The following is a 72089-nucleotide window of genomic DNA, read 5'->3' on the forward strand; positions in this document are numbered from 1 at the left end:
GAGGATAGGGATGGAAACTGCTTAGGCTAAGAAGATAAGAGGCTATCAGAAAATGGACTATCTCATCTACAAGATCTTTTATGCAAACCTCATGGTAACCACTAAACAAAATTCAGAACAGAGACACAAATGATAAATAAAGAGAAAACTGAGAAAACCATCATAGAAAATCATCAAACTGAAATGGCTGTCAGAAATACATGGGACGAGAAACAAGGGAAATATAGAACAAATGGAAAACAAGAGATAAAATGGCAGTATTAAGCCCTCATGTATCAATAATCACTCTAAATGTAAATGGATTGAATTCGCCAATCAAAAGACACAGAGTGGTTGGATGGACTAGAACACAAGACCCAACAATATGCTGCCTCCAGGAAACACATCTCAGCTCTAAGGAGAAACATAGGCTTAGAGTGAAGGGATGGAAGATGATACTCCAAGCAAATGGTAAACACAAGAAATCAGGTATTGCCATACTTATATCAGACAAAGTATACTTCAAGATAAAAAAGACAATGAGAGACAAAGAGGGGCGGTATATAATGATAAAAGAGATATTCCTCCAGGAGGACATAACACTTATGAATATCTATGTACCTAACACAGGAGCACCAAAGTACATAAAGCAACTATTAACAGACCTAAAGGGAGAAATTAACAGCAACACAATAACAGTAGGGGACCTCAACACCCCACTTACATCAATGGATAGATCATCCAGACAGAAAGTCAACAAGGAAATAGTGGAATGAAATGAAAAACTAGACCAGATAGACTTAATACATATATATAGAACATTCCATCCAAAAACAGAATACACATTCTTCTCAAATGCCCATGGAACATTCTCAAAGATAGACCATATGTTGGGAAACAAGGCAAGCCTCAATAAACTTAAGAAGATTGAAATCATATCAAGCATCTTTTCCAACCATAATGCTATGAAACTAGAAACCAACTACAAGAAAAAAGCTGGGAAAGTCATAAATATGTGGAGACTAAACAACATGTACTGAACAACCAATGGATCAATGAAGAAATCAAATGAGAAATCAAAAAATATCTGGAGAGAGATGAAAATGAAAATACATCATACTAACTCTTAAGGGATGTAGAAAAAGCAGTCCTAAGAGGGAAATTCATAGCAATACAGGCCCACCTGAACAAACAAGAAAAATCTCAAATAAGTAATCTTAAACTAGACCTAACAGAATTGGAAAAAAGAAGAACAAACAAAGCCCAAATTCACCCAAAGGAGAGAAGCAATAAAAATCAGAGCAGAAATAAATGAAATAGAAACCAAAAAAAAAGTAGAAAGGATCAATGAAACTAAGAGCTTGGTTCTTTGAGATGATAAACAAAATTGACAAGCCCTTAGCCAGACTCACTAAGGAATAAAGAGAGAAGCCTCAAATAAATAAAATTAGAAATGAAAGAGTAGAAATTATAATGGATACCACAAAAATACAAAGGATTATAAGTGAATACTATGAAAACTTATATGACAACAAATTGGACAATCTAGAAGAAACGGATAAATTCTTAGACTCATACAACCTCCCCAAACTGATCATTATAGAGAATCTGAATAGACCAATCACAAGTAAAGAGATTGAAACAGTAATCAAAAACGTCTCAAAAAATAAAAGTCCAGGACCAGATGGCTTCTCTGGAGAATTCTACCAAACATTCAAAGAAGACTTAATACCTATCCTTCTCAAACTATTCCAAACAATTGAAGAAGATGGAATGCTTCCTAACTCATTCTATGAGGCCAACATCACCCTGATCCCAAAGCCAGACAAGGACAACACAAAGAAGGAAAATTACAGGCCAATATCACTGATGAACATAGATGCAAAAATCCTCAACAAAATATCGGCAAACTGAATACAGAAACACATTAAAAGGATCATATACCATGATCATGTGGGATTTATACCAGGGATACAGGGATGGTTCAACATCTGCAAATCAATCAATGTGATAGACCACATTCACAAAATGAGGAATAAAAATCACATGATCATCTCAATAGATGCAGAGAAAGCATTTGACAGGATCCAACATCCATTTATGATAAAAATTCTCAATAAAATGGGTATAGAAGGGAAGTACCTCAGCATTTTAAAGGCCATATATGACAAACCCACAGCCAACATCATACAAAACTAAAAGCCATCCCTCTGAGAACAGGAACAAGACAAGGGTGTCCACTCTCACCACTCCTATTCAATATAGTACTGGAGGTTTTGCCTAGAGCAATTAGACAAGAAAAAGAAATAAAAGGTATCCAAATTAGTAAGAAAGAAGTGAAACTCTCGCTGTTTGCAGATGACGTGATTCTATGTGTAGAAAACCCTAAATAATCCATCAGAAAACTATTAGAAATAATCAACAACTACGGCAAAGTTGCAGGGTACAAAATCAACTTCCAAAAATCAGTTGCATTTCTATACTCTAATAACGAACTAACAGAAAGAGAACTCAAGAATACAATCCTATTTACAATCACAACAAAAAGAGTAAAATATCTAGGAATAAATTTAACCAAGGAGGTGAAAGACCTATACACTGAAAACTATAAGACATTATTGAAAGAAATCGAAGATGACATAAAGAAATGGAAAGATATTCCATGCACATGGATTGGAAGAATAAACATAGTTAAAATGTCCATATTACTTAAAACAATCTACAGATTCAATACAATCCCAAACAGAATCTCAATGACATTCTTTACGGAAATAGAACAAAGAATCCTAAAACTTATATGGAGCAACAAAAGACCCCGAATAGCCAAAGCAACCCTGAGAAAAAAGAACAAAGCTGGAGGCATCACAATCCCTGACTTCAAATTATACTACTTTATAGATCCTATAAAGTAAAATATTTGCGGTCAATAAAATGAAATTCTTACAGAAATGCAAATAAAACAACATCTCAATATTTTTAAATTATCAGATTGGAAAAAAGGAAAAAGATTATCAATTTACAGTGTTGGCCAGGATTTAGGGACTTTGGATGGGAATGCAAATTAATACAACCTTTCTGGTGAGCAATTGAAACACATCAGAATTTAAAACAGGCATTGCTTTGACAGAGCAATTCCACTTTTAGGAACTCTAACTAAAGAGAAAATGTTTTTAAATTCTCCAAAATGTAGGAGCTGACTTGTACTGATTTGTGGAATTAATGATGGCACTTTGTTCTTGCCTATACTGTCCTCTGCTTTTTACACTTTCTAAATGTCGTGTCCCAAAGCTAATACACTTACATGTTGGGAGGAGGCAGCAGACATTGAGAGCTTCATGGCCATGACTTTAAACCAGAGGTTCTCGATCTTGGCTGCACACTGGAAAGGGATCATTACAAAGTTACTGATGCCTGGCACCCAAAGATTCTGATTTAACTACTCTTGGGCAAGGCTTGGGTGTTGGGAGCTTTCAACACTGCCCAATTGAGTCCAGTTGACAGATAAGCTTCAGACCAACAGGCATAGTAGAAGCTCTCTTGACTGACCTCTATTTAAAATCTAATTGGTTGGGCCGGCCCCATGGCTTAGTGGTTAAGTGCTCGAGCTCCGCTACCGGCAGCCCGGGCTCGGATCCCGGGCGCGCACCGAAGCACCGCTTCTCCGGTCATGCTGAGGCTGCGTCCCACATACAGCAACTAGAAGGGTGTGCAACTATGACATATAACTATCTACTGGGGCTTTGGGGGAAAAAAAGGAGGAGGATTGGCAATAGACGTTAGCTCAGAGCCGGTCTTCCTCAGCAAAAAGAGGAGGATTAGCACGGATGTTAGCTCAGGGCTAATCTTCCTCACACACACACACAAAATCTAATTGGTTAACCTGCATTCTCCTTTCCTTCTGTAAAAAAGAAAGTGTTGATGGATCTCCAGCACCTATTTAACATCTCAAGTTGGTAGACTACTAGTACATACACCTTTTTTCCATCCACTAGTTGAGTTGATTTCCAAGATTCAGTTGTATTTGTTTCTAAACTTTTTTATGCCAGTTATGTTTTTTAATTGTAATATTATAGCTCAATTAAATATGAGTATAAGAAGAAACAGAGTTGAATGTTTTGGAAAGACAGCCATAGTAAACTGCTTAAAAAAGAAAAAAGCTATTGCAATGGTTAATTATATGTCAACTTGGCTAGGCTATAGTGCTCAGTTGTTTGGTCAAACACTAATCTAGATGTAACTGTGAAGGTGTTTTACAGATGTGATTAACCTTTACTTTGACTTTAAGTAGAAGAGATTGCCCTTGATAATGTGGATGTTGTAATTACTGCCATCGAGTGGATTCTGACTCCTAGGGATCCTGTATACAACAGAGTAAACCCTGCCTGGTCTTTCTCCCCCATCCTCTCACCTTCCGGTGCTCTATCAGACAGTGCTCCACTGCTATTCATAGGGTTTTCATGGCCAATTTTTTCGGAAGTGGGTGGCCAAGTCCTTCTTCCTAGTCTGTCTTAGTGTGGAAGCTCTGCTGAGATCTGTCCACCATGGATGACCCTGCTGGTATTTGAAATATTAGTGGCATAGCTTTCAGCATCAGAGTAACATGCAGCCACCACAGTATGACAACTGACAGGCGGGTGGTGTGGTTCCCTGACTGGCCACAGCGGTGAGAGCACTGAATCTTAATCACTAGACCGCCAGGGTTGGCTTGATAATGTGGGTGGGCCTCATCAAATTAGTTGAAGGCCTTAAGAGCAAAAATTGAGATTTCCCAGAGAAGAAGGAATTCTGCCTTAAGACTATAACATAGAGGGCCGGCCCCGTGGCTTGGTGGTTAAGTGCGCGCGCTCCGCTGCTGGCAGCCCGGGTTCGGATCCCGGGCGCACACCGATGCACCGCTTCTCCGGCCATGCTGAGGCCGCGTCCCACATACAGCAACTAGAAGGATGTGCAACTGTGACATACAACTATCTACTGGGGCTTTGGGGGAAAAATAAATAAATAAATAAAATTATTAAAAAAAAAAAAAAAAGACTATAACATAGAAATCCTGCCTGAGTTTCCAGCCTGCCAGCCTGCCCTCCACATTTCAGATTCAAGGCTGCGACATCAACTCTTGCCTCAGCTTCCAGCCTGCCACCTGCCCTACAGATTTCGGATTTGCAAGCCCCCACAACCATGTGAGCCAACTCCTTAAAATAAACCCATATTTATATCTATATCTAATCTATTCCTATATCTATATCTCTTATTAGTTCAGTCTCTGAAGAAAATTAGATATGGGTGAGATAAATATAAAGGAGAAAACTTCCAGAAGGATTCTGTACTCAGATTGTTATGCATATGTTTTTAAATTCTCACTCCAGTTAAAAAAAAAATACAAATAATAGCTAATGTCTTCCAGGTGTGGTTTATGGGAGACAGGTCATCAGTGGACCCATACTCAAGGGGATTTGGCCTTCCACTAAAACAACTGGTGAATATAATTGTCCAGAACCGTGAAAGATTTAAGACATTAGCCTACTTGCAAGCTAACAAGTTAACCTGCCAGTTTCCTGGATCCTGATAGATTATAAGAGACTCCTGGGTCAGAGACAAATGACTTTAATACTTATGGCACGGCAAGCACCAGTTCCCTTTGTACCCCAATGCCACAGAGTGGCCCAGGTGGATGTTATGCACCAAGTGGGTTTGCATCACAGCTGAGGAAGACTGAGCTTAGAGAACCCAAACATTTACAATGAGCTGCAAGCAAACCTCCCTGAACTCGGCCCAGAGGGAGACATTGTCTTTATTAAACCGGACAGCAAACAAACCTGCCACCTGCCCTAGAAGGAGATGCTGCTTCTATCTTCAACCACTATCCGCTATTTTCTGTTCGCTATCCAAACAGCCTTGAAAAGAAAATCCAGAACAAAGGCCATCAATGCCTCTGCTCACAAGATGTGCAGAAATGCAAGAGGCTCGTGGAGAACTGTCTCCCAAAATAAGTCCATTTATATAATTCAAGTTAAAATATAATATTTAAGTAACATATAGATCCTTTTTACAAAATGACTCCCTTGTTTAATTGACTTTTTTTTTGTTAACTGACCAATGGTATTGAAAAAAGGCTTTAAATAAAACTGCTTCTATTATTTTTCTCTTGTTTCCAGCTTCCCTCCTAAAGATACTAATTTTTTTTTATGAGGAAGATTGTCCCTGAGCTAACATCTGTGCCAATCCTCCCTTGTTTTGTATGTGGGACACCACCACAGCATGGCTTGATGAGCGGTGTAGGTCCACGCCCAGGATCCAAATGCGCAAATCCTGGTCCACCGAAGCAGAGCGTGCAAACTTAACTGCTACACCACCGTGCCAGCCCCTCTGAAGACACTACTTTTTAAAGGAGATTCTCATGTTAATAAAATCATTGGCAATTACTTAGATATTAAGCAGTGTGTGTTGAACCCATTATTAAAAATGATTAAGTACTGTTAATTTTAACAATATTTTTTGGTAATAGCTATTTTCACCAATGAAATATTAATAATACAGGAGCATTATCTTATACTTTGTGTTCCTAGAAAACCAGCATTATCTTTTTTTTTCCAAAAAACCGAAGCATTAGAAACAACTCAAATATCCCAAGTAACTAAGTGCTGGGCCATGACAGTTCTTGGGAAAGTGAACACAAAGATCAGAAACTTCTGTTCTACATACATTTGAATCTTCAGATAAATTGAAAGCTGCTATTTCTCTCCAACTGTCCACAAAGTAGGCATAACTTGTCAGCTGAATACAGATGCCACTAGTCCAGAACCACACTTTGAGAACCACTGTCTTACAGAATGACCATTATCTTTAAAACTTCCATGACCCCATGTGGTTATTTTGAATCTCCCCATGTTAGCATGGCTCTCTGAAAAAGAACCAGGCAAATGCAGCGAATGCAATGAAGACTTTCTTTTGGCAGAAGGAAAGCAAACAACCAAATCTGCAGAAGGAAACATTCTAGGTTGCTGGAAGTTCTATTTTGTGCTTTTCCTCACTACCCTGAGGCTTCATGATAAACACCTTCACATTCCAAAGCCAGTGATTAGAATCATCAGAAGTTGACCAGGTTACAGCAAACATGTCCAGGTAAAGCAAGAGGCCCTGTTTACTAACTGCAATCTTTCTTCTAAAAACAGTGTGACCTTCCTGAGCCAGTCATTTCATCTCTTTGAGCCTTAGTTTCCTCATCTGTAAGATGAGACGGGAATCGTTCAGTCTTGAATGTTCCATCAAACTCCAAAATCTTATCAATTCCGTGACATTTGACAGGAGAGGTGATGGGCTCCATATTTGATCGCAGAAGAGTTTGGCCATTTTAGCACGTAACAGTTCAATTACCTTTGGCATCATGATTCGTCTTCATTCTGGCCGCTCACCACAGGATGAAAAATCATTGAAGGGCCAGGAAACCTGCAGCCTGCAGGGCACACCAAAAACTCTGCTCTCCGGAGGTCACTGTTGAAGTCAGACTAAAATTCAGTCACCTCTTTGAAGGTTACTCTGTTTTAATCAGTTCCTTGATTAAAAAGAAAACAGAAAGGGGCCAGCCCCACGGCGTAGTGGTTAAGTTCCGCATTCCACTTCGGCAGCCTGGGTTCACAGGTTCAGATCCCAGGTGTGGACATACACCACTGATCAGCCATGAAGTGACAGTGCCCCACATATAAAGTAGAGGAAGATTGGCACAGACGTTAGCTCAGGGCAAATCTTCCTCAGCAAAAAATAAAACAAAAAAACACACCTCATGACCCATTCTAAGGCTGGAACCATTCTTAGAGGAAATTGAGGGAACAAATAACTTAGTGACATATTCAAATCTCACCCCAATTCACGGCAGATGTAGGGATCAGGGTTTGTAGCCCTGTAGCAAAACAATAATGTGATTATTTGGGTATAAATTTCAGGTCATACCAGAACACTGGTGTTTATATTTTTTAAGTGACTTTTGATTGCCATTGTCTTATCCACTTTGTTTTAAAATGCTTTTCTACTTGCGATTGGTCCAGGGGTCAGAATTGATCTACTCTGGAATCCTGACCTGAATATCAGGAAAGAGGATTAAGGAAGAAGGTCCTGGCTAAAATAATTCAGTGGTTATCAACTAGGGGTGATTTTGCCTCCAGAGAATATTTGGCAATGTCTGGAGACATTTTTTGATTGTCACAAATGTGTGCGTGTGGGTGGGTGGGGACACAAGACACAGGATGGGGACACTACTACTGGCGTCTGGTGGGTAGAGCCCCAGGATGCTGCTAAACATCCCACAACGCACAGGACAGCCCCTACAACAAAGAATTATCCAGTTCGAAATGTCAATAGTGCTGACGTTGAGATACTCTAAAATACAGGATCCTGAGATGCAAAAGGAAACAGCCTGAGGGACAAAGGGGAGGGAGCAGAGGGAATCTGTCCCTGGGGGGAGGGGTCTGGCCCCAGGGAAAGGCTGATACTACTAGTTCATCCAGCTTCCCTCCCCTTCCCTCAGCAACCCCCTCCAGCTTTCCTTCCTCACCCCCCTCTTCCCCTGCCCCATTCTGAATTGCCTCCATCAGAGACCTTGAGACTTTTACTGGGGATAAAATTGGCTCTGAGGAAAATCTGTAATAAACATAAGAAACTAATAAATGTAGGAAAAAATGCTTAACAGCAGAAGCACACCAGAGATGGCTATTAAAAAAGAGTATCTTAAAGCAGGTTTTCAACCCAGAAGAGATGTGGTCACACAGTTTTTAAACAAGAGCACCTTTGTTCTATTGACATTTTAATGCTGAGTATGACTGCCTTGGTAGGCTCAACATACGAATGATTCCAATTGCAGATGTTTTACAATACTGGAAGAAGAGAAATACACCAAGAAAAATACTAAGAAAACAAAGCATGATACACCAGAAAATGGGGGGAGGGGGAGAAAGCATCATCATCACTGCTGGGAACTGAACCAGCAGACCACATTCCCAGTCGTTTCCCACCACCCCACCATTGCCCCAAATAAATGATCATGTTTCCAAGGGCGGGCAATCATCCCTCCCATGTTGCCTATGATGGAGTTCAGGGCAGGCCACCCCAAGATGTGCCACTCTGGTATACAGATTATTTTGACCTGAAGACAATAAAGGCTCAGAAGAATCATGAAGAATATTTGACCTTCCCCCAAACTGCCTAAAAGAATTTAAGATAAGAGGCCTGTCCCCAGGACAGGCCATCACCATAGATAACTCTGGGTATCCATAGACTGGGAGGGTCCTTGCTAAGCCCATTCTTATCAAAGTTCTGTTTGCCAAACATTTACATTTGTAAGGGAAATCTTCATTTGTAAAAGTATCTCCCTCTCTGTACTGGGAAGAGGAGGGGATGACCTCGTCTCTAGAAACTTGTCAATGCAGAAGGCGAGGCCTTAAATCTGCATAATAACCTTACTCTTGTTTACTGTGCTTTTCTGGTAATCTCCCATAACTGACTCCCCCAACCCCCAACATCCTCCTTTGTCTTTAGCTGAAGAGGGTATTTAAGAGGAGAACCTCTCCCATTTTCTCGAGTTACTCAGATTTTTCTGGATCTCTCCCACATATACATGTTATAAAGCTTTGTTTGATTTTCTCCTGCTATTCGGTCTCTTATTCAACTTAATTCATAACCCAGCCAAAAAGGACACAGAGTGGGTAGAAGATAGTCTTCCACTCCTTCAGTGTGGTGACAAGGGTGGGATAAAAATTCACTGGCTGAACACTCTTCACTAATGGACTACTGCAGCTGAGACATCCTGGACCCCTGACAAGAGCTGGCAGGAGGTAAGACTTCTTACCACATCAGTCTCCCAGATCTCTGCCTGCAGGGTCCAGTGGAAGCGAGAGTGTTGAGATTTTTTTTCCTTTTCTAAATTTAGATTAGCAGGAGAAAATATTGATGAAACTGGCTTCGTGGACTCAGCGACTCTAGGATATGGTTGAGTGCTCATTGCTTAATTGATCCTTTTCCTCTCAGAAATAGTCACTATTTCTCCTTGTCTCTGTATTTTTTGTCATTTGTCATAAGACACAGGCATCTCCATAAGCCTGTTGTCTGGGAATGTGCACATGAAGTGAAAAGCTATCACTAAGGGCATCTTGGAAGCCAAAAAGGCCACAAATTTGGTGGGCACCAGTTGAGCAGTTAAGAGCCATTAGGGTGCTCACCACCTCAAGGAGTCTCCCATGAAGGGATAAGTTGGTCACGGAATGGGGTGGATGACACAGGTCCCCTGCAAACTTCAAGAAAATGTCCATACAATGACAAGGTACTCTGTAAAGCACACACAATCCGCAACCCCGTGGCACCTCCCTCCCCAAGGTATTATTCTGGCTCCAAGAGACCCAAGGCTTAGCTAAAGCTGTTAATGTGCATATCAGATGAGGATTTTTCTTTTGTCTTGTTCTATCTCTTGAGAGCTTGGCTTTGTGACCTGTTGGGTCTCTGCCATCAGGAGGATGCGTGTACTGGCACGCATCTTGGTGGCCAGTCTAGTAGACTGGCGTTCTGGGAGATGCTCTCTTTCTCTGGCTGTGTCTGCTCTCAGGGGTTTGTCATAAGGGGTCCCATTTGCTTTCATAAGGGGCCTTTGTTGTCTCAACCTTTGTTGCTTATTGTGCTTTCTTATTTTGGGAGTGAATTCTCTGGATCTCTTTTGGGGATGCATCTTACATCCATGGTTAAGCTTTGGTATGAGTCGCTGCTAAGATCCTACTCGTCAATGTGGCCAGATGATGGATTGTTTAAATTGGGAAAACTTATAAATTGGGGGGAAAAAATTGTGAGAGCTCTCATCATAATTGTTTTATTGATTTCTATGAAAAGGGCAAATTAAAAAAGGAAAAACAAATGACTAGCCTTAAGACCCTGACTCAGGTTACAATTAAATTGAGAAAATGTAAAAGTGTAAGTGTTGATAAGATTATAAAGGTTGGAATGTTTGAGCTAATTTTATATAAAGAGGTTATATCAACTTTGCCTGAGTATGTTTTAAAATATCTGATGGAATGCTTCCCCTGCTGAAAATTATAAGACCAAGACCTAGTGGTAAAATCCTAATGAAAACTATGATTAGAGGTATAAGAGTTAATGGAATTCAGATGAAATTTTGTAGAAAAATTGATATGTCTATGGGCTTTACTTGAAGTGATTGTATCTCTCTTTTTGCCTGATTGTATTATAGATTGTATTGTGGGGATAGACATTGTGTCTCACTGGGAAAAAGGAACGTTTCCCATGCCTGATTGTAAGACAGCATGTAAATCTGCCCTTCAGATGGTGTTAATTAAACTGACAAAAAAGAAGTCAATAGGATTGCCTGAGCCTGCACCATATGAGATAAAATCTAGAGGCTAATATCAGGTGCTAATAAAGAAGATAATGGGAGCCTCGCCCACTGCCAAGGTCTAGGGTTAAATTGTATACTTAGAAAGTTGCAGACTTTTAAAGGTGTAATACATTGTCCTAAAAGTTTTAGAACATACAAATCTTTTTTTTCTCTTTTTTTAATTGATGTCATAATAGTTTATAACATTGTGAGATTCCAGTTGTACATTATTATTTGTCAGTCACCATATAAATGTGCCCCTTCACCCCTTGTTCCCACCCCCCAACTCCCTTCCTCCTGGTAACCACCAAACTGTTCTCTCTGTCCGTGTGTTAGTTTATATTCCACATATGAGTGAAGTCATACAGTGTTTGTCTTTGACTGGCTTATTTCACTTAACAAAATACCCTCCAGGTCCATCCATGTTGTCGTAAATGGGACAATTTTGTCTTTTTTATGGCTGAGTAGTATTCCATTGTATGCATATACGACATCTTCTTTATCCAATCACCTGTTGATGGACACTTGGGCTGCTTCCACTTCTTGGCTATAGTGAATAATGCTGCAACGAACATAGGGGTGCATAACCCTCTTTGGATTGTTAATTTCAAGTTCTTTGGATAAATACCCAGAAGTGGGATAGCTGGATCATAAGGTATTTCTATTTTTAATTTTTTGAAGAATCTCCATACTGTTTTCCATAGAGGCTGCACCAGTTTGCATTCCCACCAGCAGTGTATGAGGGTTCCCTTTTCTCCACACCCTCTCTAACATTTGTTATTTTTTGTATTGGTGATTATAGTGATTCTTACGGGTGTAAGGTGATATCTTAGTGTAGTTTTGATTTGCATATCCCTGATGATTAGTGATATTGAACATCTTTTCATATACCTATTGGCCCCCTGTACATCTTCCTTGGAAAATTGTCTGTTCATATCCTCTGCCCATTTTTTGATCAGGTTATTTGTTTTTCTGTTGTTCAGTTGTGTGAGTTCTTTATATATTATGGAGATTAACCCCTTGTCAGATATATGATTTGCAAATATCTTCTCCCAGCTGGTGGGTTGTCTTTTCATTTTGATCCTGGTTTCCTTTGCCTTGCAGAAGCTCTTTAGTCTGATGAAGTCCCACTTGTTTATTTTTTCTTTTGTTTCCCTTATCCAAGTAGACATGGAATTCGAAAAGATCCCTCTAAGACTAATGTCAAAGAGTGTTCTGCCTATATTTTCTTCTAGGAGTTTTATAGTTTCAGGTCTTACCTTCAAGTCTTTGATTTATTTTGAGTTCATTTTTGTGTATGGCAAAAAACAATGGTCTACTTTCATTCTTTTGCATGTTGCTGTCCAGTTTTCTCAGCACCATTTATTAAAGAGACTTTCCTTTCTCTATTCTATGTGGAATATACAAATCTTTAATTCACCTCTTAAGTTAAAAACTTCCCTGATATAAAAAAGCAATTGGAAAAAAAATGTAGCTAGAAGGGTGGGTCAACTTTCTTGTCATTCAAAATATAATCCAGGGGCCGGCCCCGTGGCTTGGCAGTTAAGTGTGCGTGCTCCACTACTGGCAGCCCGGGTTCGAATCCCGGGCGCGCACTGACGCACCGCTTCTCCGGCCATGCTGAGGCCCTGTCCCACATACAGCAACTAGAAGGATGTGCAACTATGACGTACAGCTATCTACTGGGGCTTTGGGGGGGAAAAGACAAGGAGGATTGGCAATGGATGTTAGCTCAGAGCCAGTCTTCCTCAGCAAAAAGAGGAGGATTAGCACGGATGTTAGCTCAGGGCTGATCTTCCTCACAAAAAATAAATAAATAAATAAATAAATAAATAAATAAATAAATAAATAAGAGCCTATATGATCAGTTGCTATTCTTGCTGTATTTATGTAAATAATTGGGTTAAAATTTATTGAAACTAGATTTATTTTACAAACTAGTTAGTCTTAATCTGGCTATATTTGGTAAAAATGAGGGTGATTTTAGAGAGAAAAATTATTTCAGTGGAAACTATAGTACACATCTGTGGATATTAGATCCTAGTTCTGTTAATTGTCTTTGAGGGTTTTGTTTTCTACCTGTAAACTGGACTGGATTCTGAATTCTTCCAGGCTCCTGAAATATCTGGCTACAAATCTCTGAACTAATGTTTTCAATTTTCCCATCATTTTCATTTGGAATCATTGAGAACTGCACCTGAACTTTTTCCTGAAGCCCTGCAAACTGAAGCTGGACAACTTGGTATAAACTTAAGAGAGATCACCACAATAGCATGCCTGTTGCTGTGTAAGCCACTCAAAAGGATACCTGAACACTCGATGACCTCATCAGAGACATTTTAAGCTGCAAAAGATGCTTTGATGCTGACATCTAGAAATCTTCTTAACTGGCTATCCTCTGAGCTCAGAAACTGTTTTAAAATTTGCTCCAACCACTAACCTTGTTTTTCTTTTGTTTCCATAGAGATGCTTCTTATTAAATAGCTGATTACTTGCTTCCATAGAAATGCTTCTTATTAAATAGCTGATTACTTGCTTCCACAATATAGGCCTAACTTTGAGAGCCCACCTGCATCACTGCCTTCTAAAATGAAGTTAACTGGACTGATCTACTAAATGTGTGCAGTGAGATGGAACAATCTACCACTCAGCTTCTGGACTATGAAAGTTCTTTAAGTTTCAAAAGGACTGTGAAACTTCCAGGGAAGTTTCATAGGAGGCAACTGGTGGGGTTCAGGGCATGCCGCCCCAAGATGAGCCACTCTGGTATGCAGATTATTTGGAGCTGAAGACAATAAAGGCTCAGAAGAATCATGAAGAATATTTGACCTTCCCCCAAACTGCCTAAAAGATTTTAAGATAAGAGGCCTGTCCCCAGGACAGGCCATCACCATAGATAACTCTGGGTATCTATAGACTGGGAGGGTCCTTGCTAAGCCCATTCTTATCAAAGTTCTGTTTGCCAAACATTTACATTTGTAAGGGAAATCTCCATTTGTAAAGGTATCTCCCTCTGTGTACTGGGAAGAGGGGGGATGACCTCATCTCTAGAAACTTATCAATGTGGAAGGTGAGGCTGCATAATAACCTTACTGTGCTTTTCTGGTAATCGCCCATAGCTGACTCCCCCACCCCCAACATCCTCCTTTGTCTACCTGAGTATGCTATTTAGAGTGAAAAACCTCCACCATTTGTCGAGAAACTCAGTTTTCCTGGTCTCTCCCATGTATATATGTTATAAAGCTTTGTTTGATTTTCTCCTGCCATTTGGTCTCTTATTCAATTTAACTCATAGCCCAACCAGAAAGGACCCAGAGTGGGTAGAGGATAGTCTTCCACTCCTTCACCTACATCACATGATTGTGTATAAAATCATTTATGGAAACTCTGGCGGCTTGATACATATAAACCTCCATCATGTATTTTATTTATCTTGTACTTACATCAGAGCCCCATCCTAACACAACGGTCTCCTTGTAGGTGCTTCATAAGGAACATGTGAGTGAGTAAAAGAAATGAGATCCACTCCTTCACTTTGCTCCTGGAAGAAAGCATCAAGACCAGCCAGAAGACTACAGATATGAATTTTTCATTTGACATCTGTCTGAGCCAAAATGTTCACAAGAGTCAAAATACAGAGAAGCAAGTGACATTTCTCAGATGGATAGTTCCTAATTTGCACACATATAACAAAACATTTCCAAATTACAAAGGTCAAAACTGTATTTATGGCTGCATCAATCTAAGTCAGTAAGGAATTATTGACTCATCAAAAACCAGTCTTCTTGGGCCAACTGGTTTTCCTCTGTGTGCTCTTTAATTCATAGGACGTTGTCTGTGAATTTTATCTTCACGAAAGTGCTGCTCTTCGAATGCTATGAACACTGTCAGTGGGGAAATGAACGCATCACTGCTGTGGAGAGGGGTCTGTCCCTCTTTCAACACCTTAGGAGACTGCTTTGCAGCCCTGGTCCTAAATATAGGATATTCTGAGGCTTAAAGAAATTTAAGGTCCTTCCTTAGTTCCTCATATGAGTACACGTCAGTGGCACTTCCTGAGTTCTTTCTATAGCAGATACACATCAAAATGTGCCCCTAAAGAATCACTCTTATGATTTTAAAGAGTGACACAAATTCAGTTTTAGTCCTCACAATTTTTCTGTAATTCACGGTCAATCTTGGCTTCGACGCAAGATACCAAATTTAACACTTCCTGTCTAGGGAAAATCAAACATCCTCCGACAGACGGCCAAGTGCTCACAGATGTAAGAATCCCTCAATGCATAGAAGGGCAATGTTTGGGGCACTCTGCCTCTGCCTGGACTGTCCCCCGGGGTCTCTAAGACCACTTATGGCATTAAAGGCAGCTGTGCCAGAAGACTGGCCATCAAGCCAGGTCTTGACTGAATTTTTTATAAGTGTCCCCCTTTTCTCTTTTATTTTTGAGTATAGCTCTTCAGCTTCTACAGTTAACTGACAACAGATTTAACAAGAACCTTTGTGCCACAGGTCCTTGGCACCTTGTTGGGCTTGTCATACAGCCTGCTTTTTGTTGCAACTGGCACGAGATCAGAGCCATGCTCACGGGATTCCTTAGCCAAGGCGGCACTGGAGATCCTGAACCATCCACCTTAGAAGACAGAGAACTAGGGTGATCAAGCATCCCGGTTTGCCCAGGACTGAGGGGTTTCCTGGGATGCAGGACTTCCAGTGTTAAAATTGAGAAAGTCTCCTGCAAGCCAAAACAAGTTGTTCACCTGATGGGGAAGTAACCATCTTGGCCTCATTGGAACCATATCTGCAGTTAGTAGAAATATTCCAACTAAATCTAGATGTCATAGTCTATTAAAAACTGCTGGGGACGTCAGCAATCATCTACCCTCTCATTTTTGCAGATACTCAGACTCAGAGCAGTGTAGACATTTTCCCAAGGTCACACAGCTTGCTAGTAGCATATCAGGAACCAGACTCTAGATGGCCACGCTTCCAACTTAGGGCACTTGCCGCTGCATTTCATTTTATTTTTGCTCATTTTCTTTTTATTGCTCTTTTTAAAGTGTAAAATAAGTTCAGCTGGTTTTTCTTTTGACCACAGGACTCGGCCGTTAGAACAGTGTAAACCTCTCTTACTGTTTATGTTGGAGACCACTTTGGGTGGTACTGATGTTGGGATGGTGAATCGAATCAGAGTGTTGTAAACGGCCTCAATTGATCACCATCTGTATTACTGCACGGCATTCATTCCTACCTGTCATTTCTACGGCCCATGGAAGTATTTTCAACAAGCAACTGTTATCACCAAATGCTACCCTTCACAGAGAGTCACATGCCAGGACAATGTACCCCTGGGTGAGAGGATCGTGTTTGTGACTAGCTCACAGGTACACGGCTTAACATCTAGAAAATGCACGAAAATCTTGCTTCTTCACACCTACTTACATTCTTTCAAAGGGAAGATTTAAGGTGCCTGCTCTAAAAATTGAAGTTAACATACAAAACAATTCTAAGCACTTTACAGATATCATCTCATTAATCCTCATCACACCCCTATGAGAGAGGTACTATTACCCCATTTCACATATAAGGAAACTGAGGGACAGAAGGGTTAAGTGACTAGGCCAGAGGTTTTGCTGTTTTTTAACTCTAGTAAGTGTCAGTCTATGCTCCTGAGCATCATGCTGTCAGAGGAGAAAACAGAGCTCGGGGACTACAGTAAAGCAAACCAAACCATAATGTGGTCTTGGAAAGCAAGGGCAGGGAAAAGCGGAGGGATGTGTTGTTGGGGTACAGGGAGATCAATCAGGTCAAGATCTGTAGTGAAAAGGAGTGACTCCGTTGATTTCTCCATGCAATATACATGGAGATGGTAGTATGTTTCAGCTCCTAACTTCCACCTTCATTGGATATCCTCACACAAACATATTATGTACCAAACACCCTATGTCCTGCTTCAGTCCACGCTGGAATAGAGGCAGCCGGTTCTGGAAAATTCTGCCACCGAGTATCATCTGTAACAGCAGTCCCTTCACAAAGGTCTTGCTGATCTCCCCAGCCTGATTAGCCTCTGAACCCCAGAGGATCTTTCCCTTTGACACTTAGCCTGTCCACCCCACAGCTCAGCTGGTGAATTTGGTAGGAACTGCCTTTTAAAATGAAACACTTCCGAAGAGGTGTGACAGCATTATTAGGTGGAATTGTAAAGTTGGTGAAATGTTTTTGGTGTTTCCATCTCTCCTTCATTTTCTTCCTCCCTTCTTGTACATTCTATCATGTTCTGTCTTAAACTGTGATCTTCTCTGGCAGACTTGGTTTTAGTTATCTTTCACTGCGACTTTGAAGACAAAATGTTGCCACTCTCCTCACTGTCCACACTTTAAAGCTGAGCTTTACCGGGAGAATTATAAATTTACTTTGTCCCCACAAGAGTAACCTAGAGCATCACCTAATAAGTAGTTGTTTTATGGGAGCAGGAAACTCTTTTTGGTGCTTGTGAAATCAAAACACATGAAAAACTTCCATGGGGCCTACATTTTAGTTTGGTCTGCTCCAATCTATGGATATAGAACATTACTACTTTCATGTGTAAACACACTGGGCAATCTTCAATTTTATAGGAAACATCTAGAATTATCAACCTGGATGGCTTATGTGGCACAGCTCTTACACTTTGGGGCAAGGAGATTGTTAATCAGTCCTTCAAAAAGAAACACCTTCAAAATAGAGAAGAGCTGACTTCAATTAACTTCTGGCTTTCCTGTAATTTTATATGTTGGGTTATAATCGTGAAGTAGCAAATATTTTCAGGTACCCACCCCATCAAAACACATCACTCCGTCCAAACGTATTACTCCACAATAATGATACAAACTATGAAAGAAAGAAGTAGCATGATTTTATTGAAATGTTTTAGTACAGCGTCAGAAGATCTTAAAATCCTATATTCTAAACCAATACAAGCACTGCAAATGATACATTCTTGAATCTGGTTGACATCATGTCTAACAAAGGAAAGTTATAATATGAATATCTATAAGTTAGTTAATATAATTTAAGTTGGAGGCTGAGCAACTTTGGTATATTCGTATTTCTCTGGCTCCCACTTTCGGCTGGATACACACCAAGTACCCCCATTCAGCAGAGTCAGACGAGACCGATGTATTTGGCGGTTTCACTTAAATATTTCCAGACAAGCAGCAAAGGATGCACAGGTTCTGGGATTAAGTTGCTTTCAAGCCCATCTTCAGCATCTTTGTCGAACTGAAACCATCAAAGAGTTAAGGTCTACAGTGCCACTGTGTATGGCTAAGTCTAGTTTAATTAGTTGATAAACGTATTAGAAGTACTTTAAAATACAAAAGTGGGGCTAAATAATGATAGAAACAATCAGTTCTTAATTCAGAGAAGGACAATATAGATTTTTATCTAAAGACCATTATTTTAAAACTACTTCTATATCTTAGACTCTAAATGTTAGATGAAATAATTACCTTGAAATCAACTGGTTTTAGTCATGTCAACATGTCTATACTTGTATGCTGAGCGGTCTACCTATGCATGTTTATAACTACATTTTCATGTCTCTATGCACAGAAACTCCAAGAAATACAGATCACTCATTTATCAAAACTAAAAATTACATAGCATCTAAATAGGCTCTTTACATATATCAAGTCAACTCTTTCTAGATAGAGTCAATCTGCGTTGCATAGCTGACTCTACTAGGCTACAATATCATTTTTTCTCAAAAGCCATTTTAAGGTACAACAAAATGCTAGTTTCTGCAATGACTAAAATGATACTTTTTAACTTCGATTCAACCTCTGCTGTAATGAAGTTTGAAACTTTAAAGATTTCTGTTCAAGTCTGTTAATGAATAAATAGATTGGATTTTCCCACCTGCAGAATTTGGATCAGAGAATGTATTCTATTCAAGTTTTAAGAGTCAGCAGAAGGGAGATTGTTTATCATTCCTAGGCTTTGTCTCTGTAGGCAAATTCTTTTCTTTTGGGACTGAAGATTTCAGTTGGTTATCCACCAACGTGCATATAATAAGATCCACAGAGAGTCAATGCTTGCCTTCTGCCACAGAGGCAGGGAGGCCCCTCACTTAGGAAGATATCGTCAAGGTCATCTTATGGATAAAGCAATCGTCCCCTCCACGATCACTCCTGGGTCACCATTTGAACACTATCCCAAGGGAGCAACTAATGTGTGCTTATTTGTACTTTTTTCGTAGGCCTTTCTTACTCAGACTTTTCACGTTAACAGCTTTAGTTAAAATAATCAGTCGCCCAGGAGACTTACTACTTCTAATTACAAAAGGCAAAAGAACATTAAATCAAAACTAAAGATAAAATATTTCAATTCACACTTGGCGGCACTTAAAAAATTTACCTTTTTATTACGTCAAAAGCAAAACAATGACTAGACCAGTAAATCTGAGGGGACTTAGAGGGGGATCTTTGTTTTGGTGGAAATCCACAACATGAAATTATTGGGAAAAAGGCCAAGTAAATGCTAGAGCTAAAAACAGGGCATAAAAGAACAAGATGGCAGGACACGAGGTGAGGCTCAAAGAACAGTCCATTCGGGATGGGCAGAGGAGAACATGAATGTGACAGTGAGCTTGCAGACTCTATCTCAAAACAGTTTCTAAATCATATCTGTGGCTGAACATAATTTTGGAATTTTAGGACACGACATTTCAGGTAAGTGATAGTTGTAACTTGTTTTTCAAAAGTGGCAAAAAAAAAAAATACTGAGCTACATGGCCTCTGAGATGTCTAATGTTTACCAAAAAATAAACGTGTCAGTGGCATCTTAACCTACATAAAATTTGGTCCAAATTAAGCACAATAACCAAAATGGTTTATTTGAAACCTGGTTACTAGAAAAAAAAATATTCAAAATTCAGGGTATTATAAATTTTCTAAGGTTCACTCAGAAGTAAAAGGCTCATTCTATACAGGGTTTTACCCAAATGTCCATAGGCATTATCATTATATATTTACACAGAAGGCTTTAATCTAAAGTCACCTTTGGCAACCAGAAATATATAAACTATGAACTTCCACAATGGAATTACATACTTGAAAGTTGTGGCCTCAAAGTACTGACAAAACAAAGGAAAAAGTCACCTATCAGAACAAGTCAAGATGACAAAAACATTTCTCATTTAAGACAGTTCACTTAAAGATCAAATAACCACCGCTCTCCCCCCAAAACTGGAAATAAATGGTCTTGAGCTTTAGAAGGGGGACAACAGATCTTGGAGTACACAAAGCTCTGATGCTTTTGCATTACCCTATAATTGCTGAGTCCTAAAGCTAAAAAATCAGACAAATAGAAGCCAGAGCAGGCTTGCTCTACACTTCACATCCTGCATTTACAGCGGGACGTGGCTGAACAGGTAAGACACAGATTCACCGTTGTGTGTCCTTCGGATCGCCTCGGCCAAGATCATCGAAATGTCAATCACCTAAACACCAACGGAAAAACATGAAAGTGGGACATCTTAGTCATAATTAAAAACTTAGAAGCCAGAAAGCCTAAAAATGATTTCGCCAGCACATGAGATGTGGTACTATCAAAACCTCCCACACCCTTTTCTTTTGAGATGACAGACAGTTTGGGGTCTATCTTCAAATTACAAACCCGAATGGGATCCTGGAAGTGAGAGTTTCAGTGCAGATACTCAAAGGCTTTTCAGGGTCGCCATTAACCAGAGACATCACTTTCTTGGGGAGTTTCTTGTTTTTAAATTAATTTTACTCAATCGCTATATGGAAATTTTTTCTTTCTCTTGGTTTTCCGAAAACGCAGTGACTGTGTCATTTAAGAGCACAGCTGTGATCATCTAATTCAGGGGTCAGCAAACTACTTTTTCTGTCAAGGGCTCGATAGTAAATATTTTCAGCTTTGCAGGCCACACTCAACTCAGTGATAGCATGAGAACAGCCACATAGACAATACATAAACGAATGGGCGTGGCTGTGTTCCAACAAAACTTTATTTACAAAAAAAGATGGTGAGCCGGATTGGGCCTGTGGGCTATAGTTTGCTGACTCTCAACTACTGCTAATCAGGCATAAAAATCTCAGGCACAGCTATTTTGACCATTTTCAAACGTTATCTCCCTGTGTCAAATGAACTGTGGTGCTACCTGATGGATTAGAAATCACGAAGTGGATCACTTGGATCCATCTGCATGTTCTAATGATAGGAAAGGAGGCTTCTAGCAATGAAATGACTTGCCAAGGTTCCCTGTGACACAGAGGCAAAATGGGGACTTGAACCCTTTCAACTTATTTCAGGCTAGTTGGTGTCAAGTGATTATCCCCAATGCTCTAGTAGCTTCCCAAATCGTCAAAATGTCAAATTTTATGTAGTAAAATATATGTAACATAACAATTCAGTGGCATTAATTACATTCCCAATGCTGTGTAACCATCACTATTATCTATTTTCAAAACTTTTTAATCATACCAAACAGAAACTCTGTCCCCATTAAACACTGACTCCTCATCCCCAGGCAACCACCAGTCTACTTTCTGACTCTATGAATTTTACTAGTCTAGGTCCCTCAGATAAGTGGGATCATACAATATTTGTCCTTTAGTGACTGGCTTCTTTCACTTAGCATACTGTTTTCAAGGTTCATCCATGTTGTCACATGTGTCAAGAATTTCCTTCCCTTTTAAGGCTGAATACTATTCTATTGTATGAATAGACCATGCTTTAGTTATCCATCACCTGTTGACGGACATTTGGCTGTTTCTACCTTTCGGTTACTGTGAATACGGCTGCTATGAACATTCGTGTACAAGTTTTTGTTGGAACACCTGTTTTCAAATTTTGGTATATACCTCAAGGTGGACTTGCTGGGTCATATGGTAATTCTGTTTAGCTTTAGCACAGCCTGTTTCTTACTGTTTTCCTATTGTGGTTTTATTCACTTACTATTTTTAACTTTGACGTCTGCCAGCCCCAGCCTTTCTTGGAGATCTAACGTGAACCATACCCTCACTGTTATGAGAAGCCGCAACCTCTGCCAACATCTGCTTAGCAAGCAGTCACATGCAGAAGACTCAACGTTATTTCTCAGGATCTGAGGTAGGTGCCTCGCTGCTTGGTTCTGCCTGCAGTGTAGACAGTACCTGAATCTTGGAGCAGTGTCTCATTTTGTCCTCTTGCGGAATTGTGTTAGTGACAACAACAGCCTCAAAGGCGGCATTATTTATTCTGGAAATAGCTGGCCCAGAGAAGATTCCATGGGTAAGGATAGCATAAACTTTGGTGGCTCCAGCTGAGAGTAACCTGTAAAATGGAGGACAAAAAAATTTAGTGTACACACAAATATTCTTTTTTTTTTTTTTTTTTTAAAGATTTTATTTATTTATTTTTCCCCCAAAGCCCCAGTAGATAGTTGTACGTCATAGCTGCACATCCTTCTAGTTGCTGTATGTGGGACGCGGCCTCAGCATGGCTGGAGGAGTGGTGCCTCGGTGCGCACCCGGGATCCGAACCCGGGCCGCCGGCAACAGAGTGCACGCACTTAACCGCTAAGCCACGGGGCCGGCCCATACACACAAATATTCTTGAAACATTCTCTCCTTAGTGTGAATTTAAAAGCAAAAAGTGTGTTCCATAAAGGAAAACATGAAACCAATTTCACTCACATTTATTAGCCCAAAACAGGATCTTTCAAGGTACGTGCTGGCAAAACACTTTGTGAACCATTAAATCTGGGATTATCAACCATGGTGTTGGGCCCGGGTAATCCTTTGTTGTATAGCATCCTTGGCCTCTACCCACTAACAACACCCACCTCCCCTCAGTTGTGACAGCCAAAAACGTCTCCAGACATTGTCAAATGTCCCCCAGGGAGCAAAAGTGCCCTTGGTTGAGAACCACTGATTTAAACCAATAAAGCCAGATATCATCATTTTGACATATAATCAATATAAAATATCATTAATGAGATAGTTTACATTCTTTGTTTCACGCTTTCTTTGAAACTTGGTGTGTATTTCACACTCTCAGCGCATCTCAAGTCAGACTGATCACATTCCGAGTGCTCCACAGCCATGCATGGCTCGGTCGTGGCTCCCACTCTGGACAGCCCAGCTCTATATCCTCCGGAAGCCCAAGGCTGGAGTGAAGGTCGAACAGAAGGAAGCAAGGGCCCAAAGAAGCCCACAAGACTGTCTCTTTCCTTCTGTGCTGGGTTTTAGGGGAAGCACCTTCTCTGACCCTTTTTAAAATACACTGAAAGCTCAATCTTGAAAATGAAAACCAGGTCATAAAGGCCCGTGGGGCATTTTTCTACCAAGAAAAAATAAATGGGCTTAGAATTTCCTTTGGTCTGATGCCACCACCACGCCATCAGTAATAATTAGGGAAAGCAGGCCCAGTTTTTAAAAGCTAACATTTTTCCTTTCCTAATGAGATGTCCTAACACTTTCCCAAACCATCCCTCGTACTTGTCCGCAGCGTGGCAGATCGTGCCACATGTGTCAGCCATGTCATCCACAAGGATAGCCACGCGGTCCTTCACATCGCCCACCAGAACCATCCGGTCCACTTCATTCGCTTTCTTCCTCTCTTTGTGAATCAAGGCAAATTCCACATTCAACCTGTCTGCAATTGATGTGACCCTGCGCAGAGACACAAGCAGACATGTTAAACACAGTCAATAAAAAAAAAATCTTGTTCTTTAAAGTGGTATTTTAGGAATATAGTAACCAACCACACTCAAGATAATGAGAATCAGCTCCCACTTGTAAAGCCAGGCCTGCTCTGGGAGGTGAATTAAGCAACCCACGGGGAGAAATGTGCCAGTGCTGTGGCCTTGCATTTACTACAGCTGGTGAAGAATGCCGGGGCACCTTGACCACTGGATGAAAAAACTGGATAAGAAATTGATATTCAATTTGTTGTGTTTATAGGTACTCTTCAAAAATCAAGGACACAACTTAAAGCAAGTTATTTAGAAACTGCCATTTGCTCAGCCTGTGGGGCAGCCAGTAGGGACAAAAGTCCTGGTTAACACATTCACGTAATCTGTGGGCTTATGAACATGGACTTTACTGCACTCAAGGCCTCAGGAGACTCATCCCAACTCCAGGCCTCTGCCCATCTACAGCCAACGCTCAGAAGTCATCTGCTCAGAAAGGGCTGAGCTGGCAACAGGAGGAGAAGGTGGCAGGCCAGGTGTGTCGGTGAGTCTGGGGCATTTGGGACTTTTCCCATGAAGGGTGGACTTAAATGATGAAACTTACCACAAAATAACGCCAGACATAATGTGACATGAAGTAAGATTTTCCTATTTCAGTTTTTAAAATGAGTCAGTTATTATGCAATTCAGCTGAAAAAATATTTACTGAGGAACCAATAACACACACCCACACACCCCAATTTAGTACACAGTGAATGGAGGGTAAAACCTCCGTACGCTTTTAAAGCCCTGGTCCCATTCACTGCGCCATCCTCAGATGGCGACCAGGAATGGGGCTCCATGGCTGCTCTGGTCAAGGAGAGAGTGGGCAAGTCTCTGAGAGGAACATACTTTCTGCGGCCAAGAGGGCAGGATGAAGGCACTAGGTACCGCAGGTCACCCTTGCCTGTTTCTGAGAACATTCAATGACCAGTTTTTTTTTTTCTAATTGTGGTAAAATAGATATATAATAGAATTTAACATTTTAACCATTTTAAAGTGTACAATTCAGTGGCATAAGTATTCATCATATTATGCAACCACCACCTCTAATTTCCAGAACATTTTTATCACCCCAAAAGGAACAGTTTCATCATTAAGCAGTCACTCTCCCTTTATCCCATCCCCAGGCTCTGGCAACCATGAATCTACTTACTTTGTCTCTATGGATTTACCTATTCTGGATTTTTCATATAAATGGAATCATACAATAGGTGACCTTATGTGTCTGATGTTTTTCACTTAGCATGATATTTACAAGGTTGTAGCATGTGTCAGTATTTTATTCCTTTCTATGGATGAATAATATTCCATTGTATGGATATAGCACATTCTGTTTATCCATTCACCCACTGACGGACGCCTAGGTTGTTTCCACCTCTCGGCTATAGCGAATAGCGCCGCTATGAACACTGGCATACAAGTGTCTGTTTGAGTCCCTGCTTTCAAGTCTTTTGGGTATACAGCTACGGGCAGAATTGCTAGAACTGCCAGGTCATATGGTAACTCTGTGTATTACTTATTTGGCCAGTATTTTACCAGCTTCCAACTACCCTCTTCAATTTGATCAAAGAATACAGCCACCTCTTTCAGACCTTAATGTTTTTTCTACATTGGATTTAGCAGGGACATCTGTCACCTCAAGCAAGCGACATAAATGAAAATGAGACCTAAGGCAAGGCCACCTTCATTGCATGTAGAACTATCTCCATTCCCAGATGATGTTTTCGAGTTACATTTGGGCACTGCAGCAGACTAGGCCCTATCACCCATCCTGATGGAAACAACTACGATGCCCGATTACAAAGGCAAGTATCTTTAGAAGCTCATCGCCGAGCTGGAATGGTAGCAGGAATCTTCAGAGGCAGAGAATACAAAAGTAGGTTATCCCGAGGGGCCAGCCTGGTGGCGCAAGCAGTTGGGTGCGTGCGCTCCGCTGCGGCGGCCCAGGGTTCACTGGTTTGGATCCCGGGTGTGCACCAACGCACCGCTTGTCAGGCCATGCTGTGGCGGCATCCCATATAAGGTGGAGGAAGATGGGCACGGATGTTAGCCCACGGCCAGTCTTCCTCAGCAAAAAAAGGAGGATTGGCATTGGATGTTGGCTCAGGGCTGGTATTCCTCACACACACACACAAAAAAGTAGGTTATCCCGAGAAGCCAGCATGCAGCTAACTTCTTGCCCTGAGTGTGCTGAGGAGCCCTAAATGATCTTGAGCTTCTGTTCTGATGGCGGAGACTGGGGTGGGGGAGAGAGAAAGCCTAGGGCTCAGCCAAGCTGGAGTCTAACAGGAGACGCTGCGTACCACAGGGACGCCAAAGGTTATCCCTTCAGAATAATGAGTGAAAAATAAACCTGCTGCCCAGGTGGGGACAGCAAGGACACTTGCCTGTCTCCAACTCCATGCTAAGTGGAGGGGGCTAGTTCTCTCTTGAGAGTTCCAAACCACGTCAGCTCTTCTGAGGTTGTTTGTCCAAACTCCTATGACGTGTATGATGAAAACTCCCAAGTGGAGAATTCAATTCAAAGTGACACTTTGGGGCAGTATCCCAAGGAAATTGGCAACAACAAGTGCAAATCCTCTCTGAAGGATTATGATGATAAAATTCCAAGGAAAATGAGGGATTCACAGGAGTCACAAAACATCCAAGGAAGCAAGGCACTCAAAGTGAGGGCCACCAGAAACAACTGTGGACAGAGTCACCACAGCAAAACGTTAGACACTGGAATTAGCCAAGAAAGAACAAAAAATGATTTTTTTCTGTTTTAAAGAAATAAAACAAGCTTGGATAAGAACGAAAGGACTACATAAAGAATGACCAATCAAGACTTGAGAAAGAGGAGAATTTCTAGAAATGAAAAATATTATATTTGAAATTAAAAACTTGGTACATAAAGAGATTAAATATACCTGAAGAGAGAATGAGTGAATTCGTAGAGATGAAGACACTGTCTAGAATGCAGCCTAAGAGACAAGAGAGATAGAAAATATGGAAAAGAAGTTAAGGGACATGAAGAACAGAGTGACAAGGTGACAGGAAAAACTGGAGGTCTAGAAAGAGATAAAAGAATGAGAAAGAGGCAATATTCAAAGAACAATGACTGAGAATTTTCCAGAACTATTGGAAGACACCAATCCTCTGACCCAATAAGCCACATAAATGAATCCCCGAGCAACTGTAATAAAACTATAGAAGATCTAGTAATGATAAAAGAGGCGAAGGATGAAGATAGGTCATCTAGAAAGGAATAGCAATCAAACCGATGGCCAAACTCTCAAAGCCAACAATAGAACCAGAAATTAGGGAAGCAGTATCTTTAATGTGATATCAGAAAATAACTGTCAGGCTAGGAGCCTATATCCAGGAAAGCCACCTTTCAAGAATAAGGGCAAAATAAAGATATTTTCCATGAAATTATACAACCTGAGAATTCACTTCCAACATACAACCACTTAAGGAAAATCCTAAAGAGTGCAACTTAAGCAAAAGGAAAATAATAGAAACCCTGAGATGTAATAGGGTGCAGCGCAGGGGGAGGTAAGCAAAAATACTGGTCAATATGTGGACAAATCTAAAAAACTGTTGATTGTATAAAACCACAATAATAAAAATAATGTCTAATTTGTAGAGAAGAAAAAACTACAGTGGACAACAGCTTTAAAGCACAAAAGATGGTGGTCATGAATCCAAATACGTCAGTAATCATAACGGAAAAGGGGTCAAACTTTCCAGTTAAAGACAGACTGTTAGATTAGACAAGAGAGTTAAGACACCAGTTCCAGAACTCCAAAGTCTCTGGAAGCAAAGGGAAGCATTACTATGATGAGGTTCATATTCTTCCTACCCTTAAAACAAATCATCCTTCTAAGCTGGAACCTAACCCAAGTTGCTCTGGCAGATACTCTGTGTTTCTAAAGCTCTCTATTTACCACTGGTTTCCTAACTTGAGGATTTAATTGAAAAAAAAAATTAATTTGAATGCTGACAAAAATTTTGCCCCATAATCAACTTAAAGCCTATACTACTATCCGCATGGCAATTTCATAAACGATAAGCCATTTAAACTCCAATTAAGGGGCCTGGCCCCATGGCCGAGTGGTTAAAGTTCTGTGGGCTCTGCTTTGGCAGCCTGGGTTCACAGGTTCGGATCCCAGGCACAGACCTACTCCACTCACCAGCCACGCTGGTGTCCCACATACAGTGGGGCAGTGTCCCACACAGAAAAAAAGTGGAAGAGGATTGGCACGGATGTTAGCTCTGGGCTGGTCTTCCTCAAGCAAAAAGAGAAAAAAAGAGGAAGATTGGCAACGGATGTTAGCTCAGGGTGAATCTTCCTCAGCAAAATAATTAATAAATAAATAAATAAACAAACAAACTCCAATTAAGGAAAGCTAGTTTCTCAGAATACAAGACAGGTTTTCCCAAGAGAAGATCCTTTGAACACCTAACATACAATGTGAATATATATTAAACTTTGTGTTTGTTTATTTGTAAGGACTAGATCTCAGCATGGCAGCGTCCTGGTCTGCAGCCCCGCACTGGGAGGCACCGCCATTTGTGGCTGAAGTTCTAAGCCACTGAAGTCCAGGCATAACCTGTGTTCACACCTCTGCCGGGTGATCCCCACTCTCCTGTCTGTGTACGAACAGACCAGCGCGGGGCATGGGGGCTCTGTAGGCAAGAAACTGAGCTATGTGGTTTTGGGAGGGCAGGTGTGGGACATGAACGGGGAGCCCCAGCCACTTCAGGTACCCAATGATAATGTCAGAAGCAGGAAATAAAGGAAAATATCCCTGCAAAAAGCCCCCTGGGTTGCTAGAACGTTCTTAGAATAGGCTATAACTCTTCTTTTCCATGTATATAAATGAGATTTAATATATATTCTTAACAAATGTGTTGAGACAAAGTATCACATAGAAATCTTAGGTGGAAAAAGTTAGAGCCAAAATAATATATTGTGTGATTTCCATTTCTTCTGAACACGTTTACATCCCTTCCAAAAGAAAAACGATAAAAGTTAAATCTGAATTATTTAGTTTCACCAACTTCCCATACCAGTTTTATGTTAATATGATGATGTCAACAGTGGTAGGTGTGTTTCCTTCTAAGGTTTATTTTCTCTTAGCTGTCAACCCAATCGAGCTGCAAAGACTACCCAAGAGTGACCTCTTGTGGCGATATGAAGTTTTACCCAGAACGAGTCAGGCCTCAAAGCTTTTTCTAAGGCAACAAGTTCCAATTTGTCAGATACATATCTATTTTCCTTGGTGAAATATGACTTTTTGCATCAAGTGAAGAAGCCACAGATAATGTCAACTGCACACATCATGTGTTACTTGCGAGGCTGTTCTGTCAGTCAGCAAACAGCTTACTCTAGAATACGAGGATGACAAGGACGTGTAGCAGAAACTTCAGGAAAAAGGAAAGGAGGTGGCAAAAAATCCGAAATGTACGCCCCTACAAAGCTTGACTTTCCTGCAGAGGGAGCGGGGGTTGTCGAGTGGGACTGCTCTGAAGGGGATCGGAACAAAACAGCATCTCAAAGCCAGCCATTCACTCTGGTGAGTTGCCTCCGCATTTTTTAAGCTGGGGTTGGCCACTAGATGGGGTATATAACGAAAGATGGGGCTTCAAATCAATAGGGAAAAGATGGATTATTTAATAAATAGTTTTGGAACAACTAGATAGCTGAAAGGGAAAGAGTTGTATTCTTATTTTACTCTTTATTCTAAAATGAATTTCAGATGGAAGAAAAATTGGAACACTAAAAAGATAAAAAGGCAACCCTTAAAATACATGAAATCCTAGAAGAAAAACATTAAGGGGGAATCCTTCATAAACCCAGACTCCATAATGCGAAAAAGAGATAAATATGACTACATAAGCCTGTTTTAAAAATCCTGCAGAGAATAAAAATACAAAATAGGAAGAAAGGGAAAACTTGGGGAAATATTTGCACAACACACATACACACACACACACCAGAAACAAAGGTGTGACCTCCTGCCTATGCAGCATTCCTAACGATCCAGAGATCCAGAGGAAAAGGCCTCCGGCCAAAAGAACAATAGGCAAAAGGTATGAACAGACCCTCACGGAAAATAAACTTGTCAGAAGGGGCACTTGACCTTATTCACAGCAACCAAAATTAACAGAAAGAGATACCATATATCACATATCTGATTTGTAAAGGAAAAAAAGCCTGATAATCCTCTGTGTGAACAAGCCTGTGTGGAAAGTCACTGGCATCCATACTTGGGACTGTCAACTGGTCTATCTTCTTTGGAAGACCAAATTTTGGCATTGTCCATCAAAACCAAAATGGCCCGTGCAATTGCAGTTCTAGAACGTATTATACTTCTATAGGTAAAACGCAAAAGCCAGTGCGTGCTGCAGGACTGTGTTAAGAGTGCAAACAAGAGTGTTGCCTACAAGGGATGGATGGGGACCCGGTTAAGGGGATCATGACACATGCAAACAATGGAGTATGACCCAGCTGGAAAAGACACCAGAGCCGATCTACTGCACAGCTGTGGAATCACTGCTAAGACGCAGCAAGCTTTTAAAAAACACAACGAAGTATGTACAGCACATTATCATTTGTGTGAAACGGGGAGATTCCCTTGTTTGAAGTTTGGTAAGAGCACATATATTTTTAGACTATATATAAAAAATAGGGTTGGGATAGGAAAAGAAAAGGCCACACAAGTTTGTGGAATCTATTATTCTTTTGGCTTGTTAGCTGCCAAAGTAATTTTTTCTGGTTAAAAAAAAGAAATACGCCTGACACAAAAGCTATGCATTATATGATCCATCCATGTAAAATGTCCAGAGAGGGAATTTCAGAGACAGAAAGAGGGTCAGTGGTGGCCAGGGGCTAGAGGAAGAGGGAATGGAGAGTGACTGCTAGTGGGTACAGGTTTCTTTCTGGGTTGATGAAATGTTCTGGAATTAGACCATGGTGATGGATGCACAAATCTGTGAATATACTAAAATCCACTGAACTTGCACTTTAAATGGGTGAATTGTAGATATGTGAATTATATCTCAATAAAGCTGTTATTAAAAACAAGTTACATCTTATGCTCGTGTCCCCCTGTGCCCCCCTTGTTCACCTCTAACCTTCAATCAGGCCAGTGGATTTGCCAGATTTGAACGCAGATTCCACTGTGTGACTTAAGTTTAGAAGTAAACTGCAAGCACTTCTAGTAGAAATTACTCCAAAATGGTGCTCACATTCCCCTGACTTCTTCAGCAGACAGCATTGAGCGTGCTTCATCCTGGAGAGCCAGGCTGAGGGCTATGACACAGGGCTGCTCCCCACCCTGTCGCCGCCTGGCTGGGGTCTGTGCAAGTTAACTTTCTGCTTCTGTCTTTTACATATTTATGTCTCCTTCCTGTCAATGGCCACCACCTGCTGCTGTCAGAGGCCCATCTCCAGCTGGCCCGTTCTTCCTCCTCTTCCGTGCTGGGAACCTAAGCTGTCACAACAGCAGCTTAGCACATGACGGGGCTCTTCTAAGAATCAGGACCTTGGCTTTCTGGGTTACTCCTAAGCTTTTCAGTTCAATTCTAAGTCTTCAGCTGGGCCACCGGTGGATGAGGGAGCCAAATGAGGGATGGGTATTTGCAGTTTAAAGCTGTCCCAAAGCTTGACGGTGGCTGGTCACTCTCATGGCACATTTATCAGCTTCCTTGGTTTCTCACTGGACTGGCGGACAGAGGTCTCCTTTACCTCTCCCTTCCTGACAGAGGCCCCTACCTGGGCATTAAAACTCCACTCCATCCTTTTTTCCTTCCCAGCTAGCAGCTGCACAGTTCTCCCAGGTCACTTTGAGCCACCACGTCTCAGGCTGCAGTAAAGCACTCTGTATCAACTCAGCATTCTACCATCGTCATCCTTGACTCTGAGCTCTGTACTGATTGCTGCTCCCTTCCTTGAGTCTCTGCAGAGCCCTCCAGATCTGCTGCTCAGGACTGTTCTCTTACACCACTCGGTGTACCTGCTCTCTGATGCTTTTAGTGACATGTCAGTTTCTGTCCAACTTACTCATTTTATACCGTAGCAATTGTTCTACCACCCCACGGTGTTGGCTGCCTGCTGCCCTGTTATCTACAGGCACTGGCTCTGGGTAGGCTGTGGCCCCTCAGTTTTCTAACTTGGATCATCATGCATGAGGTTGTCTTCAGCGGGGAGTGCTTACTGAGCAGCTGGGCCTATGGAATTCTCCCTCTGCAGTGGCTTTGCAGCCTGGGACCAATTTTACTGTGAATTTCCTCAGTGTAGGGATTCTCGCACCACGGGGACAGTGCATATCCCACTGCACATCTGCATGTGGCACAGACTCTCAGTTTGATTTCTCATGGCTGGCTATTTTCTCCCCCATTCAAAGGCCTGGGTAAAGACTAGCTTTCCTCCTGGGCCACAGGTGAGAGATCTAACTTTCATCTCTCTTCTCTCTGGAGGCCCCTACATGGGTATTAACACCCAAGCCACCACCTGAATCTGATATCCATCCCCTAGGCCACCCGAGCAAGGCTTTCAGCCCCTTTATTTCTTGGCCCCAGAAAGCTCCCTTTCTTTCTTGGTGCTCTGCAGACACAGATTTCTTTTTTAAAATTCTGTTCTACTTTGCCTACCATTTCCAAGTGTTTACAGTAGGAAGGACTAGCTTAGTCAACTGTCTTGTTAATTAAAAGCCTTATTTTCTAATTAGGCTCATTACCTTTATAATCAGAAAAAAATAACTTAAAAAAACCCACAAATAAAACACATTCTTTGCTGAAAACAAATATGTGTGTGTGTGTGTTTTCTTTCATGAGTGATTAAATATTAACCAGATGACAGCTCTCTGCTCTGGAGGTGAAGCCTGTAGCCTACTTACTTGGTCATTTGCAAAATAAAGTGTTAAGTAATTTAAAACACGCTTCCTTATCTAATACACAGGAAAAGGAAAAACCAACTGGCAAACGCAGAAATCTGCCTGGCATCGCCTGTGCAGTACCTCTTGGCTCCACCTGCGTCAGGTGAAACAATGATACAGTTCTTCCACTCGGCGATGTGCTCTCGGATCCACTGCAGAACTGCAGGCTCCGCGTACAAATTATCCACGGGAATGTCAAAGAACCCCTATGGGGAGAAGTGAGTGTCACACTGCAGGGTTTTTGAAAAGGTAACCTCTTTCATTAAATAAAATTTGAATTTTTTATTCCAAAGATGACTTTTCAACAGACTCCCTTTTCTTAAATTTAACAGAATTAAATCAAAAGACAGATATGTTCTAGGAGCATATTTCAGTCCAATTCATTATCTTTGGGGACACGTTCTACCATCTTATGATTACCGATCTTCTAAGGCATAGGAGAATGGCTCTGCAGGGCAATGGAGAAGAGGTCTGTTGTTTCTTAAGTCCTTTATTATAAGCCAAATACTTCACATTCATTACCTCAGAGAGTGGGCAGAGTATAACTTGGCCTGGTTTACAGATGAAGGAAGGAGGCTATGAAGTGGTTAAAAAACATACATTACAACTCTGCCATACTAACTATATTCCAGAAGGTGAAATGAAATTATAGAGTTTACTACCAAGAAGCCATTCCCACTCCTCCAAAACTGACCGGAAATAAGGAGGTGGTGGAGACAGGCGATCTCAACATTAAATCATATTTCCAAGTTCCGTAAAGTCAGAAATCCAAGAGAGTCGCCATATACACACTCAAACATGAGTAACATTACCCCCTTCGAAAATTATTTAACTTAACAGAGAGTTAGGATTTAACCACTTGCATTAAGCCCCTGATCACAACCAAGGGCAAGAAAGAAAATGCCAGAACCTGGATCTGGGAGGCATGCAGGTCCATGGTGATGATGTGATCCGCCCCAGCCACCGAGAGCATGTTGGCCACAAGTTTTGCAGAAATCGGAGCACGACTCTAAAAAATAAAAACATGGGTTTTATAACAGGAAAAGAGAAGGGAAGAGATGGATACCCCTAGATTCCTCCCACTAAGATTTACATGAGAAAGATAAATCACAGATGATTTATTACACGTCCACAGAGAAAATTAACATCAATAATTTAAAATTATTAAATTATTTAATACTTTAATACCTTAAATTATTTAATTATTAATAATAATGAAGAAAATTACATGTTATAACAACAAAAGATATTTGCTCCATTTTATTCACCAAATATTTACTATTTACATATACTACTGTGAGGCAAATACTGGACACTGGGCATAGAGAATGAATATCAAAGAAGCAAACAATTAAACATATATACATGTAATATCACAATTGGTATAATTCAAATTGTGACAAGTGTGTAGAATAAGAGGTACCGAGAGAGAAACGATAGCATGACAGACACTGAGTTTAAAGAGGCTGGTTGTCAGAGGCCCCTCTGAGGAAACTGTTTTCAAGGCAAGGCTGGCAGAATCAGGGAGACCCGTGTTCCAGAAAGAGTGGCATGTGTGACATCACCAAGGCCGAGAGGTCACATCCAGGGACTGAATAAAGTCCAGCATGGCTACAGGCAATGATCCAGGAGAGAATGGAAGGGAATGCTGGAAAGGAAGGCAGGGGCACATCCTGCAGAGCCCCGAAGGCCAAGGCCAGCTCTTAAAGAAGAGTTTATGTACTGCAGCTGGAAGCTAATGCTATCACAAATTAAACAAAAAGCAGATCAAAGAAAGAATACCTTAAGGTGACTGATGATTTGATATTTATTTTTTTTTGTGAGGAAGATTAGCCCTGAGCTAACATCTGTTGCCAATTCTCCTCTTTTTACTGAGGAAGACTGGCCCTGGGCTAACATTCGTGCCATCCTCCTCTACTTTCTATGTGGGACGCCACCACAGCATGGTTTGATAAGCGGCACATAGGTCCATGCCTGGGATCCGAACCTGCGAACCCTGGGCGGCCAAGGTGGAGTGTGCAAACTTAACCACTACGCCACCGGGCCGACCCCTGATTTGATATTTGAGAAAGAGCTGCATCATGATTTATTGCCACTGTATTCCCTTTAAAGTTACCTAAGTTCTCCATAGCTGTAGCTTCCACATCATAAATTATGGACAATAACTCTGTCCACATCAAAAGAATCCAAGAGACTATACAGACATATGACTAGACCTAGGAAAAGAGTTCAACATTTTGCTGTAAACAACAGTATTCCTACACAACAGTCACAAAAAAGAAAATATAAGCTTAAAAGAAGATTTCATTCAAAATAGTAACAAATAAATGATCCCTGTTAAATACACATACACACAGTATATTCATGTAAAAACACAGATTATTTGTATTTTCTCTAATACACCATTCTTTTTTTTTTAAAAAAGAAACATATTACTTTATAAGAATACACATATATATACACATCTTTAGACACACACACATACATTTCTTTCAACACACAAAGAATGAGAGGAAACACCCCGAAATGTTAATAGTAGATGTTTCTAGAAAGTGAGATTATGGGAAAATGTTTTTCTAATCTTTTAAAAATTTTTCAACCTTCTCAATTAACTACATATTGTAACATGTTTTCATTGTTTAACTCCCCTGTTCTGTTCCACATTGCCTTTGGGACAAAAAGCCCTCCAGCCAGTCTGGCTCTAGCCAGCTGGTCCTCCTCCGCGCCTCAGCTACAAGGGTCCTTCCTGTACTGTGTACTGGCCACTCCCTCCCCCCTCTAGAGAACACTTTAAGCCTTGCCAGCTACACCCACACGCCTGCCTTGCCCCCATTCCACTCTCGTCTCTGCTGAGTCAATGCATTTGATCCTCCAGATCTGGTTCAAATCTCCAAACTTTTTTTTTTCCCCCCCAAATCTCTCAACTTTAAGGCACTCTGAGAACTCCAGAGAAAGGATCTGTCCCTTCTAAACGGACACAGCATCAGCTAAGCATTCGGCCCCCACCATTTGGGAGTGCCTTATGCCGCCTGTGGACAGACTGACATTGGAAGATATTACAGGGCCGGCCCCGTGGCTTAGCAGTTAAGCGCACGCGCTCCGCTACTGGCGGCCCGGGTTCGGATCCCGGGAGCGCACCGACGCACGGCTTCTCCGGCCATGCTGAGGCCGCGTCCCACATAAGCAACTAGAAGGATGTGCAACTATGACATACAACTATCCACTGGGGCTGGGGGGGCGGGGGGAAGGAGGAGGATTGGCAATAGATGTTAGCTCAGGGCTGGTCTTCCTCAGCAAAAAGAGGAGGATTGGCATGGATGTTAGCTCAGGGCTGATCTTCCTCACACACACAAAAAAAGATATTACATGTACGGATGCCATAGTTCACAACTAGACTATGCATCCCTCAAGCGCAAAGAATTGGTTTTGGAGATTTTCACATCAGCTGCAGCACACAGCTCTGTACCTTGCATACAATAGTTCAATAAATATTTAATAATGACACTAAATTTCCACAGCTTAGTCATTAGCCTCACTGACTGTGAGAATTATTTAGCCTAACAAAATTCCAGGATAATTAAAAGAACAAATTGATGGCTGGGACTTCTTTGTAATAGAATCTGACATGTGACACTAATCAATTTGGGGCTCTTGCTATAATTTCATAACCAGCAAAAACATTCCTCCGTTCTCATCTCTCAGTGGCATCGAGCATTTCTTACTTCTGAGATCCAAACCACAGGGGTAACTTCTACGTTCATATTTTCTGATTTCCTTTTTCAGTTCTTGATTACAAATTTGGTTATTGTAATGTGTTTCATAATTTGGCTCAATACCCAACTGAATCTTGCAGGAAAAGTGATTTACAAGTTAACTGACTTTATAGCTAATAAGGAGAAAAATTAGTATGGCATTTCAACAAAGGTGGAGTCAAGGTACAAGAACCCATAATAAAACATTCAACTCCATTAATGAAAAATGGATAAAGGTCAAACGTTTTGTGCGCCACCTGAATCATGACAAGGACTCCAGATATTCCGGATCTCATTCAATGTATCAGACGCTGCCCTGCTAAAAGCGTAAATTTGATAAGCTTTCAACATTTACAAGATTGTAGAAATTCGTGTCAGGACAACTGTCCTCATTTTTTCTGGTTAAGAAACAAAAAGAAACAATTTTATCACTGAAAAGAGAACATAACCTTGAAAATGATTTTGAAAAATGCTACAAGTCTTCTATCCCCTCAAAAGTAATGATTTCCAGCCTTGCCCACGTCACACTGTTTTTACCAGGGAAGAAAACCAGCAATCATTGAGTGTCCATGATAGCAGGCATCAGCCAACTGCAGCCCGTGGGCCAAACCGAGCCTGTGGTCTGTTTTTGTACAACCTGTGAGCTAAGAATGGTTTTTACGTTTTTAAGTTGAAAAACAATCAAAAGAAGAACAATGTTTTGTGACATTTGAAAAGTATATGAAATTCATATTTCAATGTCCGTAAATAAAATTTTACTGGAACACAGCCTTCATTTACATATTACATATGGCTGCTTTCATGCCAAAATGACAGAGTTGAGCAAGTGCAACAAAGAACTGGTGGTCCACAAAGCCTAAAGAATTTGACACCTGGCCCGTTTTGGAAAAAGTCTGCCCACTCGTGTATTCTATGCTAAGCAATTTATAAATAGTAGCAAATACTATCCTTAATTTACAGATGAGGAAATTAAAGAACGCACAGAGTTTAGGCTATTTTTACAAAAGACAAACTGAGTAAATAATGGTACTGAAATTCAAACCTGAGGCCACTTGATTCCAAAGTTGCAACCCCAGAGCTCAAACCACTCCCCACCATGCCTTTTACAATGAACACTGAATCACCCTAATTTCTCCATGTTAGTATGACATTGTGCTAATGTGTCATAATTTATGAATCCATTCCCTCACTGTCAGAACTTATGCTCTGGTTTCTTGCACATACAAATAAAACCAAAAATAAAATTTTACAGACATGCAGGGCTTGCTTAAAAAGAAGCAGTGAGATGAAAAATAACGACACAAGCTTTGAATACAGTTAAAAGGTTCTAGCTTTTTCTGGGCTTCTTTGCAGGTAACTCTAAGTAGATCAATTACATGGAATTCCATTGTGTCTTAGATGTCGCAGGCAATACAGTCCTATGGGAAGGAAAAGGACAGGAGAAAGTTGGGGGGAGAGGGGGGATGTTGCCCAGGGCTCCTCCTATGGCCAAGGAGGAGAACTTTCTTTCTGAGCCCAGAGAGCAAGTGTGGCCCATGACTTCCCATCCCATTCAAACACTACATGGGCTTTAGCCTACCTAAGGGAAGCAAAAGGGGGAAGAAGTGTCTTCGCCCATCACTGTCTCCTCACCGCTCACCCGCCTATCACTGTCTCCTCATCACTCACTCTTTCCGGTAAATGAAGTATGCCCATGGGCTCAGGCCATTTCTCTTAAGCATTTACTAAATCCCTTAATATCCTCACTTCAACAATTTCCCCGATACAAAGCCAATCCATGTGATCTAAGGAAAGAAATGGTTATAAAAATTATTAGCAGCAATTTTAAAAATACAAAGGCATACCTTAAATGATATACAAAATTAAAAATTTCCCTTTCAACTAGTTTGGTGAAAGAATGAAACTCTCTCTCTTTAACGAGTCACACTGACTATAGAGACATGTCAGAAATGAGAGTTCCAGAACAATCTACATGTCTTGGCCACCTCTGAGGTCAGGCCCAAAGCTACAGGCCTATACAAAAGGTGGCCATGTGTCAGATTCACCCAGGACATTTGGGGTGGACACTTGCTTCCTGGCATAATTATTCATAGAGCCCCCTTTCAAGCTCTCAAGTGTCCTGGCTTAGATGATAAATGACCATCTCAAAGCTTGAACTGTCCTGAAAATATCCACTTATTAACACATTAATGACTTCCTTCAAGGCCCTGGAGTAGGCTGAATGGTGGCCCCAAAGATATCAGGTCCTAATCCCCAGAACCTGTGTAACTGTTACCTTACTTGGAAAGAGGGTCTTTGCAGATATGATTACATCAAGGATTCTGAGATAGAGAGATTACCCTGGAGAGCCCTAGATGCTATCACATGTCTTCTTAAACTGGGAGGTTTGACAGAGACAAGAGAAGGCCATGTGAAGATGGAAGCAGAGGTTGGAGTGATGCGCCTCAAGCCAAGGAACGTGGCAGCTACCAGAAGCTGGAAGGGACCAGGAAGGATCCTCCCCTACAGCCTCTGGAAGGGGCATGGCTCTGCCGCACCATGATTTGTGACTTCTGGCCTCCAGAACTGTGAGAGAATACATTTGTGTTGTTTTAGGCCACCCAGTTTACAGTAATTTATTACAGCAGCCCTAGGAAACTAATACAGCCCTCCATGAATCCTTCTTTTCTATCAGTTTCTCTAACAATAAGCCACACAATTTCTGAACTCAGGATTCCCTCGGCTGCTATTCATGCTGTCTCTCAATTGTTATCACATCCTTGCTTGCGTTGTTGATGGGGAATGTCTTATCTCTTCCATCAGCAGTTAAGTTTGGAAAGTTGTGGAATTGTCTGATTGGGTTAAAAACTAAAAGCAGCTACCATGTTGCTTTTAAGAAACACACTTACAGCAAAGTGAATAAGAAAGACTGAAAGGAAGGAAAGAAACGTGCTCAAAATGGCCCCTAATGGAAAACCCATCTACATGTCTGACAATAGGAAAACGGATAAAGAGCTAGTCAGAGTGCGACGCAGTTCCGCTGAACAGTTAAACCCACTGGGGGTTAAGAAATCTGAGGGCTCTTTCTGTCAGCACAGCAGCAGGAGGCTCTGCTGGCAAGTAGAGGCCAGAGGCCAGGAGTGCCGGCACCTCCTCTGTAAGGCAGGAGATGGGCTCATGCAAAGGGTGGGGGCCAGATAGTGCTATTTCTCTTTACAACAAAGACTTCATTATGAATAAACATGAGAAACAAAGTTTGAAAATACAATCTTAGAAACAGAGGTAACTGCAAAGCAGATACTTGCAAACAAAAAATGCAGGCGTCTCTGGATATTTGTATCAAAGTCAGGATTACAAATCACGACACAGCGGGAAAGGGCCATCGGGAAAGGGCCACGTAATGATAAAAGGAATCATTTACCGAAGATAAAATGTATCAAGTAACTTAGCACCAAATGCAAAAGCTACTAGAAGCGAAAGGAGAACCTGATTACAAATCACAGAATATAGAATTTACTAAACCTCCCGTCATGTGGAAGAGAGAGAGTAACAGAATATTAGCTCCTTTCTGACACGGACAAGGAGGAAGATGCTAAACAAGCCCATGGAAACACACAGATGGGAGGGTTAACTAAAACAGACTATTTCGATGGGACAAAATGAATAAATTGAAATTCAGCACCTAAAAATGCACATAAAACTTTCAAATCAAGTTTAGGATGAAAGAAGCTCCGTAAATAACAAGTGGGTGGTCCAATGCTTCACAGCAGCATATGTCACCCAAGGTTTTAGCTGCTCACAAGCTAAAGCTAAGTCACAAAGTGACAGCCACACACACACATCTGACCAATCAATGCTCTAATCCAGGGGTCAGAAAACTGCAGCCCGTGGGTCAAATCCGACCAGCCACTTGTTTCCGTACTGCTTGTGAGCTAATCATCATTTTTACGTGACTACATAGTTGAAAGAAAAATCAAAAGAACATTTCATGGCATGCAACAATTATATGAAATTCACATTTCAGTGTCCATAAATAAGTTTTATTGGAATACAGCCATTCACCTATGTATTGCCTGTCTGTCTCTGAGGTACAACCAGAGTTCAGTAGTTACCACAGAGACCATACAGCCTTTACAGAAAATTTGCTGACGCCTTCTAATATATATGGTAAATCACATCTCAAGTGTGGAATGGAGTTCTGGAGATCAAATTTTCAGTGAGAAATTAACAAAGCCGTGTTCAGCCTGGGGTCTGGAAACCACACCTGAAGAGTTTGGCATTAAAATTTAGGCGAACTTTGGTATATGAATTCAAATTTATAAAGGAATTTTTTCATATATGAGATCTTGTGTGCTGTTTAGAAATTGGCATTGTTTCAGAAAATGAATTACGGAGATAAATGGAGGTGTATTGGGGGAAACCTTTCTCATAATTAGTTACCACATCACAGAACAGCAGTGTGTCTTGTAAACTGGGAAGGAGACATGCAGAACCTGACTGGACATCTCTTCATAAGATATAGAGCAGATAACACATCAAGAGTTGATCCCTGTAGTGTGTTGAATGCTATCCCCCAAAAACTCACATCCACCCAGAACCTTAGAATGTGACCTCATTTGGAAAGAGGGTCTTTGCAGATATAACTAAGGTAAAGATCAAGATGAGATCACTCTGGATTAGGATGGGCCCTAAAGCCAATGACTGTCCTTTTATAAAAGAGAAAAGGACACACAGAGACACAGGAAAGAAGGCCATGCAAACACAGAGGCAGAGATGGGAGTGATGCCACCAGAAGCCAAGGCACGCCAGGAGCCACCAGAAACCAGAACAGGCAAAGAAGCCTTCTCCCCTAGAGTCTTCAGAGGGAGTACAGTTCTGCTGACACCTTGATTTGACGTCTGGCCCCCAGAACTCTGAGAGAATATATTTCTGCTGTTCTAAGCCACCCAGTTTGTGGTAATTTGTTACAGCAGCCCTAGGAAACTAATACAGTCCCCTTTAAAGTTCCCCTCAAACTCCAACTTCTCTGAGTTTTCTTAAAAGCAAAAAGACCATATCTTCTTCAATTTCTTCTAGAAACTCACGGAGCCTCCTATAGTGCCAGTGTTGCTAAAAGAATAATTCAACAACATTAACTTCATTCTTCTTGAAAGGTTAAGAAGAGATAATGGTATATTTTTAAAATTAAACTTTTTATTTTGAGATAATTGTAGATTCATATACAGCTGTCAGAAACAACGCAGAGGTCCAGTGTGCCCTTTACCGAGTTTCTCCTCATGGTAACATTTTGCAAAATTACAGTACAATACCACAACCAAGATACCAACAGTTGATACAATCCACTGATCTGCTTCTCATCCTGACTTGCCCGGTTTGTGTACTCACTGGGTGGGTATGTGTATTTATTCTATCCACTACATAAAGATACACAACAATTTCATCACAAGGACTATAATGGTATTTTAATATCTGCAAAAATATGCTTTATCTGTTTCTGTATCTATAAATATTAACATGATGGCTGGCTCAAAGACAAATCTTTGAAAAAGCCAAGGTGAGAAAGCATATTTACTTGACCATTAAAATAGAAAGCAAACATTTTCCAAATTTTGAGATAACATGTGAGGAAAAAAATGTAGACGTTAACCCAGAGCACGTTCCTCCAAGAGGACACAGCCCTCATACCTTGTCCTTTTTATCTTGTCGGGCGTATGGGAAGCACGGGATGACTGCGGTCACCCTGGACGAGGAGGCGATCTTGCAGGCGTTGATCATGATGAGGAGCTCCATCAGGTTGTCGTTGATTTCTCCGCAGCCACTCTGGATGATATAGACATCTTCCCCTCTCACGCTTTCGCCAATCTCCACACTACGAAAAGAAAGATGCCATCCGTTAACATTCAAGTATATTTGTGTCTTGGGGGGTCCCCAAGACCACCCCCAGGTGTGATGATTCGCCAGGACTCAGCATACAGTTGTACTCATGACTATGATTCATTACGGTGGAAAGATACACAGCAAAATCAGCAAAGGGAAAAGACGCACAGGATGAAGTCTGGGGGAAACCAGGCACAAGCTTCTAGAGTCATCCCCCAGTGGAGTCACCCAGGTTGACCTTAATTCCCCCAACAACATGCTGTGACAACACGTGTGAAGTACTGTCTCCCAGGGAAGCTCATTAGAGCCTCAGTGCCTGGGGTTTTATTGGGGGCTGGTCACATAGGCATCCTCTGCCTGGCACATACCGTAATTCCACACTGCCAAGGATTCGGCCTTAACCACACGGTTTACACAGCTTAGCACTGAGCCACTCCTCTCAGGGAATGGCAGGACCCCTCACAAAAACTAAGTTCCCAGAGGCCAGCCAAGGGCCATCTTGCAAGCAGGCCTTTTTCATATATGAGGGGATCTTATATGCTCTCTAGAAATTTGGCTCCATCCTGTTATGTTAACTCTTTTCTGCTAAATATTATTATAATTAGTTTTAGCTTTTTACTTTTATTAAAGTTACATATACACATTGCTTAAAAAATTCAAATCATCCTATAAGGCTTATAACAAATAAACAGCCCAGAGGCAACCAATTTCAACGCTTGATGTGGTTTGTAGATATTTATCTTCAAGTCTCTAGCTAATGTTTGTATTGTTTCATGTTGCTTTTTCATTTCAGGCATCATGGGCTGACTTCTCACTATGAAGATGAGGATTTAACTCTTTCCCCTCTGTCCCATCACCCGCATTGTATGCAGCCTTCCCATCTCATCTCACCATCATCCCAACACAGACCAATATTCTAACCGAATATGAGCACTACATTTCCACTGTGTACATGCTGTTCAGAGCAGAGCCATATAGGACACTTAAAGCAATATTTCCCTTTTATACACAATGTTTTTTGGTTTGTTTTCCCTGGAGGAAATTATCCTACCTTTTGATCTAAGTTTACTAAGTACTGAATGCAAATTCCAGCCTAAACCTGGCTAACAATCTAAATCCCGCGATGTCAGAGGCCTCCAGCGCAATCTCCATTTCATCCTCCTGCCCAGGTTTCTCCCAGAGCTGGCTGACCTGGGTTCTCTTTCTCCCTGTGCACAGCTGCCCCCCAGGGATTCCCTCCGCCCCTCTCCTGCACCCGATTTCCCACTTTCTATATCCTCTTTCTTGGTGTACTTCCTTGTTTTGCTGGTTGGCATCCTCCAGTAGCTTCTTGAGAAAGTGTAAATAAGAGCTTTGCAGGTCTTTGAAAATTACATGTTGGAAAATTTCTGTATTTTGGGTACAGAATTCTGAGTATTCAACATGAGAGCAAGCCAGCCCATCACTGGTGTGTGCCTTCCATGGGAAGAAAAGCAAAATAGTGCCGTGTGCTCAGGCAGGTCCTTCACAGAGCACTGCCTAAGAACCAAAGAGACCATCAGCTCTGCTACAACGCTTGTTTTGAAAAGGCAAATTTGTTCCAACAATTGATATACTAGGAATAATTTGAGCATAACATGAATTTTGCGTTTGCTTACACATGACCTCTCATCCTAAGATGAGAATGCAGAAGACTGCCCTGCCAGCAGCTGAATAGAACCACTTAGAAATACTCCATACACACACAACCACCCCCCCACCAAGGACAAGAGCCACACCCATCCACATCTGGCATCACAACCTTCCACACATCTCAGATCACCTTCCTCTGTCCTCCTCACAAGAACTCAAAAGCTGCAACCCTTCGGAGACCCACTTCAACAAGCAAGCTGTAGGTCTTTTTCAACGTAAAGTACCATATTTATTGTAGCATTTATGTTTTTTTCAAACATGTAATACGTGTAAAAGTGTTTTACCATTTTTAGTATATTCCCATCTTTTTTTAATGATACCGAGGAAGTTTTGAGTGTTGCACCCCACCCCATTTTTCCCATAAACCTTATGGTTTTTATTGTATGATTTTGCACAGCATGGTGATTTTTAGGAATGCATATGTCACGTTACAGCAGAACCGACTATAAATGAAAGGCTCACCCAAAAGAGAGATATAATGAATCTTATTTTAAAATTATAAGTGAGGTACGTAAATAATTACCCTTACCTCTTCTCTTGCTATCAGAAGCCAATTATAGCCAGTGTTGTTGTTTTATTAAAAGAGTCAATTATTTATAAAGAAAATTTAAAAATAAGCTGACATTTGGGATACCATGTAGCAGTCTATCTGAATCAACAGAAGCTTCTACCGAACATCAAGTGAGTAATCAGAAGACAAAAATGAAGTTTTTCAAGTTGACATGATCTGAAAATGAGTTTTGGTAACAGTGGGTGATTTCTGCATGCTCTCTGCTATGGATGGAAACAGTACGATGCCAACCTCAGGATGAGAGGGACAGACAGAATTCTATGTGTGCCCTCCTATTCTGAGTTCTAAGGAGCTATGAATATCACTATCAGTGGTGAGATGAAGTCAATTTGGAAATCACTGTCTTATAGCTCAGGGGTCGACAATCTACCACCCACGAGCTGAGAATGGTGTGGTGAGCAGAATAATGGCCCCCCAAAGATGTCTATGTCCTAATTCCAAAAACCTGGGACTATGTTAGTTTACATGGCAAAGGGGAAACAAACTGGCAGATGGAATTAAGGGTACTAATCAGCTGACCTTAAAACAGGGAGATTATCCTGGATTATTCGAGTGGCCCAATGTAATCCCAAGGGTCCTTAAAAATGGAAGAGGGAGACAAAAGAGGTCAGAGTGAGAGAAAAAGATATGAGGACTGAAGCAGGGTCAGAGAGATGCTATATTGCTGGCTTTGAAGATGGAAGAAGGGGCCAAGAGCCAAGGAATGCAGGCAGCCTCCAAAAGCTGGGAAAGACCAGGGAACGGATGCTCCCCTAGAGCCTCCAGAAAGGAGCACCGTGACCCATGATGGACTCTTAACCTACACAACTGTAAGATACGGCAGCAACACAGACGATGCGGCCCGCAAAGCCTCAAATATTTAATGTCTGGCCTATTACAGGAAAAGTTTGCCAACTCCTGGTATTACGACTGTTCATCCCAAAAGATCAGCCTCATTGGCCTATTTTTCCTCAGGAATCCCCATATGACTAGCAGTCCAGGGGAAGACAGAAAATACCATCACCATGGCAACTTTTTTCCCAAAGCTATTCCTGCTTCTACTCATAAAGATGATCACGACCGATCTTTATTCTAGGTCTTTTAAAAATTATGGCCAGAAGGCAGCATCCATTTGCTGTTCAGACAGAGGATCTTTACTGATTCCGAAATAAGAAGGCAGATTCCGAAATAAGAAGGCAGATGAGTTTATCTGACTCAACAATGAATGGGCGTGGTAATTAAAAGATGGCCGGCCGCAGTCGCTTTAACACTTTTCCCATCAAGAAGTGGGGTCTGGGGCCAGCCCAGTGGCATAGGGGTTAAGTTCACACATTCCGCTTCAGTGGCCCAGGGTTCGTTTGTTCGGATCCTGGGTGCGGACCTACTCACTGCTCATCAAGCCATGCTGAGGCAGTGTCCCACATAGAAGAGCTACAACTCTACAACTACGATACACAACTACGTACCAGAGCTTTGGGGAGAAAAAAAGAAAAAAGAGGAAGACTGGCAACAGATGTTAGCACAGGGCCAATCTTCTTCTTCAAAAAAAAAAGAAGTGGGGGTCTATGTCTCCTCCCCTTGGATTTGGGAGGACTCTGTGCTTGACAATAGACTGTGACAGAAGTGATGATGCACCAACTTCAGGGCCCAGGCCTTAACAGACTGGTAGTTTCCACTTCTTGCCTTCCATGTCATAAGGAAGCCCAAGCAGCCCCGTGGAGAGGTACTGAGGTTCTTAACCAAGCTCCCAGGAAAAAGCTAGTACCAACTTACCAGCCATGTGAGTGAGCCATCTTAGAAGTGAATCCTCCCGCCCCACTTAACTATCCTAGATGCCACCACATGGGGCAGAAACAAGCCTTCTCTGCTGAGCTCTGCCCAAATTGCAGGTTTGCGAGTCAAATAAACAATTGCTGTGTTAAGCCGTTAAGTTCTGGGATGACTTGTCACACAATAGTAGATAACCAGAACTTTGGGTCTTTCAATACAGCTAAGGACTCTGGGGGCAGGTTAACTGACCAGGATAACATGTTACAACAGACTTTCAGACACCATCATCAGTGCTGCCCTAGGACGACACCATGGGATTTCAGCAGTCTGAAAGAATAGAATGTGAAAGCTGGGGCAGACATCTTCCTGCATATCTGAAATGATTTAGAGATGAGAAGGGAAAATCAGGAGGCTCTGTGTCTGACTAGGTAGTGTTTTAAAAATGGAGAATGGGAGCAGTGATGACCAGGAGACAGCAAACCAGATTTCTGGTCCTGGCTCAGCAACAGATTCAGGAAGGGGCCCCTTACATGAACTGAATCAATCTTCTCTTCCTTTTGCCCTTCTGTTTCTCACCTCTAAGGCCACACAGCAAAAACTGGATCACTAGCACAGTACTGGTACAGAAAGGACTGTTTATAAAACTCAACTCCGGACCTAGACAGTTCACAGGAAAGAGAAGAGTCAGGAAGTTAACCTTTTAGAGTCTAGATATTTAAAAACATAAAATGTAACTATATAAGCAATTCCCAGACTTCCATGTTGAGTGGTTTTTGAGACCTCATGATTTCTAATTATCAGGTGGTGATTATAAAACAATCAAAATCAAATAAAATTGGGTCTGCTTTACATTTAAAACATATAAACAATCATACTTCAACGTCTGAATGAGTTTCACCCAACAGTATATACAATATTTTGAGCAGAAATCCAACAGTGACTTCGCAATGGACTTCCGGTCTAGTTTAACCATGCTCTTTAGCAGCAAAGAATTGGGCTGCGCTAAGATAACAGGGAAGGGCAACATATTTGCTTTCAAAATCCACTTCATCCAGAAATTTCTCCTTTACTTATATGACACCACCTCCTGAACAAAAACTATTATCCCATTCTTCTTAAAGCCACTGAAACTTGAACAGGACTGGCAAAATATTACAACATTCAAACCTAGCTATACCATCCTTCTCCAAAGCCCTGGACCATCCTCCCAGACTTCTGTTTTAAACTCTGCAAAGCAGAATTCTTTGGCTGAAGGACTCCCAGTATTTATACCATCTGGTACTCATTCACAAACGTTTCTTCACATAGGTTCTCATCAGGGCCGTGTAACTGTGATTTCCCACCTGGAAGAAGGGATTCACATATCCTAAACAGTTGACTCAACAACAAACCCCATCTTCTCCATATGTATTAATATCACTCCTTGGTATCTAAGAAATTTTTGCCTAACCCAAGGTCATGAAGATTTTCTCCCATGTTTCCTTCTAGAAATTTCTAGTTCTAGGTTTTACATTTAGGTCTACAATCCATTTCAAGTTAATTTTTGAAATGGTGGGAAGTATGAAGGTTCATTTTTTTTGCAGCTTGCACCAATTGTTCCAGCACCACTTGTTGAAAACGTTGGTTGAATTGGACCTTTGCCAAAGATATGAAAATGATCAGTAACCGTGTACAGTGCTAAACATTTAAGCGAGAGGGGGGGAAAACGAGACCAACTTGAAATTAGTCACAGAGCTTTGAGGACTCAGGCAGCCAGAAAAGGAGCCCCTGACCCAGCTTCTGAGGGGGCCTCCAGCTTGACCTCGCTGAGCAAAGGCAACAACTTCTCGTGGACCTGACACATGGGTGGCAGTTACACTCAAGCCATAGCCCTGCTGCTGGACACAGCAGAGTCCCAGAACTACGAAGAAACTGAAAGCCCATCATCTTTGAGGCAGAAAAACCGGAGGAAGCACAAGGGAACCCAGCACGTGTGCCCTGGAGTTTTCAAGCTCTTTAAGCCCTTTGCACAACCATACCCTCTAGTTAACCCAGAGGTTTGCACCGCGGTTGCTCAGGAACGTCACCTGGGAGCTTCTACAACGCTGATTCCCAACCCGTTGGATCGGAACGTCTGGGACAGGGCGGGGAAGCGGCGTTTTAAATGGCCCCAGGTGAATCCAGTGCGCAGCCCCGGTTGGGGACGTGGGCGGAACCTTCCCTAGCACGCTCCGGGTTCGGGATCAGCCCGGCAGGGACGGAAACCCGGGCGAGCACACGCGGGGCCGTCCCTCCCCGCGGGCCTCGCGCCGATGCGGTTCCTGCCCGCGGCGCCCACCTCTCCCCGACGCTCCGTGACCGCCCCGAGGTCGCCCTTCCGGGCTGGGGCCGCCCTCCTGGGCTTCTCCCGGGCGTCGCGGCGGTGGCGCGGAGGCCGCGTCGTGGCCGTCCCGCCCCGGAAGGGGGAGCGGGAGACCGCGGAGGTGGTCCCGGGCGGGCGGCGACCCCGGCTCGGCCCCGCCGCCGCCGCGCGCCCGCGCCCTCCCCGGCCCGGCCCGGCCGCCGGCGCGGCCCCCACCTGGTCTCCTGGTTGCTGAACTTCTTGGTGACCACCTTGCCCAGCTCCAGGCCCAGCCGGTCGGCCACGCGCTGGGACAGGTCCTGGTGCGAGCTGCCGCTGAAGAGCACGATGTTCGGCATGGCTGGGCGCGAGGCGGCGGCGGCGGCACGAGCGGCTGCGGCTGGAGGGCGGGAGCGGGAAAGTGCGGCTGCCGGACTGAGGGAGGAGCGGAGCCGGGAGGAGCTGGGGGCGGAGCTCGGAGAGGTGGAGCTGGAGGGGCGGGGCTGGGGAGGCGGGGCTGGGGGATGGCGGAGGCGCGGGAAAGCGGAGCGGCGTGACCCGGAGGAGGAGCTAGTGGGGAGGGAGGAGCAAGGGGGCGAGGGGGTGAGGAGGAGAAGGGGAGTGGGAGAGGATGGGAGGTGGGGAGGAGAAGCTGGAGGACCGAGAGAGGGAGGGGTAGCAGAAGTGGAGGAGAGCTGGAGTGTGCTGGGAGGCAGGGGCTGTCCACACACCTGGGGCGGTAGGATGAAAGGCCCTGGGCGGTCCTGAAGCGTAGAGTTGTCCTTACTCCGTGGGACAGTTCTAGGTCCCAGTCTTGACCTTTCTATCCTGCCTCTCGGGGGAGGGCCAATGAACCAGATTAACTGGACACGGAGGGAGGGTGAGGGAAGGGGTGATGGAGGTGCCTGGCAAACGGGAGCGACCTCCCCAACCCTGACTACCCCTAAACCCATTGCAGACGACTGGTGTCCAACTACAAAGGTCTGCAAACTGTGGCCCGCGGGCCAGATGCATAGCGCTGCCTGTTGGTACCAGAGAGCTAAGCGTTGTTTTTACACATGAACGTTTGCAATCTATGCGATAATAGCTACACTACCTTTGAACCCCAATTAAGAGAAATATTATCCCCATCAAAAAGAACTTTCCTCTCATTAATAGGTGTGTACTGCAAAATTGTACTCTATTATTATATTTTAGATTTCATCAATAAATACATGGTGAAAATTTGTTTTCTCTCTTGTTATATAAGTGCCTACATAATATCCTCTCCATTTTGCCTCTTGGTGCACAAAGCCTGAATTATTTGCCATCCAGTCCTTAGTCAAAATTTGCTGATGCCTGAACTACAGAACTGCCCAGTGTCCTTGAAAAAGCTACACTGCTGGTGGCTATCTGAGCCCTGACCACACGTGGATGGTTGGATCAAACCAAGGCCCCTCCAGATTCCTCATTTTTAGGTAGATGTGGTGGTCCTCGGGCCAGCTTCACAACCTCCTGCCTGTCTTTTTCTCAAAGGCCTGACCCCAGGAACACAAACTGTCCCAGGTGGCCCTCAGCTCAGCCCTCCACATCCCTGGAGAGTCGGAGTCTTCCCCTCCCTCCCTGCAGACAGGAGCAAAAAGGTTTTTTCAAGAAGCAAACGCAGTCCCAGAGTCAACCTCTGAGCGCAAAGCCAATGTAGAGGAAGAGACTGTGTTACAGGAGGATGGAGGCCCCGCGCGCTGGTGATATTGGTCACAATTTAACGCTCCTCAGTGGAAACAGATTAAGCAGGCTAGATAAATGGCTGGGTTTTACCTAACATTGACAAGAATTGGCTCTCCGTCAACAGAGAAGGCCACTTGCAGGTGGGTTGTAGCCTGCTCTAACCCGACTTCACATTATTGGGATTATTCATATCATCGGGATTTTTCATCTGTGTTCGTGTATTTTGCAAATTAGACTGCCTAGCACATAGTGTTTCTTTTAAACTCCTGTATCTGCCTGCTTACCAAAAAGTTGTCCAAAACACCAATTCACGCAGCATTTCTGCCCCTTTTTCATTCTGCCAGGAGATGTGTATGTGCTCTATTATTAAAAATTAAAATAAAACCCCTCTTGCAATGATTTACTATCTATGTATTTTCCAGTTAATTACCATAATTACCATAGCAATGAGATTTATACTCATAATCATATGTCTAAAATTGTTATTGAATGAGTCTGCTAATGTAATTATCTTTAAACTCGCCTAATAAAATTTACTACCAACAATATTACTGCAATTTTTATGCCCTTACAATTTTTCTCATAGACAACACATATACATCATCTTCTCAGAGGGAAAGTGACTTCTTGTTAGCATGGTGGGGCCACAGTTCTTTGATAAAACTGATGGACTCTATGAAACAGCAGAAGTTAGAGCCCCTGGTCTCCAAGTATGTTAATTCATTGTCAGGGATTTGGAAACTAGAAGCTAGAATCGAATCATCACAAACCATGAATTTGACGCTATAGGGAGAAGCAATATTTGGGTTGGGGCAACTAATAAAATGGTTGTTGGCTCAACACTTTGATGAGTTACTATGCTTAAATGCTGAGGGTAAACAAGGGGAAATGTACCATTGGGATGGATGAGAGTCATCTAAAATCGTCGTGAGTAGCAGACTACCCAGAAAGCTGTCACTGGTAAATGTATAGGCTTAAAAGAGCAGCTATAGGTGATTTTCTTTAAGTGTGAACACTTTCCCAAGCCCCTTTATCCTTGACCCATAGGACCCTGGTTGTGGGGAAACCTTGGTTCTACTGACATTTGGGCTGGGTAACTCTTTGTTGTGGGGCTGTCCTGTCCTCTTGTGGGGCTCTCCTGCCCAGGATGTTGAGCAGCATCCCTGGCCTCTACCCACTAGATGCCAGTAGCACCTCCCCACCAGTTGTGACAACCAAAACTGTCTCCAGACATTGCCAAATGTCCCCTAAGGAGTAAACTCACCCCAAGTTGAGAACCGCTTGTCTGAATGAACCCCTGTCCCTTTCCGCCTCCATGTGAGCCTTTCCTCGGGGCTGTTCAGGCTCCTTCATAGCATGGCTGCAGGAGTCCAAGAAGGAGTGTTCCAAAAACACAAGCCTCAATGAGCAAGTGTTTCTCAAGCCTCTGCTTTTATCATGTTTGCTAATGTCCCATTGGCCAAAGCAAGTCCTGGGCCGAGACCAGCATTACTGTGGTATGAGACAATATAAGGACATGTAAACTAGGTCCACCAATCCACCAACAGTCTACCACAGTGCGCTTACCTCTTGGACAGAATGTGGAGATGAGGGAGCCTCCACGAAAATTGAATACATGTTCACAGACTCAAGACTCAGAGGATGAAAAGAACACATACTACATGTATATGTGATCTCCAATCTCGGACATATTGTAAAATATTCATTATTTTAAGATAAAATGTTAGTGGAGAAAATAAAAATGATGAGATAGTTCCGTTGTTGACTTCTATCTTCATTGACTCATGGATAGGGCTGAAATGAGAAAGCACTGATTTGAGTTTGTGAACAGTTTCACATCTTGCATTCCCCACATCATTAAGCCGAGTCCTTTGTATATGGTAAGAGCTCTAAATATTTGCTGAATGAATTTATTGCCAACTATTCTAGGTCTGAGAAATGGAAGAAATGGCCCAAAGTCACATGGCTAGTAAAAGGCAGGAAAGGAAACTAGAATTCAGGCTTTCTAGCTCAGTCCTTTTCTCTCTAGAACAGTGCTGTCCAAAAGAAATACAATGCAAGCCACATATGTAATTTACATTTTTTAGTAGCCATATTTAAAAAGAATAAAAAGAAACCAGTGAAGTTATTTTCATAATACACTTTATTTAACCCAATATACCCCCAAATATTATCACCCCTACATGTAAACAATATAAAAATAATTATTAATGAGATATTTTGCATTCTTTTTTGTCAAACCAAGTCTTCAAAATATGATGTATACTTCACACCTAAAGCACATCTCAATTTGAACTTGCCGTATTTCAAGTACACCACAGCCGCAAGCGGCTAGTCCTTGCCATATTAGAGGGAGAAGCTCTATAATATTGACTTCTAAGAGCAGTGCCAAGACACCCTGATGCATCCATTTTATTGTGTGTTTTTATTAGGAGTATGGCAAATAATTTACAACTAATTATAAAATGCTAAAGTTTATAAATAATTTACTTTAAAATATAAATTAAAATGAATGCAAGTTTATTCCTCTATTAGTGACATTTTCACTCATAATCAAGTATTTTTTTTCTGATTTTCATTTCTATATCTTTTCCTTTTATTTTCTAGTATTTAAAGAAAAGAAATTTTCTTAGAGAGGAGAGTATAATGAATACCCATAAACCCGCCACCTAGATTTAGCAGCTGTCAAAATTTTGCCGTAGTTGCTTCATCCATTTCTTCTGAAGTATTTTAAATTACAGTCACCACATATTCATCTCTAAATTCTTTAGTCTGCATCTATAAAAAGATAAGGCTATCATACCATATACAAAAATTAACTCGAAATGGATCAAAAACCTAAATGTGAGAGCTAAAACTATAAAATTCTCAGAAGAAAACATGGGTATAAATCTTCATGATCTTAGATTAGGCAATCATTTCTTTAATATGACACCAAAAGCACAAGCAATGGTAACAACAAAAGTAGATAAATTGGACATCAAAATTAAAAACTTTTGTGCTTCAGAGGATACCATCAAGAAAGTGAAAAGACAACCCAAAGCATGGGAGAAAATGTTTGCAACTCATATATCTGATGAGGGATTTGCATTTAGAATGTATAAAGAATGACCATGACTCAATAAAAAAGACAAATAACTCAATTTAGAAGTGGGCAAAGGAACCTGCACATGAATAGCAGCTTTATTTATCATTGCCAAAACTTGGAAGCAACCAAGATGTCCTTCAGTAGGTGAATGGATAAATAAACTGTTACATCCAGACAATGGATTATTATTCGGTGCTAAAAAGAGACGCGCTATCAAGCCATGAAAAGATACAGGAACCTCAAATGCATATTACTAAGTAACAGAAGCCAGTCTGAAAAGGCTACATAGTGTATGATTCCAGCTCTATGATATTCTGGAAAAGGCAAAACTAAGGAGACAGCAAGAAGATCAGTGGTTGCCTGGAGTTAGGAGGAGGGAGGGATGAACAGGTGGAGCACAGGATTTTTAGGGCAGTGAAACTACTCTGTTTGATATTATAATGGTGTATACATGTCATTATACATTTGTCCAAACCCAGAGAATGTACAACACAAGGAGTGAACCTTAATGTAAACTGTGGACTTTGGTTGATAATGATGTGTCCATGTTGGCTCGTCAATTGTAACAAATGTCCCACTGCAGTATAGCATGTTGGTAGCGGGGAAGGCTGTGCGTGTGCAGAGGCAGGGGGTATATGGGAACTCTCTGTACTTTCCACTCGATTTTGCTGTGAACCCAAAACTGCTCTAAAAAAATAGAGTCCATTAAAAAAATGAAAAAAATAGGCCAAGGATCTGAATAGATATTTCTCCAAAGGAGATATACAAATGGCTAATAAACACAGGAAAAGATGATCAGCATCATTAGCCATCAGGGAAAGGCAAATGAAAACCACAATGAGACACCACTTCACACCCACTAGGATGGCTAGAATCAAAAAGACACATAATGATAAATGTTGGTGAGAATGTGGAGAAATTAGAACCCTCATACACTGCTGGTGGGAATTTTTTTTTCAATTATTTTATTGAGATCATAATGGTTTATAACATTGTATAATTTCAGGTGTACACTATTATCTATCAGTTTCTGTATAGACTGCATCATGCTCATTCCCAATAGTCTAATTTTTATCTATCACCATATATATGTGTCCCTTTATCCCTTTCACTCATCCCCCAACTCCTTTCCCCTCTGGTAACCACTAATCTGTTCTCTTTGTCCATGTGTTAGTTTATCTTCCACATATGAGTGAAATCATGCGGTGTTTGTCTTTCTCTGTCTGGCTTGTTTGGCTTAGCATAATACCCTCCAGGTCCATCCATGTTGTTGCAAATGGGACGATTCTGTCTTTTTTTATGGCTGAGTAGTATTCCATTGTATATATATACCACATCTTCTTTACCCATTTATCAGTTGATGGGCACTTGGGTTTCTTCCACATCTTGGTTATTGTGAATAATGCTACAATGAACATAGGGGTGCATAAGTCTCTTTGAATTGTTGATTTCAAGTTCTTTGGATAAATATCCAGTAGTGGGATAGCTGGATCATATGGTATTTCTATTTTTAATTTTTTGAGAAATCTCTATACTATTTTTCATAGTGGCTGCACCAGTTTGCATTTACACTGCTCGTGGGAATTTAAAATGATGCAGCTGCTTTGGCAAACAGTTTGGTGGTTCCTCAAACAGTTAAACATAGACTTACCATTAGACCCAGCAATCCTACTCCTAGGTGCATAGCAAAAAGAATTGAAAACAGTACTGAAATAAATAGTTTACATGAATGTTCACAGCAGCACTATTCACAACAGCCAAAAGATCAAAACAACCCAGGTGTCCATCACCTGATGAATGGATAAGCAAAATGTGGTCTATCCATGCACTGGAATATTATTCAGCCATAAAAAGGAATGAAGTTCTGATACCTGCTATGACATGGATAAACCTTGAAAGCAGTATGCTAAGTGAAAGAAGCCAGTCAGAGAGGACCATATATTGCATGAGTCCATGTTCAGAATAGGCAAATCTATAGATATAAAGTTAATTAGGTGTTGCCTAGGGCTGGGGGATGGGGGGACTAAGGTGTGGGATTTTCTTTTTTTGGGGGGGAGTAACGAAAATATTCTAAAATTGATTGTGGAGGTGGATGTACAACTCTGTGAATATACTAAAAGCCATTGAATTTTACACTTTAAATGGGTGAACTGAATGGTATGTGAATTATATCTCAATAAGAGCTTAAGAACTGTTAAAAAAGAAGATAAGGATATTTTTCTTTATAATTCCAATACTATGATCACATTTAACATATTAGCATGTCAGGTTGTCCTGCTATTAGTGACGTCAAGATCAACAACTGGTGTGAGGTGGTGACAGACGGATTCCTCCATTATAAGGCTTTCTACTCTTGCAAAATGCTCATTTTCTAGTTCTATCATCTATTCCTGTCTGCAAATCTTAGCTGGAATTCCTCAGTAAAGAAGAGCTTCCCTTCATCTTCTGGGGCTACTTGGTTACCCTAAAATACAGTTTGTACTGGAAAAGCAAAACAAAAGTTTAATTTTCTTCCCTTTAACTACCAGTTTTCAGAGTAAGGAGTTTGATGTCTAAACGCTGCCTCCCACTCAAAGGCACCAGGGATCCTTGGGGAGTTGGCAGCTCCAAGGTCTGGAACAGGGGCCAGACAACGTGAGCCAGGCCGTCTTGCCTCAGCTATTATCAAAGACAAGGAGGAGTATGTCCCAAGGATAAAGAAGCCGGCTTAAAGCGGTTCCTACTGATCAAAAGAAGGACAGTGTGAACAGGAAAAATTCATGGAATGTCAATTGCCTAAAATGTACCAAATATATAAAAATCAGTGAGTTCATAATGATACTCAATAAAACGAAAACCAGAACAAAACAGGAACAAAAGTAAACCTCACTTGAATTCAATGAGGATGAATATTAAACTACCTCCTTTCTATGAAAATTGGTCATTAAAGAGTAAGCTTTCTTGAGAGGCAAGGTGAAGGTGGAATTAACTGATTTCTTGGGTAATCACGTATAATCTAATGCTGCCCAGGGGAATGTCCTTTTCACGTGGGTCGGATCTGTCACTTCTGGAAATTAGATCAAAGATAAAGACTCTGGTGTCCTCAGTGAGCTTAAGACAGCTGGATATAGCATACATAATTCAAACAGAGGAGTCAAAGCAAGATGAACAGGGCAGGAATTCACCACCAGGGTATAGATGGGAGCTTGAGGAAGTCTTATAACCCTGGAGCTAGAAGGTTCTTAAAGAGGACAGAGGATTTGCATTTCGGTGAGAAGCGGGGGTAATGTTCTGATGAGAGGAGCACCGTAAAGTCATTTAGGTCAAACTGAGCTTCACTTTAGTGTGAGACAAACTGATAGAGAAGCAGAGGGTCTAAATTGAGTAAGGACCAAGTTATCTCAAATCCTTTCTACAACGAGTTAGCGATTGAGAGAAGGAACAATAATATTGTACACGTATAGAGCACTTATTCTATGGCAAGCCTTTACAACAATCCTATGAGATCAGTTTTATTAATCTCATTCCCATTTCACAGGTAGAGAAATGAAGAACAGAGAGGTTAGGTAACTTGCCCAAGGTCACACAGCTATGTAGGGGAGCCAGGCAGCTTTTAATACTGCACTTACTGCCTCTTACTTCACTCCACCATGTAAGTGGGAGCAGTTGAAGAAGGCTTTCCTTTTTAGGTCAATGTGGTGTATAAAAAGAGTACTTCTCCTTTCTTATGATAATGTTTCCTTCTTCTAAATATTCCCAGTAACAGAATTTTGATAAAGATGATCCCTGCCCACCCAACATTTCTTGGAATGTTGTTGGAATGCCTGCAAGCACGATCCTGGGCTTTCTTGTCTTTGTTCTTTTAACAAGCTCTCCTTGGCGTCATCCAAGCCCGTGACCAAATCCTGATGATATACATGTTTATTTCTCCACCTCAGACCTCTCTCCTGAGGACTAGACTTGAACATCCAACTCTACAACAAGAGTTGACAAACTACAGACAATCCCGTTCACAAACTGTTTTGTAAATAAAGTTTTACACATTCACAGACTCATTCATTTCAACACTGTCTATGGCTGCTCTGTGCCACAAGGACAGAGTTGAAGAGTTGTGGCAGAAACCCTTCAAAGCCTAAAAATTTACTATTTGGTCCTTTAAAGAAAAAGCGGGGCCTCTCCAATGAGGAGTCTCCCCCCCCCCCGTTTATTGAGATATAACTGACATATAATATTATGTAAGTTTAAGGTGTACAACGTGTTGATTTGATACTTACAGATTGCAAAATGATTACCACCATAGCCTTAGCTAACACCATCATCCCGTCACATAATATCATCCCGTCACATAATTACCATTTCTTTTTTGTGGTGAGAACATTTAAGATCTACTCTCTTAGCAACTTTCAAGTATATAACACAGTACTATTAGCTATAATCGCCATACTGTACATTAGTTCCCCAGAGCTTATTCATCTTATAACTGGAAGTTTGCATCCTTGGACCAACATTGCCCCATTTCCCCCTCCCCTCAGCCCCTGGCAACCACCATTCTGCTCTCTGTTTCTCTGAACTTGGCTTTTTTAGATTCTACATATAAGTGAGATCATACGCTATTTGTCTTCCTCTGTCTGATTTATTTCACTTAGCATAACACCCTCAAGTTCCATCCAAGTTGTCACAAAGGGCAGGATTTCCTTCTTTCTCATGGCTGAATAACATTCCATTGTGTGTGTATATATATATATACACACACACACACACACATCTTCTTTTTCCATTCATCCCTTGATGGAAGCCTTTTGTTTGTTTGTTTGTTTTGTTTTTGGTGAGGAAGATTGTCCCTGAGCTAACATCTGTACCAATCTTCCTCTATTTTGTATGTGAGACGCCACCACAGCATGGCTTGATGAGTGGTGTGTAGGTCCATGGCTGGGATCTGAACCCATGAACCCCGGGCCGCTGAAGCGTAGCACGTGAACTTAACCACTATCCCACCAGGCCGTCCCCTTGATGGAAGTCCTGATGCTTCTCCTCCCAACAACCCGTTCTTCCTTCAGTGCACAGCACCACTAACCATCCAGTCGCTCAAGTCAAAAATATGTGAATCATCCTTGATTCTGACCTTTCTATTGCTTTTCATATGCTGAGGCTGTTGGTTCTGTTTGCAAAGTCTCGATCTCAAGTCTGTTCACTTCTCTCCATCTCCATGGCCACCAGCCAGCCCCAGCACTGGCCTCCTCCACAGTATTTTTCTCAATATCTTTGCCTCCTCCAGTCCCTTTCCATACAATAATCAGAATGATTTTTTTAAATCAAAGCTAATTACATCATGTCACTCTCTTGCTTAAAACCTGTCAATGGTTTCCCATTGTACTTAGAATTTGGTCCTGCTTAACCCTCCAACTTCATGTGCTCTTCCCTCACTGACCTTCAGCTTCTCTAGCCTCCTTTCTAGGACACATAAAACCCTTCTAGCCACAGGACGTTTGCACATGTGCCTTCCTGTCTCAGGAAGCTCTTTCCACTGGCTCCTCCATCACAGGCTTGACTCCTTTGATCTCTTGGTCTCAATTTATAAATGTCACTTCTTTAACATCCCCACAAACCACAATTTTCTTTCCTCCCCCCGCCCCCACTCCAGTTTCTCTTTATCTCATTGCTCCCTGTGTTGACTGCCTTCATAGCATTTATCTTAATCTAGAATTATCATCTTGTTGCTTTTATTTGCATATTGCCTTTCTTTCCTGTTAGTGACTAGACTGTAGGTAATGTAACGTCAGGAAGTGGGTCAGTCTTGATCACAGCTTTATCCTCAGAATCTAGCACAGGGGTTGGCCAGAGAGTAAATATTTTCAGCTTTGCTGGCTATAGGGTCTCTGTTACAACTACTCAAGTCTGCAGTTGTAGCACAAAAGCAGCCACATATGTAGATGAATGTGCGTGGCTGTGTTTCAATAAAACCTTATTTATGGACACTGCAAATTAACTTTCATTTAATTTTCATGTGTCATGAAATATTATTCTTTTGTTTTTTCCCCCCAACCATTTAAAAATGTAAATACCATACCTCGCTGGAAGGCTGTACAGAAACGAGGTGGGGGTGGAGGGTGGGAGGGTGAGATTTGGCCCATAGGCCATGAGTAGTTTGCCAACTCCTCATCTAGCACATTGCTTGGCAGATTCTCACAATTTCTTTTCTTTTCATTTCTTTCCTTCCTTCCTTCCCTCCTTCCTTTCTTTCTTTCTTTCTTTGGAAATAAAGAGAAGAACTTGCAGAGAAGAACTTAAAAATGAGAAATGTTCTCCAACCAATGATCTTTAAATTTGCATTCAGAGAGGGCACAACACATGGTTAAATGAAAATGTGATTATTTCGCAACTGACATGATCAATGTAGACAGCAACCAAAAGTCCCTTCATCATTTGGCGTCCTCCTAAAGATCCACTTCTCTTTATGCTGTACAGACACAGCCACTCAAACACTCCAGCAATAAAATAGGAATTAGTATCGAGTGACCCCCTAGAAACTTCTTAGAGCAATAAGTATTAACTCCAACAAAACATGTCTTTCTGATCATTGTATAATAAGGACCACCCACAAGTGAACACACACACGCTCGCGCACACACGCACACCCCTAATCTTTCCAGTTCTACCATTGGCTTTTGTCCCTCTGGATTCTGAGTTGTCTCATTCTTCTCTTCTCTTCCAGAATATCAAGACATTTTTCCTTGGAGGAACTGGTAGTGAGCCGGAGAAGAGCACCCAGTTTAGCAATGCGTGTGCTCTTAGCTATGGTCATTTGATTCTTTTTTTTTTTTTGCAAGGAAGAATTCGCCCTGAGCTAACATCTGTTGCTAATCTTCCACATTTTTTTCCCCCAAAGCCCCAGTGCATGGTTGTATATCCTAGTTGTAAGTCCTTCTAGTTCTTCTATGTGAGCCGCCGCCACAGGATGACAACTGACAGACGGGTAGTGTGGTTCCATGACTGGGAAACGAACCCGGGCCGCCGAAGCGGTCATCAGGGCTGGCTCATTTGATTCTTGACGTAGTTCTTTAGACCACCGTCCTCTTTTCCCACCATTGTTCAAGTCATTAGGGCTGTGAAGGTAACGTGATTTCTCTTTATTCTCCCATGTTAAAGATCTTCTGTTCCTCAGGCTCAGAGGTGTCAGTTAAAAAGATGCAAACTGTTTATCCCACCCAATTAATTTAGCAAAGGTAGTGGGGAAATGTTGAAATAAATGTTCTCTTAGTGTTCATTAAAAAAAAACTGTTTATTTTAAAAAATAGTGTTTATTTTTCAAAAAGATAAAATGAATAATCGTTGAAAACATTTTTCTCCAAAATAGAACTCTAAAAGAGGTAAAAGAGCTCGGCAGGTACTTTCTGAAGGTTTATTGTATATAAAAATCTGATTTACAAGCACAGCTTTTTAACAAAAAAATGTTCATTTCCCTGAATGCCAACTTATGATAACAACTATCTACTTACCAGTTCTCAAAAGCATGATGTGATTTTCTTGATCTTTTAAAAGAAGAATAATGTGACCTTATTCAGGCTTGAAAAAGCCTCAGCTCAAGAGTCTTTGGGGAAACAGCTGTGCTTAGTGAATTATTAACTCCACTGGCCCTCCCTCAAGGTTACACTCGCACAGGTAAGAGGAGGACTGCAGCAAGCCACGACCGGGAATTTTAGTTCAAACTCACTCTTCTGGAATATTCAGACCCTTACATTCCAGGTACTTTAAATTAAGTCAATAAAATACATTTAATAAACACCCATCTTGTATGAAATACAAAGTATTAAGTATTAATCACAGCAGTTTAATATAGAAAAAGGTTGCTGGTTCATTCATTCATTAATGGGAACCCTAGGAGGGAACAGGAGTCCCTATCGTGGGCCACGCCCTTTTTCACAGAGTCACGTTCGGTTCTCACAGCAACCCCATTGGCTATGGCTCCACCAGCACAGATGAGAAAACCGAGGCTCGGGGAGAGTTAGGAAGGCATCCAAGGGTAGTGGTGGGCAAGGATTTGAACTCTTTGTTTTCTGTATATACATTTGATTTTTTTTATGCTGAACCACAGAAGATAATTGCTCACTCTTCAATATTGGATGGGGTGAGCTGTCCTTTGGGAACCAGTGGGCTTCCAGATATCTGATGATAATCCACCAGTGAAATAAATATATTTTACAACAGCTTCTGGGAATATAATTAACACAGAAATCAATACATAGAGAAAATTATCAACATGCTCCCTTTCATTCTCCAAATAAACTAAGTTCTATCAATCCAAAACCGCTTTACCAAGTAATCTAAGTGGTAGCATATTGCTCATTGAATATTCTAATAATTTCCAAATCATTTCTTGATTTTTAGAAATTGTTGATGTGGTCTTTTGTTTGACGTAGCTCCGAACAGCTAAATAATGCCCCTGTCTGAGCCGTGATTTGACACAAGGAACCACATCCAACTCATCCAATGATATCCCCCCTAAATGAATGTCATTAGGGCCCCAATGCTAGCTCTTAGATTTGTGGCAGCCCAGGGGCCACCAGACTGGGTGCCCAAGATCTCAGCTGGCTGAGGCTTTGGATACCAGAGCTTTCTACATGGCATGGACCATGAGAACAATGGCTCTGCAGCCCATAGGGCCACCAAAGCCTCCTGCTCCAGCCTGCTGGGCACCCTATACTGGCACTCCCTCACCTCCCCTTGCCTGCCTTCGAAGCTGCTAGAAGGCCATATTGTCTGGTGCCCTCTTATCTAATCAGCAGAGAATACATGTTAACAGCAACAATATTATTCTCAGTGCTGAATTTACTTTCACCTTCTGATGACCCAACAGCAAATTAATAAAAACATTTTCCAGCCACTTTTTGTAGCTGGGATGTTAATATATTTAATATCTCTATAATCTACCAAGTCACATAGCCACCATGATGATTGGTTATCATGACATTCAATGACATGGCAATGACCTTGCACTAACAAGTTTATATTAGAATGCAAGTTATTAATTACTTTTGCCACTAATAGCAGTTGCTATTTTGTTATTTACCAATTAGTATAGAAGTATATCAATTTCAGGTTGAAACTTAAGAAATTGCTGATATTCAACCATTTTTGATATACAAAAACAGCTATTTTTTATGGTTCCACCTGATAGTTCTGACAACTTGAATGCCAGTACTGGGGTATACCTATTGAATATATTCCCTGATTTAGATAAATAGGCTTCTCTCTTGGCCAGTGGTTCTCAATCAGGGGCAATTTTGCCCCCCAGGGGACATGTGACAATGTCTGGAGACATTTCCATTTGTCACAACTTGGGGCTGTTACTGGCATCTCGTGAGAAGAGACTAGGGATGCTGCTAAACATCCAACAACACAGGGGACAGCCTCACCACAAAGAATGATCCAGTCCAAAATGCCAATAGTACCAACGCCGCGAAACCCTACGACAGGCGAATTCACAGACTAGATGGCCATGTATGTGTATGTGTTGTCGTGACTTAGATTTATATCTCTTTCATTTTATTCTGGCCCTATATTTGTGTTTAATCTTCAATTGTAAACACCTTATATTTCATTAACTCGTTGAAGAAAAAAGTAATTGAAAATCAGAAGCTAGGAAATTGGTAGACCACAGATGAATAAAGAAGCCTTACTGTGATTATAAAACAATATTTAGAGAAACTAAATGAGTAATGCCGTGGTCTGCTGTGTCTACACGGAATTCAGGTCTGTAACAGTTTGCTCTCATTTTCTTTCAGACTTTTCACCTAAATCCTCCCCTAAAAGACCCTCTGACCCACCCATGTTGATTTACCTAATTGTCTTAAGGCATCTTGTTCTTTCTGGCATTTTTACTTTTGCCCTCCCCACCCCCCATACCTGAACCCAGTTGCATAATCGTCCTTACCTCCTACTTAGCTGCTACATTTACTACAGTGTCGTTCATGGTCAAGTTGCTTGTTCAATACATGTTTTATGATTTAATCGATTGGACATATTTCACACATATTGTTATTTTATATAGTTTGTTTTTAAATAAACTCTGCATTGTGAATAATTTTAGATATACAGAAAAGTTCCAAAGTTAGTATAGAGAGTTCCCATATACCCTTCCCTCCATCGCCCCTCATGTTCAGATCTTACAGAACCACCACAGTCCATTTGTCAAAACTAAGAAATTCACATCAGTTCAATACTATTAACTAAACTCCAGACTACTTGATTTCAGTACTTTACCATTGTGTTTTTGGGTGTTTTCTGTTCCAGGATCCAGTCCAGGACATCACATTGCTTTTAGTATATAGTTGGGGTTTTTTCATATTTCTTTTAGAGAAGAATTTTTGAAAGAATGACATTTGTCTCAATCTCTACTTCAAGGAGAAATGCAATCCTGAGGAAAACTTCATCCTTGAGGCCACAATTAGGAAACCAGCGTCCTGCCGTTCTGTTTTGTTGGTCTGAGTAGTCATGTTGCTGTGTTGTTGTCTTGCACTTCATCAAGTTGCTAACTCCTAAAATATAGAAGATTTCATAGAAAAGCCAGATCTTTGACTTCTCTTGAAAAATTGGAAGATCTGGCAACACTGGTCTTGCTTTCACGTTGAGCCATAATTGTTTGTCCCCCTAGTCGTGGCTGTCCCCTTTTGGGGGGCAGCAATCTCCCCTCTGCCATCTGCCCCTGTGGTCTCTATTTTATCCCCATGGAGGCCAAATGTCGACTGTCATTTTTCATCACGATTGTGCTTCTGGTTGTCATTACGCCAGGCCCTGGTCACACATTTCCATTGCTGTCTTGGCTCTGGCAGCCGGCTGATTTTGCTTGTCTACCTCTAAGCCGTAGGACCCATTTAAATTAGAGGGCAAATAGCTGCCTGGCTCCAATTATCCTGGGTCTGCAGCTCAGAACGTGCATGCACCCGGAGAAATTTAATTATCCTCCTAGAGAGGGAGTGTGCTTTTACTGTTGAAGAAAAAAAAAAGAGCATATCGAATACGTGTATACAAATGTGGCCTAATACGAAGGCTATTGGTGATTCGGCACTGGTCTCCACAGAGCCTTGCAGCCGGGTTGAGGTGGGGAATAGAGACCCGGACTGTCAGGATCTGTGCTCCTCGTGGCAAAGGACCGGCTGACCCTGCCTTGTACTTCTGGAGAATTAAATAAAAACTCAATTTAAAAATGAATAACGCATCCCTAAGAAAACACGTAAGAGTGTTAAATTTGTCTGAATTTAGATTTTTGTTTGGATACTGTTGGCTGGCAATTTTCCTTTCCATTTGAATTGTATGCATATGTAGCTTGAGATTTGCAGGTTTAGCTTAACTCCTCAAATAGTCCTTATTTTAGAAATATGTTGATATCTTAATTTTCTTCCAGAGAAAGGCTTTTATTGTATCACCATTGTTTTTGTAATACTTTAAATTTCTTATTGTGCATTTTCTGTACAACTTGGAAAAATTAAAATATGGAAACTATATAGGTCTCATGGTGAAGCACATAGAAGCGAAGGAACTAGAGTTTACTATTTAGCTTTCTGAAATAGAGCAGCTTCCACTTCACTTTGGTTTTTCTAAAAGTGAAGGAAATTTAAGACTATTTTACTTCTTGGTTATTTTATTGATATGTGTGCTGAGATCATATATTAATATATCAATTTGGGATAAAACTCCAAAGGAATAGTGTTTTGTTGTCTTGAATTAAAAATCACTGTATGCCAATCAAAACTTTAACTGTCTTAGTAAACTAATGTTTGAGAACAGTTACATTACAAAGATACAAAAATTCAGAAAAAAGACTGGGGAAACTTCTGAAGAGAGAAATAAGGGTTTTTTCTAGAAGTTTTTTTTTCCCATAGCCCCCACACCAGGAGAATGATTTGAATTGTGCCTGTTATTTAGAATGATGAATAATAAAATAGCCAGTCACATATTGTTATCCAGCTTTCTACTGGAAAGAGAATGATAAAACTATACTTATCATATTTATACTTATCATACTATAATATATATTAAGCCCATATTATGCATTCTTCAAGCACTGTGCTAAGGGTTTGCATTCGTTATTTCAGTTAATCCTTACAAAAGCTGAAGAGGTGTGAGTTACTATTCCCATTTTACAGATGAATAAACTGAAGGGCAGACAGAAGAAGCCACTTGATGGAAAACCGGCAGAGCTGGGATTTCGACTCAAGCGTGTCTGATCTCCGGAGCGTGTCGCTGTCCGTGCTTACTGCTATGGCTCCATGACTCCTGATTCCTATGTGTTTAGACAAAGGGGAGCAAAAGCATATTCCCGTCCCCAGCCACCTCTGCCGTACCCACGAGCAGGAAGCAGCGTTCAGGGGCCTCCTGACCAGATCTCAAAGGCTCAGAGTTGGAAATGCGTATTTCCAAACCGTGTATTTGTTTGTTCTAGTTCTCTTCCTAAAGGGATTTGGGGCAACTTGAAGAGAAAAAGCACAGAAATAATAAAACCGAACATCATAACACAAGCTTAAAAATATAACGTGGATTTGGAAGAATTACAGCAGAAAGCCAAGTTAAAAGAGAACATTTGAAACCCCAAACAGCTCTGAGCTTCCGCATCCGAGGAGGCAAAGAAGGCAAAGCAGTGTATACGATCCCCAGGAGGCACGTTGGCGGGGGTGAGGGGAGAGCCCCAGATGCAGGACTTTGAAAGATGGCTTTTGATATTTACCGAAGATCTGGTTGCAGGAAGAAATGCAAGGAACACCGGCCAGAAGCTGGAGCACCTCTCTTCTTAACGCATCGATTTTACGAGTTCTCTGTTACACATGAGGTCAGGCAATCGCAGCTGGCAAACAAGATTCACCTGCTTGCCTCCAGGAACTGCTTTGTGATTCCCAGCCGAGGGAGGCTGACACTCACAAGCAAACACTTCAAAGGGCATTTGAAAGACAAAACTGATAATATATCTGAGAAGAGGTCAAACTTGTATTTGAATACAAGGGGAATCAGTATTTGCACAGAAGAAAAAAGGCAAGAATGACACTGAAGCTGGATAAAAGGTCATGGTGTATGTTCAGGGGAGTAAACAAGATCTTTCTAGTAGCTGAGTTTTTCGTGTTTAGAGCACAAGGCATGAAGTTCTCTTGAATATGGATAAGCTGGAACAAGCCTTTAAAAAAATGTTCTCAGAGAAAGTATTTTTAATAAGAAAAAAAAGAGATGTTCTTCATATGCCTGGAGAAATGACCTAGAACCAGCATGAAGCCATCCCAGGAGAAAGAGCACTGGCTTTGAAGTGACAATTGGCTGTGGGGTCTTCCAAGACTGAGCTGGTGGTCACCAGCTCTCATGTTAGAAACACAAGTCAAGGCAAGTATCTCTATTTCTTCTGCAACGCCTGGCATCAGAGCAGCCTGACCCTGTTGCACAAACGAGGAGGGGCTGTGATTCACATCACTGTCCACAGGCTATGTGCCTCCTGGAGTTGTGCAGTTCACAACCTGTGCACTCATACATAGCAACCCTGAAAGATGGGAATCTCTTTGGGTTTTGGAAAGTTTCTCTTTATTGCCTGCTGGATGGACAAGTATAAAAATAAAGAGCCAATGACTTGGACAGTGTTTCAGTGTGCTTAGCTTCAACCCAAAAACGATTGCCAAAAAAAGTGAATATAGAACTGGGTTTTTAAATGGAATAATTTAAAATATGGAAAAGGAGTCAGTTATCTTAAGAAATTCTCTGGCGACTTTTTTCATAAAGAGAGGAAGCCTTTCAGAAAGTAAATAATTATCTCATATAATTAGAAAAATTCAGATTTTCCTACATTTAGTCTGCTTAAAATGAAGGACCCTCACGCTCTCGGTCACAGAAGCCCTGGTTTCCTGGAGAAAGTGGAGATGATTACTCAGCGGGGCAGGGAGTTGGGAAGGAGGCCCTCTGGCCTTACACCCTCCATCGCCTTCACCACCCCCAGCCACTCCACATAACCATGTCATATAGGGAAGACGAGCAGCCTTGGCTCTGCAAGCTTAGCTTCCAGACATGCCCCGAGGTCCCCACCATCTGCCTTGCCACGGCTATGCCCTTCCATACAGAAACCTAAGAGCAGCCAAGGAAATGACTGTGCGTATTATACAGGTTTGTACTTATCGCACACAGATTAGATGAGATCATCTATGCCAAAATGCTCTTATAAACTGTGAAGTGCCATGCTCACTTAAGACACCACTGCATGGAATTAAGTGCTAAATACGCACAGGCTGGTGGTTCCCATGTGTGCCTGCACGTTGGAACTCCCTGGAGGGCTTCAAACATTCTGATGTCTGGGCCTTTCCCAGAGACGGAGATTTCATTGGTCTGGGATATGGCCTGGGCTCTGGAATTTTTAAAAGAACCCCAAGTGATGCTAATGTGTAGACAAATGTCAAAACCACTGCTGTAGTCCATTTTTCCCCCTTTCTCCAGGCAAACCTGTCCTGTCGTCGGTCCCTTTTGCATGGATGATGATGATGACAACGATGAAGGTGCAGAGAGTAATTCATGATGCTTGCCCTCCTAAGGATCTCTTAGGAGGGATCCTTACGGGATTATAACACACTGACAAAAGACTTTAGCTGTCAATTTTGTCTGTCTGTTTTCTTTCATTTCCTTGTGTGTGTCATATACTATATCTTGAAACTTTTGGTTGAAATATATTTTACTTTTGCATCAAATATTTTTGAACATCTACTCTGCATCATTCACTTTAAAAATCTCACGTTTCAAGGATCAGATCATTGAGTCTTGGGCAAAGATTGGCTTGTTCAAAAGCAAAGATGTGTTATTAATTTGGCCACTAGATGGCGAGAATTTGTACATAAAATGAACATAAACCCAAAGCCCATAATAAATCAAAGCATCTTTACTACAAAAACAAAGAACTGGCCCCTAGGTGAGGATGGGACAGGCTTCGGTAGTATTTTAAGGGAAGTGCAGTTTATCTTTGGTACCTCTAGAGTTCTTTTTCCTCCATACATCTGGGCACCTTGGTGCATGCGTCTCTGTTCTCCTCCCGCTGGGAGCTCCATCTCCCCTGGTGATCAGGAAGGGCTGGGAGAGCAAACTACATGGCAGACCATGTGGATTACGCCAATTCCAGGCCAATTTATGCAAGACCTGGAACAGTGAGTTTTTACCTTTTCCCAGTTCCCAGTTTCTTCCAGGCAACAACACAACTGTAGAATGAGGAAGGCAACGTGGGTATGCTGCTGCAGGATTTAGGACCCATGCTGACCCCATCAGTGGAGGAAGCCACAGGCCCGCGGGTCCCTAGTCAGTCAGGTGAGCCGGCTTGGTGGACATCCTGCTTTAGCTGGGATTAGGACTGTCTCCAGATTTAAACTATGGCAGATATGTAAGATAAAGATATTTCAATCCATCCTAAACTATTACCTTTCAGTGCTTGCAAGTGAACATGGAGGTTTTCTGCTTCAATTTTTTTAGCCTCAGGTGAGGTAGGCCCTCTCCCTAAGCCTGAGTCCTTGGGGAGACCATATCCTTTATATGCCTCAACTAAAATCCCCACCCCCTAATTTTTAGCCACCAAGATATAGATTGGAACTGCTCTTCTATAGCAATGACTCAAAGCGTTTTTGGTACAGTTAGGTGGGACAAAAGGTGCCTGTAGGACAGCTATCTGACTCACTCCCACATTCCCATGGGGAAAAGATGTAAGTGACAACAATGAAATGTTGCTTTTAAGCATTTTTGGCTATAAACCTCCTCTTTAGCAATAGGAATGGTGAAGACCACCAAAACCCACCTAATCCTTCCTGAGCCCATGGCCACACACGTGAGAAAAAGTGTTTGAAGTTGGAAAAAACAGTTTGAGCACGTTATTTGAAAAATGCATATAAAATACTGTTTTAAAATAAATTCATCATATGTTTCCTGATTCTTTAGATACCTGTCAATTTCCCAGGGGCCTTTGCAGTTAGGTGCGGGCATGGGGCTGAGTTCTAGCCAGTAGAACTTGAGCAGAAGTGACATTACACCTCAAATACTCCTCCGTGGCCTTCCTCGCTTCCTGCTGGCTGGAATGAGGATGATGGAGTGTGCCTGAAGTCAAATGTTGAAGATGGTGGAGCTACCATCAGCCTGGGTCCCTGAATGACGGTGTGGAGCATAGCCCCCTTCTTCCCTCTGCTCATTAACCTCGTATACTGCACATCCCTCAACTTCTATCCCTTCAAAATATTATCTGAACCAGAAACTTCTTTGAATGTGACCCATGACATTTTTGGATCTACTTATTCCAGCAGTTTAGCTTGTAACAAAGCATGTGGATGACGCATATTTGAGCTCTCAATCTTAGGCACCTTAAACCTTGCTATGGGAAAATTGTAGGTCCCCAACGGGCAAATACTCACTGGGGTTGATGAAATAGCTGACAACAAGCTAGGGTCACACTTTACAATAGAAAGCAATTGAAAATCACACTCAAGTCACCCCTGTGCATTCAAATCAGTGTTCTTTTTGACAAGCTGGGGAATTTCAGCTCCACGTGAGCTTTATGGTTCACAGCTTTCACTGTAGAATGCTGAATTAGAACTCCTGGTGAACTCTAGTCACATGTGAATTTGAATTCATGAATACCTTACTTTAGTAACTTTTTATGGCTCACCTACATGGAAAGTCATTTAAATACAGTGACAGATTCGAGGGAGATAGCAGCATGCCGGTGGGCACGGGTCTGAGATGGAATCAGTGGTCTGGAGAATAATCCGAGACTGCCCACAACTCCTGGGCCTTGCACAAGCTAGTTCACCCTCCTGAACCTAAATCTTCTCACTTGTAAAACAACGCAGTTGGGGCCGGCCCCGTGGCTTAGCGGTTAAGTGCACGTGCTCTGCTACTGGCAGCCAGGGTTCGGATCCCGGGCACGCACCGACGCATCGCTTCTCCGGCCATGCTGAGGCCGTGTCCCACATACAGCAACTAGAAGGATGTACAACTATGACATACAACTATCTCCTAGGGCTTTGGGGAAAAAAAGGAGGAGGATTGGCAATAGATGTTAGCTCAGAGCCAGTCTTCCTCAGCAAAAAGAGGAGGAATTAGCATGGATGTTAGCTCAGGGCTGATCTTCCTCACACACACAAAAAAAAACACAAAAAAACAATGCAGTTGTATGTCTCTCCCAGTGCTAACATTTTACGATTGTCTAGTCATTAATTTTTTGTTTTTGCTTTTTTTTCAATTTAGTTTTTTTCTCAAACACTGATGGTTTAAAACAGGGGTTGCCAAACTTTGTGTGTAAACGGCCAGATAGTACATATTTTAGGCTTTGCAGGCCAACTGTCCCAACTACTTAACTCTGCCCTTGTTGTGGGAAAGTGGATAGAGCAATATGTGCCAATAAAACTTTATTTACAAGAATAGGCAGCTGGCTCGCTGGCCATAATTGCTGATCCCCGGTTTAAATGGCCAAATACTTTTCTGCTAGGGCCTCCTAGTCGAAAAATGGTTATTCTCAATAGTTTCCTGCATGACAGAACTCCCTTCTCCCCCAGTCTCCATCTCCTGTACCTCCAGCTTTTCTTCCCTGGATACAACTCCTTTCAACTCTTCCTTTTTTTTCCCCTAATTAACCTCCGTATCTCTCCATAATACGTATCCAGAACAATTTCTGCCCAGGAAGCTTGCACTGGTTCAACAAGCCCTTCAGATGATTCACATTAAAATTGGGGACCCCCTGCTCGAGAGGATTTTCTCTATGTTATTTTAAATATATGTAAAATATTGTTTAAAAATATTCTTTCTTTTCTCTTAAGCCCAGTCCTGCTGTTTCTAGCCTCACCTTTATCACTCATTCCAGAATTTTCTTGGAACCATATCTTTTTCTTTTGGACTCACTCCCTGATTTAGGGGGGAGGCTGTCTTCCAGTAGCTTCCTGAGAATTGGGTCATAGGAAACATTTTTGCGGTTCTGCAAGTCTGAAAAATGTCTTTAGCATACATTCACACTTAACTTCAAACTTGGCTGGCTGCAGAATTCTTGATTGGAAATCGTTTGCTCTCAACATTTTAAAGGCTTTGTTTTATATACTTCAGCTTCCATTGTTTCTGTTGAGAAGTTCAAAGCATTTTTTCTTGTCTTTCTTTTTTTTTTGCTGAGGAAGATTTGCCCTGAGCTAACGTCTGTGCCAGTCTTCCTCTATTTTATATGTGGGTCACCACCACAGCATGGCCACTGACAAGTGGTGTAGGTCCATGCCCAGGAACTGAACCTGGGCCACCGAAGAGGAGTGGACTGAACCTAACCACTAGGCCACAGGGCTGGCCCCATCAAAGCATTTCAATTCCTGGTCTTTTGTGTGAGGTTGTTTCTTCTCTGGTTTCCCTCTCTGGAAGCTTCTATGAGCTTCTCTTTGATCCTA

The 72089-nt window shown here is 41.7% G+C and overlaps 1 protein-coding gene across 1 annotated transcript; it reads right to left on the reverse strand.

Moving 5' to 3' along the window:
* Positions 1-18214: 18214 nt before the first annotated feature.
* PRPS2 (phosphoribosyl pyrophosphate synthetase 2) lies at positions 18215-49327 on the reverse strand. The gene is made up of 7 exons (XM_004435113.3): positions 49143-49327; positions 42403-42586; positions 33897-33995; positions 33068-33192; positions 23827-24000; positions 22501-22660; positions 18215-20822 (listed from the first exon to the last, which is right to left on the reverse strand). The coding sequence occupies exons 1-7, from the start codon at positions 49262-49264 to the stop codon at positions 20730-20732; spliced, it is 957 nt and encodes a 318-aa protein (XP_004435170.1). The 5' UTR covers positions 49265-49327; the 3' UTR covers positions 18215-20729.
* Positions 49328-72089: the final 22762 nt, after the last annotated feature.

The sequence above is a fragment of the Ceratotherium simum genome, chromosome X (genome assembly GCF_057802395.1).
Source record: "Ceratotherium simum simum isolate JZ-2026a chromosome X, ASM5780239v1, whole genome shotgun sequence".
In the NCBI taxonomy this organism is placed as follows: Eukaryota; Metazoa; Chordata; class Mammalia; order Perissodactyla; family Rhinocerotidae; genus Ceratotherium; species Ceratotherium simum.

Excerpts from the sequence above, each read along its gene's own strand:
- PRPS2 (XM_004435113.3), bottom strand. The coding sequence starts at position 49,264 with ATGCCGAACATCGTGCTCTTCAGCGGCAGCTCGCACCAGGACCTGTCC. Across the intron at positions 42,587-49,142 it reads TTCAGCAACCAGGAGACCAG|TGTGGAGATTGGCGAAAGCG; the intron begins GTGGGGGCCGCG and ends TTCTTTTCGTAG. Across the intron at positions 22,661-23,826 it reads ATCTGCCACGCTGCGGACAA|GTTACTCTCAGCTGGAGCCA; the intron begins GTACGAGGGATG and ends TCCATTTTACAG.